The sequence below is a fragment of the Eschscholzia californica genome, unplaced genomic scaffold (genome assembly GCF_041429995.1).
Source record: "Eschscholzia californica isolate CP2 unplaced genomic scaffold, dmEscCali1.0.p SCAF_2, whole genome shotgun sequence".
NCBI classification, from domain to species: domain Eukaryota; kingdom Viridiplantae; phylum Streptophyta; class Magnoliopsida; order Ranunculales; family Papaveraceae; genus Eschscholzia; species Eschscholzia californica.
This window is the reverse complement of record NW_028238309.1, coordinates 50,162,564-50,234,652: the sequence shown is the minus strand read 5'-3', so window position 1 is coordinate 50,234,652 and position 72,089 is coordinate 50,162,564. Positions and strand designations below refer to the sequence as shown.

The 72,089-nt window shown below is 36.9% G+C and overlaps 5 protein-coding genes across 5 annotated transcripts in view; all 5 read left to right on the top strand.

The window, feature by feature from the left end:
- Positions 1-1,404, top strand: part of LOC147558721 (receptor-like protein 6) — a 1,562-nt gene extending 158 nt beyond the window's left edge. Inside the window, exons 1-3 of the mRNA XM_086659086.1 lie at positions 1-371; positions 489-1,236; positions 1,338-1,404. The exon at positions 1-371 is cut by the window's left edge and continues 158 nt beyond it. Coding sequence (XP_086515212.1) covers positions 1-371; positions 489-1,236; positions 1,338-1,404 — 1,186 coding nt within the window. The remainder of the gene's footprint in view (positions 372-488; positions 1,237-1,337) is intronic.
- A 181-nt stretch (positions 1,405-1,585) lies between these two features.
- LOC147558720 (uncharacterized) lies at positions 1,586-2,890 on the top strand. The gene has a single exon (XM_086659085.1). The coding sequence runs from the start codon at positions 1,586-1,588 to the stop codon at positions 2,888-2,890; it is 1,305 nt and encodes a 434-aa protein (XP_086515211.1).
- A 33,708-nt stretch (positions 2,891-36,598) lies between these two features.
- On the top strand, positions 36,599-39,487 carry LOC147558719 (receptor-like protein EIX2). Its single transcript, XM_086659084.1, has one exon. The coding sequence runs from the start codon at positions 36,599-36,601 to the stop codon at positions 39,485-39,487; it is 2,889 nt and encodes a 962-aa protein (XP_086515210.1).
- A 19,085-nt stretch (positions 39,488-58,572) lies between these two features.
- Positions 58,573-60,582, top strand: LOC147558718 (receptor-like protein EIX1). The gene has a single exon (XM_086659083.1). The coding sequence runs from the start codon at positions 58,573-58,575 to the stop codon at positions 60,580-60,582; it is 2,010 nt and encodes a 669-aa protein (XP_086515209.1).
- A 7,014-nt stretch (positions 60,583-67,596) lies between these two features.
- On the top strand, positions 67,597-68,286 carry LOC147558717 (receptor-like protein EIX2). Its single transcript, XM_086659082.1, has one exon. It carries the CDS (start codon positions 67,597-67,599, stop codon positions 68,284-68,286), a length of 690 nt encoding a protein of 229 aa, XP_086515208.1.
- Positions 68,287-72,089: the final 3,803 nt, after the last annotated feature.

Below are 72,089 nucleotides of genomic sequence, written 5' to 3'. Positions count from 1 at the left end.
TTATGATGAAAATGGAAATAGTTATTATGAGAAGAACATATTATCTACTTGGGATGGTAAAGAATGTTGCAATTGGACAGGAGTGTTTTGCAATCCGAAAACGGGAAATGTTGTTGAACTTCATCTTCAATACTCATCACTAGGTGGTAAATTAAATTCTTCTCTGCTTGAACTAAAATATTTAAGTCATTTGAACTTAAGTTTGAATGATTTTGATGGTATTCAGTTACCTTCTTTCTTGGGGTCCCTCCATAATTTGAGGTATCTCAATCTACAACGAACAAATTTTGGTGGAATTATTCCTCCGGAACTTGGAAACTTATCCAATCTTCATTCTCTTGATATTAGTGGCAACCACCAGCTAGATGTTAGTGATCTTCAATGGCTCTCTCATCTTTCTTCTCTCCAACATCTTGACATGAGTTATTTGGACCTCAGCAGGGTAAGTCATAAGTGGATACATGTGATTAACATGCTCCCATCTTTAGTCGAGTTACGTCTTACTGATTGCCATCTAGATTCATCCATAGTACCAACTCTTCCACACATAAACTTTACATCTATTTCAATTCTCGATGTTTCTGAAAACTGGATGAATTCTTCATTATTACCTGCATGGTTATATAATCTTACTAGACTTGAAGAACTTGATCTAAGTGATAATAATTTCTACGGAACGATTTCGAAAGATATTGGTTATTTGACTTCAATCAAGAGCCTTGATTTAAGCTATAATTATGATCTTGAAGGGGAGATACCAAATACCTTAGGAAATCTATGCCACTTGCAGAAATTAAACTTGGGAAGGAACAACCTTTGTGGAGATATATCTGGATTTTTAATAAATTCATCTGGATGTATCACCAGTAGTTTGAAGTCGTTGTATTTATCAGGTAACAAACTTTCTGGCCCTTTGCCTGAGCAATTGGGGAAATTACAGAATCTCAAATACCTCTCTCTCTATAATAACTCTTTTTCTGGTTCAATTCCCTCGTCGTTAGGAAGATTATCATTATTAAGGGGTTTACTCCTTGGTGGAAATGAATTGAATGGATCATTGCCGGAAACAATATGGCATCTCTCAAATTTAGAAACATTACTAGTCGATGGTAGTGAATTACAGGGCGTTGTAACTGAAGCTAACTTCGCCAATCTTCGAAGACTACAAGTGTTACATATTAGTTCAGTTGATTTGAAGTTGAGATCTGGTTGGAAACCTCCTTTTCAACTCGAATGGTTATCATTTAAAAATTGTCACATAGGATCTCGATTTCCCCAATGGTTAAAAACACAAAAAAAGTTAACGCAGATTGATTTATCCAACACAAAAATTTCAGGTACAGTTCCTATTTGGTTTTGAAACATGTCTTCTCAAATGAATTACTTGAATCTAGGCCACAATAGTCTCACTGGAGAATTGCCAAAGTTATTGAAATTTAGTTCTACTTTAACACAAGTTAACTTGACTTCCAACTATTTTAATGGCCCACTACCTAGTGTATCTAATGTTTTAGTACTAGATCTTTCTCACAACTTCCTATCCGGTCCTATTTCCTCGTTCCGATGTCATCCAGAGTTTGGCGAAATGGATAGTTTAAAAATTCTTGATCTCTCAAACAATGCCCTGTTAGGAGAGATTCCAGACTCTATTGGTTCTTTAGTTCAATTACGATCCTTGCATTTGGGTAATAATTCTTTATCCGGTGAACTACCTCAGTCATTGCGAAACTGTACCATGTTAATAGTGATTGATCTTGGCGAGAATAAATTCAGTGGGAGCATATCAACATGGCTGGGAGTAAACTTTCCAAGCCTTGTAAATCTTAGGTTGCGTCAAAATAAGTTCAGTGGTGGTATTCCAGAAGCACTTTGTAACCTCACTTCATTACAAATACTAGATATCGCTGATAACAACTTATCAGGATCAATTCCAGAAGCACTTTGTAACCTCACCTCACTACAAATACTGGATATCTCTCATAACAACTTATCAGGAAAAATTCCAAGCTCTATTGGTTCTTTATTTAGATTACTGTCCTTGCATTTGGGTAATAACTATCTATCCGGTGAACTACCTCAGTCATTGCGAAACTGTACCAAGCTAATAACGATTGATCTTGGTGAAAATAAATTCAGTGGAAGCATATCAACATGGCTGGGAGCTGACTTTGCAGGGCTTATACTTCTTAGGTTGCGTCTAAATAAGTTCAGTGGTGGTATTCCGGAAGCACTTTGTGACCTGACTTCACTACGAATTCTGGATATCGCTCATAACAACTTATCCGGATCAATTCCAAGATGTTTCAGCAATTTAAGTGCCATGACTTTGAAGCAAAAACCTAGGGACTATTTTAGCATCAACATTGGGGGAAATGAAGAAACTGTTTCACTTGTGACAAATGGAAAGGAATATGCGTATAGAAACACTCTTGGGCTTGTTACAACCATGGATCTATCTGGAAACAACTTATTCGGAGAGATTCCTCAAGATCTAACAACACTTCACGAGTTACGATTTTTGAACTTATCTCAGAATCATTTTACAGGAAAGATTCCAACCAAAATAGGCAAGATGAGCACATTGGAATCTCTTGATTTCTCAAGCAACAAACTTTCGGCTGTAATTCCTCAAAGCATTACAGATTTGAATTCTCTGAATCACTTGAACTTGTCATATAATAACTTGTCAGGGAAGATTCCTTCTAGTACCCAATTACAAAGCTTTACTGAACTGAGTTATGTTGGCAACCCTGAACTCTGTGGTATTCCACTCGAGAACTGCAAAGGCGATGAACAAGCTCAGCTGCCCGGATATGGTGGACGAAAACAAGATGAGGAGGATGATTGGCTTGAGACGAAGTGGTTTTATATAAGTGACTGGGATTTGTAACAGGTTTTTGGGGTTTCTGTGGGGTGTTACTATGGAAGCAATCTTGGAGACATGCTTATTTTGGGTTCATTACTTCTATGATACAAAACCTCTTTAAATTTTACACATGGTAGTTTGCAAATATGTATCGATATGGTAACCGGTAAGAACGATTCAAATAACAGACCAATCTTAACTAGAATGAGCCTTTCCTTCTTCATGTTGTGATAGGTTTCTTCATTTTTTTCTGTAATTTCATTAGTTGGGGTTTAATGACTTGTTTGTAACCGGCACATACCCAACATAGCAACTCAAATGTTATAAGTTAGCATGTGTCAATATTTAATTATAAGATGCCTCAAAAAGATACTCAATATTTGAGTTTCTGACCTCTTGACGACCACAATTTCCACTCGATATTACAAAGAAAATTACCCACCTAGAAAATTAAGTATAAGTTTTAAGTTTTCCGAGTGTTGCATTTCAGCTTTCTTTTAAATTGAAAATTTCAGTTGTGTCATACAGTAAAGAGACTCCCAATTGAGACTCAATACATGGGACAATTAGAGTTTTTTATACTTTCGCATTGGAGATGCTCTAAAACTTCAAATCCATCATCTATCCGCACAAGATATTCATAATTGACAAGTTCTTTTATCAACTATATCTCTCTGACCAACTTAAATTTTAAGAAAAAATTTGCATTTTTATATAATCAATATATTAAAACCAATAAACGGGTCAACCACCCAATTGCGCCACATCTAACCAGAGTAAACCTACTCGATCGAAGTCTTGACTACATGATCAGCTCTCACTGAAAGAAAAATAGTCTGACCACCAAAAAAACTCACCCTTGATTTTGGATTAGTAAATGATTACTTGGGTTTAAAAAAATATCAATATAATTAAAAAAACCTACATAACTTTATATTAATCATTAGTTACCAAATTATTAGGGCTAATAACCAGTTAAGTTGAAAATAATTTAGTTAATTATTATTCAGGTCAAAAATTTAAATTAAATTCCAAAACTGCCCTTTTTATTTTTTTTCTCTCTCTTGTTCGATGGAAACTCTCCTCTCTCTCTCTACCTAGTTCGATGAAAACTCTAGATGGAGTTTTCTTCCAACTGAAGATCGGCAAGTGATTTCCAACTTCTCCGTCGTGATATCTTTCTCCATTAAAGTTCACTAAAGCGAGCTTGTGATATGTTCTTCCGTTTAAGTGTTCTTTTATATAAGAGTCTAAATTCAGAAAATCTTATGAATCTTAATGCTTTTTGCTGCGAACATGGAGTCTATGAATTCATTGTTCGCCGTCTTGCTTCGACCAAACATTTTGAATCAATTGAAGAAATATTTGGACTTCATAAGAAATTTCATGGCATTTTAAATAAAGGATTACGGTCGACTATGGAAAGTCGGGTATGTTTGAATAAGCCCCTAGACGTTTGATGAAATGTCTGACTTAAAATGTGATCCAACAGTAACATCTTTCAATGCCCTTTTAAATAGTTGTTTGAAGAGTTTGAATAAGCTAACTTATTTATATAGTAATGGATAATGTAAGTTGTGAGAGTTTCTTATTGTGCATGTAGGGATGTTATGTTGGTGATCAAGGACTAACAGTTGTGGGGCAGTTCTGTAAGCAACTTGAAGATATTAATTTACGGTTTTGTGAAGGCTTTATCGATAAAGGCGTGGTGGAATTAGCTGTTGGCTGTGGGAAGTCCCTCAAATCTCATGGAATAGCAATTTGCGAGTTGCGACAAAGTTACTGATATTTCGTTGGAAGTTGTTAGGTCTAACTGTACCTCTCTCGAGACCTTGATTTTGGATTCAGAATTCATGAAAAACCAAGAGGTGCTCTCTATAGCTCGAGCTTGTCCATCCTTGAAAGTTTTAAAGTTACAGTGTATAAATACTATAGATGAGGCTATGGACGCCGCGGGTACCTATTGTTTGGCATTGGAGGTTCTAGCATTATGTAGTTTCCAGAGATTTACTGACAGGTTAGATACTTGTGTCTTGTTCACTGTGTATATCATATTTTATATAATGATTTATCATCCTAAAAATAAACTAAATACAGAAAGCAAGCTCAATATTGACAAAGGAATTGGTTTGTCTGAACAAATATTGAAGAAGGAATTAGGCATTGCCTTGAGTGAGTTAATCCCTATAAGCCTATGCCTGGTGTCTACAATGGGATGATGCATCCATAATTAGGAAACTAATGAGAGAAAAAGGGATAGTGAAAATGCCAGGTTGTAGTTGGGTTCAAGTGAAGAATAAGGTCTGTACTTTTGTAGCAGGAGATAAGAAGAACGATCTGAGCTATGAAATCTGTGACTTTCTAGATGAGTTGGGAGAGAAGATGAGGCTAGCTGGTTATTTACCCAACACGGATTACGTTCTCCAAGATGTGGATGAAGAAGAGAAAGAACAAGTTTTGTGCAGTCATAGTGAGAAGCTTGTCGTTGCTTTTGCTATACTAAATTTGAATGGCGAATCATCTATACGTGTGTTCAAGAACTTAAGAGTTTGTGGAGATTTCCATAATGCAATCAAGTTCATGTCCATGATTGTTGGGGTTCAGATCACTTTAAGAGATTCCTTTAGGTTTCACCATTTCAAAAATGGAAATTGTACATGTCCAGACTTTTGGTAATCACTTAAATTGATTCACATATTTTTTAATACAGGAAGAGAAATGTGAATGAAGTTATTAAGAGAAGAAGTTACATCGCCCTTGTGGAAGAAGACATAACAAGTTATTAAGAGAAGAAGTTTGTACAATCTTGCAAACTGAGTTTGCAAAATCGCAAATTCAAACTCAGTTTGTAAAATCTGAAATTCAAACCCACTTTGCAAAATCTGAAATTCAAACCCACTTTGCAAAATCTCAAATTCAAACTTAGTTTGCGAAACCTCAAGATTTGATAGACACATATTCTTAGTTTATATTCTCGATTTGCAAATCGAGTTTGCAAGATATGCAACCCAATATTATATTCTGCAAAGCTTGCAAATCATGTTTGCAATCAATATTTTGCAAACACAGTTTGCATTATGCAAACACATGTGTGCAGTTTACATTATGCAAACACATATTTGCAATTTACATTATGCAAACACGCAGATTGTTGCAAACACGTTTGCATAACAGATTGTTGCAAACACGTTTGCAGAAAAACGTAAAGGAAAAAACGCCGTTTTTTTCTGGGTTTTTTTTTTTTGAAAAAAAGTATTGAAAGTGGATCTTGTTAGAAAGCTAATGAAAAATCATTTCTAAATATATAATTTTTATAGAAATCCGACGTCTCAAACAAAAGATATATCGATTTAAAGTTTCAAGAAAAATAAAAGAATTTAGTTACAAAAAATGACAAAAAGAGGTATTTTAGTATTTGCGCACTTTTTGACCTGAATAATAATTTTCAAATGTTTTGTGATTTTCTACTCATTTTCAATATTATTTTGACATTTTTAGAAATTACCTCATTTTGGATTCATTGCGTGTGAATTTGATACCCATGTTTGTATTTAATTTCTCAATCTTCCTGGTTCTCTTGACTGTAGTATTTGCCAAGCACCAAGGCTTACATGTTCTATACTTCTTTGTGTATAAAGTATAAACTTAATACTTCCGTACTCAAAGAACTTCCTAAACTTAACCCTCAATATCCTCAGCTGAAGCGTTAGTTGTCCAACGACAATCGTTCTTCGCTCTTTTGAATGCTCAGACTCATCTTCACTTCCTTCTGCAAAGACCTATGATGATGCGTTTGGTAAATTTGTGGGCATCCACCTCAAAACAATAAGTGAAAAGGACCTAGACAGTATATTCTTGGTTACTAGATTACTTTTCCCCTGTTTGGGAGGGACTATTCTTGCAGAACCTAGCTATTCTACGGCCTTAGATTGCTCGACATTCACCTTCTTCACTTGTTTGACGCAAAAAACTCTTCAGCACTCCTAGCTCCCTCCCTCCCTTCGCATTAATATTAGAGACGACAAGTTAGGATGGCATTCTCTCTCCCTCCTCTCCTTGTTTCCATATCTCATTTCTATTCCGTCTGTCCATTAGGTACCCCCTCAGTCCTCCTAAATAAAACTAAAGAGAGATGTTCATAGGAGGGGGAGGGGGGTGGCATTGCTCTCCCAACGCGTGCGATATATTTGGAGATGCAAAAAAAATTCTTACAAAAATATAAAACTACATTGTATTTTGGGGCACCATGGATAAAATATCATACATTATATGCTATACAAAAAAAATTAGTATTGTGCTTTTAAGCTCTTTCTTGGATTACATGATAGTTAGTGAAATTAAGGCATAGTATTAAAAGTTTGATGAACAAATTAATACATGACCTGTACTGTAAGAGGCAGTTTCTAAAAATTGAAGAGGAGGTTTAAGAGGCAGCAATAGGCAGTTTCCAAATTGGGATGGTTTCCAATTTTTTGGCTCAATAGGCAGTTTCCAATTTTTTGGCTTATAATATATATAAATAGGGGTTGAGTGCTTTGTAATCATCAACCAACACAAGCAACAACTCTTCTTTAGAGAGCTAGAGAGAGAGCAAGAGTGAGAGAAATTTTTCATAGTTTTTTTTAGCGGTGTTTAATTTCTCGGTCGTCGAAGATTTAGTATAGAAGGTTAATTCTATACGGTACCATCTTGGGACGAACTTGCGGGTTGTGTTAGTCGTCTTCATCTATCCTTCAATAAAGATTTCTTGTTCGCCCGAGGACGTAGGCTTTAAAGCCGAACCTCGTTAAATTCTGTTCGCATATTTGATTTTGACTTAGCTTTTCGATTAATCTTCATAATCGGATCAATTTCTAGGATAGGTTCGATAGCTTCCGCGACCTTTTAGTTATAACAATTGGTACCAGAGCCTTGTTGAGATTGAACGAAGAGAAGATGGGATCGTGAAGTGGTACGGTCAAAGCAGGGAAATATGAGATAGAGAAGTTCAATGGGAAAAACGATTTTTCTTATTGGCGGATGCAGATGAAGAATCTGCTAATCTCGCAGAAATTACACAAGACGTTGACGGGAAAGAAACCAGGAGATATGTCAGATGAGGATTGGGAGGAGTTAGATCTCGAAGCACGGGCTACCATTATGTTGTGTCTTGAGAGGGACGTGGCGTTCCTAGTAGACGGAGAAACAACGGCGGCGGGTGTGTGGTTAAAGCTAGAAAGCAGTTTCATGACGAAAACTTTAACGAATCGGGTCTACTTAAAATCCAAATTATTCACATGTAGAATGGAAGAGGGTTCTTCTATTCAGGAATATGTGAATAGGTTTGACAGGATTATCTCAGATTTGAAGGATATTGATGTTAAGGTTGAGGATGAGGACCAAGCCCTCATATTGTTACTTTCATTGCCTAAATCCTATGAGAACCTTGTTCAAACTTTGATGCTTGTTGGTGATAGTCTAAGCATGGAAGAGACGAGAAATTCGCTATTAGCGGATGACCTTCGTAAGGTTGCTACTAGCAGTATGGCGTCGGATGGAGTAGACAAGGATCAAGCACAAGGGTTGTTTGTAACGAGGGGGAGGAGTAATGAAAGGGGAAAGGGAAAGGGCGGGAAATCTAGATCCAAATCTAGAGGCTCTTTCAAGAAAACGTGCTTTAGTTGTGGTGAGCTTGGCCACTTTAAAGCGGCTTGTCCAAAGAGAAAGTTGAAGCAAAAGAACGAAGGCTACAAGGAGAAACAAGAGATGCAAGAGGCGGGATATGTGTCAGAAGAGGCGGACGAATGTTTCTCGGTGACAGAGGTGTCTGAGAAGATCTTCGATAAGTGGATGCTTGATTCAGGGGCGTCACACCATATGTGTCCAAATAGGGAGTTGTTTACTACCTATAGGAGTATAGATGGTGGTACAGTCATACTGGGTGATGATAGTATATGTAAAACTGTAGGACTCGGAACAATACGGATCAAGATGCACGATGGAGTGGTGAGAACATTGACGGACGTAAGACACATACCCGATTTGCGGAAAAATCTAATTTCCCTTGGTGTGTTGGAGCGGAACGGCTGTAAGATAATTATAGAGAATGGCTCCATAAAAGTCGTTAAGGGTTCTTTGGTGGTAATGAGAGGTACTCGTTACGGTAATTTATACAAACTTTTGGGGACAACAATTACTGGAGATGTAGCAGTAGGAATCAGTGGAAGGGATCCAACGGCTAGTACGAGGCTTTGGCATATGCGCCTTGGGCATATGTCAGAAAAGGGTCTATCTCTGATGTGCGGGAAAGGCTTGTTGAAGGACATGAAGAAGCCTTGCATGGAGTTTTGTGAGCATTGTGTGTTCGGGAAGGCACACAGGGTGACGTTCTCTACAAGCAAGCACAGGAGCAAAGAGGTATTAGACTACGTACATACCGATGTCTGGGGACCGGCAAAGTTACCTTCCAAGGGTGGTTCCAGGTATTTTGTTACGTTCGTTGATGATCATTCGAGATTTGTCTGGCTTTATTTTCTGAAGCATAAGAATGAGGTATTCAATACGTTCCTGGTGTGGAAAGCAATGGTTGAGAACAAAACTGGTCGAAAGCTGAAGACGTTAAGGTCAGATAATGGGACCGAGTACACGGATGGGGCATTCAAGGAGTTTTGTAATCAGGAAGGCATTGTGAGGCACTGGACAGTAGTAAACACACTTCAGCAGAATGGAGTCGCAGAGAGATTGAACCGTACACTACTTGAGAAGGCTAGATGTATGCGCTCCAATTCGGGATTAGGCGTAGAATGGTGGGCAGAATCTGTTGCTACAGCGTGTTATATTGTGAACAGGTCTCCACATTCTTCTTTAGATGACGGCATACCTTACGAGGTGTGGTCAGGTGAACATGCAGATTACGAGAGACTTAAGGTTTTCGATTGTACGGCCTATTACCATGTTAAAGGTAACAAACTTGACAATAGAGCAAAGAAGGCAACTTTCTTAGGATATGCTACAGGAGTCAAGGGTTATCGGCTATGGTGTACGGAAGACAAGAAGTTTGTAATCAGCAGAGATGTGGTGTTTGATGAGTCATCTATTGTAGCTATGGCGAAAGCTACAGTGCCTAGTTGTGGTGATGTTGGGTCTACTAAAGCTCAAGTAGTGGAAGTAGAAGCCGAAGACCAACGGGTTTCTAGGAATCATGATCAGGTGGAGCATCAGGATAAAACTCAGGATGAGGAAATTGATGAACCCGATCATGAGGAGGTTCAAGGGGAAGGTACACAAGTTTTACAACAACAACAGCAGGATGTTTCGGTACACACTAGGCCGAAACGGTTATATAAGCCGGTACAGAGGTTAGGGTCAGACAAACCTCTTAGGCATTACGGGCAGGCAAATGTGGTTGAATATGCACTCTCGGTGGAAGACGACGAGCCGGTTACCTTCAAACAAGCTATTACCGCGGAAGAAAGAGAGAGTTGGTTGGTTGCTATGCAAGAAGAGATGGAGTCTCTTCACAAGAACCAAACATGGGAGGTTGTCCCATTGCCCGAAGGTAAGTCTGTTATTGGTTGTAAGTGGGTGTACAAGAAGAAAGAGGATTCTTCCCAGATCAAGGGTACAAGGTATAAGGCAAGACTAGTGGCCAAGGGTTATGCACAGAAAGAAGGGGTCGACTACAATGAGATTTTCTCACCGGTCGTTAAACATACTTCTATTCGGGTGCTATTGAGTATTGTTGCTCACAGGGATCTTGAGCTGGAACAACTCGATGTTAAAACCGCCTTCTTGCACGGAGATTTGGAAGAAGAAATTTATATGGCTCAACCTGAGGGATACAAGGTTGAGGGTAAAGAAAATCAAGTATGTCGTTTGAGGAAGTCTCTTTACGGATTGAAACAATCCCCTCGCCAATGGTACAAACGATTTGATTTTTTCATGCTAAAGCATGGTTTTCGCAGAAGTGACTATGATTGTTGTGTATACATCAAAAAGCTTCGCGAAGGTGACTTTATTTATCTCCTTTTGTATGTGGATGACATGCTTATTGCTTCTCGAAGCATGGTGGAGATAAATAAGTTGAAATCTCAACTCAGTCAAGAGTTTGAGATGAAAGACATGGGCGCTGCAAAGAAAATACTGGGAATGGAGATTAAGAGAGAGCGGTCAAGTAAGAAACTGTACTTGAATCAGAAAGGTTACATCGAACGAGTAGTTTTTCGGTTCGGGATGCAGAATGCGAAGGCGGTGTCAACACCCTTGGCACCACACTTCAGGCTCTCGGGAAAACAATCTCCCACTACTACGGTGGAGAAGGATCATATGGATCGTGTACCGTATGCTAGTGCAGTTGGCAGTTTGATGTACGCTATGGTGTGTACTCGTCCAGATATTTCACAGGCGGTCAGTGTGGTTAGCAGGTTTATGGCAAATCCGGGGAAGACACATTGGGAAGCTGTGAAGTGGGTCTTGAGGTACTTGAAGGGTACTGTTGATACGGGTTTGTGCTTTGGTGGAGACACATGTCAGGTAAGCGGTTATGTTGACTCAGATTATGCTGGCGATCTAGATAGAAGACGATCTACTACTGGTTATGTATTTAGGGTACATGGTGCTCCAGTTAGTTGGCGATCGATGTTACAATCTACAGTTGCGTTATCTACTACGGAGGCCGAGTATATGGCTATGGCCGAGGGTGTGAAGGAAGCATTGTGGTTGTGGGGTCTTCTGGATGATCTAGGGATTAAGCAGGAGTGCGTGGATGTATGGTGTGATAGTCAAAGTGCGATCCACTTGGCGAAGAATCAGGTCCATCATGCTCGTACTAAGCATATCGATGTCAGGTATCACTTTGTACGAGATGTCATAGAGGAAGGTGATGTTTCTCTCATGAAGGTACACACGGATGAGAATCCCGCGGACATGTTGACTAAAGTGGTGACATGTAGCAAGGTTCAGCATTGTCTGGAATTGCTACAAATCGGCTCGTGTTAAGTTGCCCGAAAGGGCGTAATGGCGACAAGATAATCTTTATGTGAAGGGTTGGTAGAACTACGGTAGGCTTGATCCTGTAAAAGGGTACGTAGGCAACCATGGTCATAAGGTGCAGTCGGATGAAGTTACAAAAGAAAGATATATCTTACAAGGAGTATCCTGGTGTTCGTCCAAAATTTGAAGTATATCAAATTGTGTACGAGGTGGAGAATTGTAAGAGGCAGTTTCTAAAAATTGAAGAGGAGGTTTAAGAGGCAGCAATAGGCAGTTTCCAAATTGGGATGGTTTCCAATTTTTTGGCTCAATAGGCAGTTTCCAATTTTTTGGCTTATAATATATATAAATAGAGGTTGAGTGCTTTGTAATCATCAACCAACACAAGCAACAACTCTTCTTTAGAGAGCTAGAGAGAGAGCAAGAGTGAGAGAAATTTTTCATAGTTTTTTTGAGCGGTGTTTAATTTCTCGGTCGTCGAAGATTTAGTATAGAAGGTTAATTTTATACGGTACCATCTTGGGACGAACTTGCGGGTTGTGTTAGTCGTCTTCATCTATCCTTCAATAAAGATTTCTTGTTCGCCCGAGGACGTAGGCTTTAAAGCAGAACCTCGTTAAATTCTGTTCGCATATTTGATTTTGACTTAGCTTTTCGATTAATCTTCATAATCGGATCAATTTCTAGGATAGGTTCGATAGCTTCCGCGACCTTTTAGTTATAACATGTACAAATAGTTTCAACATGTGATCAACTCAAAAGGATCAAGATCATGGAAGTTCATTGGAAAAAATGTAAAATTGATCCAGAAAAGAAAACTATAAGAACTTCGATTTACGAACTTCGATTTGTTTGTAAATCAAAGTTCCATGCAATGAATTGTTTATCAACTAGAACATGAAACACGGTTTACTCTTCAGAATTCACTAGTTTTAGTCCCATCAAAATACTTTTGAATTGCATCTTGAGATTTTAATTTCAATATTGTGTAGAATCTACACTGTAGATTTATCAAATGCCACTAACTTGTCGTCATTTGCGAAATTAAATACATGTAATAAAGAGTATTCATCTTCACCAACATCATTTGTCTAATGAAGTTTACCTTAAATAGAAAAAGTACAATAATCAAGATGAAAATAGAAAATCCAAGGCATAAGCCCACTTTTATCTACAAAAGAAATTGAACAGAGAAAAAAAATCATGAATGGGTCAAATGATGGATATACTTAGGTCTAAGTAAATCAGATAGTATTGATAACAATAACGAACACTAACCTAATCGAAGATGAAAATTTGAAAATTTCCTCTCGTACAATTGTATGTTAGTAATATGTCATATAACATGTCATAAAAATCAGCTGCTTAAAGAAATGAAGGCAGAAATTAATACTTCTAAATATTAGTACCTTATCAACAATATGTTTAAGCTCTAACTATATGTTGGTTGCCTGAACACTTTAAATCCAAAGACTTCAGCCATTGTGATTGAAAAGGTCTAACTTGTCAGCTTGTGATTCTTCCTCCATTATCTGTCGAAATTTTTCTACAAACTATATATATGTTGCAGAAGTGAGTGAGAGATTAGTAAACCCCAAACCCTAATTAATCAAACCCACCGTGACAAGTATAATTAAAGAGTAAAATTAAGAGGGAAGAAAGGAGTAGTAATTACCCTCTCCACAGCTAAGTTTGGTTCCTTTATAACGAGTTTGAGTCCGTAAGAATTCAAGAACAGTAGTTGAAGGATCGATTGTTGAAAGCTGAAATCTCTCACCATTAATGGCGAAAACAAGGTTATTCTTATCATCTTCTCTGCTTCCTCCCATTTCTGATAAACCAGCTGGGTGGTGATAAAACTATAGGAGTGGCTTAGAAATACTAATAAAATCCAGAGGAACATGATTCAGTTGGACTTGAATACAGATTTGGAAAGTCCGATTTTTTTTGAATAAATTATTCTTTTGTTCTGAATTTGTTGTTTATGTGGATAGTAGCGGTGGAAGTTGGGAGCAATTTGAATACGACACCGAGGAGAGAGAGAAGCTGATTCTAGACAGAGAAAGAAAGAGGTTGTTGATATCAGTGATAGTACTTGCCAGCTGCTACTAAGGGCATCTCCTTTTCATAAAAAAGACACCCATAAATCTAAGTTATTCGGTTTCCTGTCCCTTAATAATTTTTTTTTTGCTTCAAAGAACACATATGTTACTAACACAAGATTATTATTACAATATATATATAGATAAAAGAGGGAATGGACGACAGGTGCAAAAATGGACCGAAAATAAGGACCCCGCCCAATCATAACCGAATATGTAAACGGGGTCCAAATGCGCCAGAACCCTAGAGGAAATTACTGCAACACTCGTGAGTTCTTATCAAATCCACGAAAGATGCCATTGAAATTTGTCCGGGAACGCGCGAAAATTTCAGAAAATTTTGGGACTTGTGTGCGTCATGAAGTGATGGATCAGAACGTTGCAGCTGGTTTGTCACATCCCCCATAAATTTCTCTCCCATGCCTATTCAAATCACTCTCTTTACTCCAAAACATCTCTCCAAAACCGTTCTCTCTCTCAAAACCGAACGTTTAACTCCAAAAAAACACCATCCGTTAAAGAAGAGAAGCCGAAAACCACAAGCCATTAAAGAAGAGAAGCCGAAAACCACCACCCATTAAAGAAGAGAAGCCGAAAAATAAATAAATTATTTCACCTGATCTCAGTACCAAATGACAGCCACTATCCTTATTTGTTGAAGAAGGAAGTTGCAGAAAGAAACCTTATTCATTCCCTCAGATTTTTGATCAATCAAAGGTATGCTTTTTTTCCTTTCGCTATATCATAAACAAAAATTTGGATTTTATCAGATATGGGGTCTGTTATTTTTTTGTTCAAATAAACCCTAATGTTCAAATTTTTGCAACTAAAAAATCATACAAGTTCTAAAATAACGTTAATGTCTGATATTTCTTTGTTTTGGGCAGATGATGAAGTCTAATACGCAAAAGAAAGCAGCTAAGAGAGTAACATTTGATGAACCTCGATCTAGCAGATCGCAAACAGCTCTGGATGAACAGGTCTCAAGAAGAATGAGCCCTAGGAAAAGGTATGTAACTGAAAATTGTAATTTTTTTCTGGTTCATAAACTTATTCCTAGTACAAAAAGTTATTTCCTGTACATTGTTCTGTTTCTTAAAGTTGTATACTGTACACAGAAAAAATACCCACGAAATTTCACTGTGTACAAGAAAAACAAATAGTAGTGGTAAACCAGTTGATTTCTTGTACACAGGATGGGTCCCTTCATTAAGTTTTCTGTATCTAACCCACATGGACTGATAGTTTACTTGTTAATAAAACACATTGAACTCTTTCGTATTTCCACATGACCATGCATGCACACGAAATGTTTGGTTACTGAAAATTTGTGTTCAGTAAAATGATTATTCAATTTTCTGTACATTTGGTTACTATTGTAAGTTTGTATAATGTTTGGTTACTGCTGTAAATTTGTATAATGTACACAGAAGAATACCCAGTAAAATGACCATTTAACTCTGTACATGTACAAATAAAATAGTAGTAAACCAGATGATTTCCAGTAAACTGAATGGTTCCCATCATTAAGTTTTCTGTATCTAACACACAGATGATTTCCAAAAAATTCAAGTCTCTCTTATGTGACTGGTTTGTAATTTTTTTCAGGTCTCAGCAGATGAAACCATTTTAGTTGACAAACAAACCAAAGGAAAGAGAAAAATTGCTGAGGTGAAAGCAGAAGGAAGCGGAAAGAAAAAGGCAAATCTGACTGTACCTGAAGTTGGCTCTGCTACTGAGGCCGAATACAGACTAGATGACTTGGTTGCCTTTCCCAGTGAACGGAAAAATAGACCACATGCTTTGGCAGCAAGGTTGTCAAAGGCATACAGGTATCCGCTGAAGAATACATGGACGCAGTTAAGAATTACTTATCCGAAGTTGACAAACATCCAGAAGGAGTTGCTGCAAGCAACTCCATTCCAAGATTTGGTGATGGCGTTTATCCATGACAAGATTGACATGGACAACACCAGTAGACCTAACAAAGCAATTTTTGAACTCATGTGCTTGTATTCCAGTTATATCTTAACATTGAAGTGCCTTATTCAACATACAAATTTGTTTGTCTTATTTAAAGCTATGTTATGAAAGAGAGGAGAAGTACAAAGATGAAATCCCCAGAATTGCAAGGTGGTCTCTAAGGAAAATAGATGAAAGCTTAGATGAGAAGCTAGCCGGTCTGATAGAGGAACAAGTAACATAATAGTTTAATTAAATGTAAACCAATTAGTTTACTGTAAACTTATTGGTTTACTGTAAACTTATTGGTATATCAATAGTAAACTTATTGATATACTGAAATGTTTTTAATTTACATTAACATATTCACTACACAAGTGTTAATAAAAGGTAATAATTATATGTATTTATTCCTCATTCAGGTAAGTGAAGCATTTGTTTTCCCCCCGGCGAAAAAGAAAGCAAGTGGTTGCAAAAAACAGAGACCGTGTCCAACGTAAGTGACACGCTTCTCGTGATTAAACAACTTAAGCAAAGAAATAACTAGTTGGAGGAAGAAAATGAAGAACTTAAGAAAGAAAATGCTGAACTTAAGGACGAACTGGCAGAAGCTATTCAGGAGAGGGACGAGGCATTTAAAGGTTACTCTGATTCACTGGCAAAGGGAAATGTTATACTGGAGCATTATGTTCGATCAGAGAATGGGATTTTAGTGTCTGCAAATGATATGAATGCAAAGAAAGGAACAGTACAACAACAGGAGGGTCAGGAGGAAAAAAAAGAAGGAAGTTTCAAGAAAGGGAGAAAACGAAAAAGAAGGAAAGATGAGGAAAAGGGTGATGAGGAACAAGGTGAGAAAGAAAAAGACGAAAAATCAGAGAGTGGGGAAGAAGATCAGGACGATGAGGAAGAAGGTGAGAAAGAAAAAGATCAAAATTCTGAGAGTGAGAAAGAAGATAAGGATGATGAGGAAGAAGAGGATGAAGTAGATGATGAGGAAGAAGATGATGATGAAGAAAGTGAGGAAGATGAGTCTGAAGAAAGTAAGGAACAAAAGGAAGAGAGGATGACGAGAGTGACGAAGAAGAGGATTACAATGATGCAAGAAAGAATGCAAGCAAGGATGTAAGAAAGGGTGAAACCAAGGGTGTAATCAAAGGTGAAAGCAAAGGTGTGAGCTGCTAGTCCTCGAGCAAATAAAACAAAATAAAAGCCTAACTCACTTTCAGAGGCATCCCGGTTGCATTTAGCGTATGCAACAAGCCTTAAACCTCTAGGTTACCCCTAGAGGACGAGTATTGTCTCGTGAGGGTTTCCATAGATGACACCCACAAACATCATGGTTTCAAATACACAAGGGTCCAAAATCCAAATCATAGATAAACATGGTTCATACAGTAAAGGGTTTAAGCATGTTAATGCATAATGAATCAAGTAAATAAGCTCTTGTAAAAGCTAAAGGCCCCTTCACTAATGATCTTACCCTAAAGTGCTAGTGTCATACCATAATGAGCAACATCTATGTTCCGAAGTCACAAAACTTTGACTCCTAAGTTAGTACATTTCGCCTCGACTTCGGCCTCACGGACATACACTCCAAATATGAAATCACTCAAGAATGGTTCGCTCGTATGTGGGAGTGTGATCACTAACATGGACTCAACACATAAAAAGGGGTGAGGACAACATTTTGGAACGAATAATCTTCGAAAAGGAATTAGCCACTAAATGGAGTGGGGAAGCTCACTCACCCTTCTCACCCATTCTACCCTCTAAAAATGCCTTCTAAAGTTTGACGATGGAAGATTTCCGAGAATGTCGACTTCTTCATGATAGAACCTCTCAAGCACTTCCACATTTGTTTCTTGCTCAAATACTTATTCATGAACATACACACAAACACACATATATACAATCACATCACTCATACAAAAGAGCTAACATGCTCAAACATAACGTAAACAACTTTATTCATCATTCATTTTTTTTGTCTTTCCTTTTTTTTGGGTTAATTCCGTTTTGGCCCCCGATTTGTGACCAACTGGCCATTTTGGCCCCGAATTGTGTCTGGCAGTTCGTTTTGGCCCCAAAAAATTCCTAAATGGCCCCAAATTTTTTCAACCTCCCAATTCTACCCCAATGGCATTTCTGTAATTATTTTTTTTCTTTTTCTCTGTCCACCTCATCTAACAATCACCACATCACTCTGTCCACCTCACCCTTCTTCTCCGGCGAAAAGTTGTCGGACGGAATAAAAAATTCCGGCCGGCCACCTTTACCAAAAAAAAAAATTCTTCATCTTTTTCATTTCTGTCTCTTCTTCTTCTTTATCTCTTCTTCCTCTTTCTTTACCTCTCTCTCTCTAACCCCTCTCTCTCTCAATATAACTCCGGCGAAGGGGCTCTGAAGAAAGAGAGAGAGAGAGAGGGATTAGAGAGAGAGAGAGGTAAAGAAAGAGGAAGAAGAGATAAAGAAGAAGAAGAGAGAGAAAGAAGGAGATGAAGAAGAGAGAGAAAAAAGGAGATGAAGAAGAGAGAGAAATGAAGAAGATGAAGAAGAGAGAGAAAGAAGGAGATAAAGAAATTTTTTTTTTTTTTTTTTGGTAAAGGTGGCCGGCCGGAATTTTTTATTCCGGCCGGCAACCTTTCGCCGGAGAAGAAGGGTGAGGTGGACAGAGTGATGTGGTGATTGTTAGATGAGGTGGACAAAGAAAAAGAAAAAAAGATAATTACAGAAATGCCATGGGGGTAAAATTGGGAGGTTGAAAAAATTTGGGGCCATTTAGGAATTTTTTGGGGCCAAAACGAACTGCCGGACACAATTCGGGGCCAAAACGGCCAGTTGGTCACAAATCGGGGGCCAAAACGGAATTAACCCTTTTTTTTTCACTTTTTCACTTTTTTTTTTCATTCCTTTTTTTTTTCTTTTTTTTTCATAACACGAATACAATCAACCAAAATAAAATACAACACACACAACTCTATTCTTGCAATCAACTTTTTCCATTTCATGCTAGCTTTGACATTCTTCTTTCTTTCTTCTCATGTCTTCATTCTCGGGATATAAGATGATGATGGTAATGGAGTATCCGCCTCCCTCTAGTTGACACTCTTATTGGGTTTCATGGACTACAAGGGCAAGGTTAATTCGATATCCTAATGTCACTCCTAGTGGCTAAGAAAGTTGAGCACACGAGATCAAATGAGCTCTTCTGATAGTTACGAGGTTGAGTAGCTCTTTATTCTACTCGGAGTTAGCGCGGAAGAGTACACTCGAAGGACAATTTAGGCTTTGAGCTCTCACATGGGTTAAGTCTCCACTAATGACTAGGTCTCTTAAAGATGTTTCTTCTTCACTAAGATGTTACTCACATAGTATAACACAAACACTCAAAGACTCGACTTTCATGCAAAGACCATTAGCAATCACAAAACTCATCAACTCGACACATATGCATCAACATTCTTAAAACTATCACTATAATCACATGCAAGTCTACTTAAAATGTTCAAAAATTTTCAAATTTTGGCTAATTTGAACCCCTTTGTCTTTGAAACCCATGGTCATGCATTGGTTATGGTCATATCCCGCATCCCCAAACTTAAAACTAACATTGTCCTCAATGTTCTAAGCATACACTCACCAAAAGATAAAGAGGCACATCAATTTAAAGATAAGAGTGGAGAGATATTACCATACCCGAAGGAGATAAAAGATGATACTACCAATGCTCATGTATAAAGAGGTTCCAAGTTGATGTTAAGCTCGCGCCATCCCCAAACTTGGAACAAACCACGCCTTAGAAGTAAAACATATAAGAGATGCTCCTAAAATATCCAAAAATATAATGAGAATGAAGCACATAAAAAGCATGACCATATAGAACTCTACCACTAACGCGGGTATACACGATTGCATTGAGCTATGCAATTAGCCTTCGATTCTCTTGTTTTCACACAAGAGCACGAGTTATGTCTCGTGGAAGGTTTCCAGATATGCTACCCACAAACATCAAAGGCCACCTTACTCGACCTAACGATCATAAAGCAAAAGACGGAAGATTTGGGGGTCAACCCAAAGAAAGCTATATACAAAAGCTAAAAGTCTCACAAGAATATTAAACAAAAGAAGTGCAAGTGAGACTAAAAGCGAAAAGAAGCCATCCCCAAACTTAGTGGATGCACGCTTCACTAAATGCGCATAAATGCTAGGCTTGACGACTAAACAGTCGTCAAAAGGATCAACATACAAATGAAGGATCAGGAAGTCAGTCGAAGGTAAAAAGTCATCCTCAAGCTTAGTGGATAGAACATCCACTAAGTCCCTAGACATGCTAGGGAAGACGTTCGAGGTGTCCCAGAAGGGGTCAACAACCGAGTCTGAGATCATGTGGAAGGTTGAACTAAACTCTAAGGGTAAGGCAATATGCTCGGGGACCAAGTCAAGGTCCATAAGTTCCTTAGGTAAATAATCCAATAAGCTATCCGCTATCTCTTCAACTACTATGTTATTGACATCCTTAAAGGCATCGGGAGCCTCAAAGTTGGTTGCAACACCTTCACTTCTACATAACTCATACAAGTGATCACAAGTGCTAAAAATTGAAAAGTTCAATAACGTGTGATCCCCAAACTTGCTCATAGAGCTATCATCCTGAACATTACTATCTAATCTAGTCTGATCATGGTGAGATGACAATGGTCGAGGGAGTGAGCAACAAGGGTCATCGGTTAATTCCATCTCAAAAGGTTTATCAAGAGCTTCTTCAATATTTAACTTAAGACTAGAGTCAAGTGTATTACCCTCACCATCATTCATAGTCTCCTCTTAAGTTTGGAGTGCGCAAACCCCTTCCTCGTCGATGATAGGCTCCGACTCAATTCTATCAACAATATTGAGAATCCATTCCGTGATCTCTTTTATATCTCGATTGAATCTAGTTTGGTACTCTAAAATTGCTTGGAGAGTGTCTTCAGACATCTCCTCGTAATAAGGCACATGAGTATAACTAGACGAAGACTCTCGCGGAACACGGATCATGGGACAATACTCGGTCAAATGGTCTAAGCTCGCACAAATAGCACAAACCGGGCTAATAGTCTCCATGGTCCTTTCTTCACTACCTTCATGTAGATACCTAGACTCTTCTCTTTGAGTGGAATCATCGAGTCGGGAATTGTCATCACTAAATGAACCGTTCATATATGCTTGTCGATAGTCCCGAAGACTTCGACCTGGTCGATCAATACTAATAGAACTACGGTCCTCATCAAATGACAAATTCATACATGAAGGTGTGGTCATCCCAAATTCTTGTCGATAGTCTCGAAGAATCTTATGGGGTTGATTACCCTCATGCTCATAATCCCTAAAACCATGTTCATGACGAGTCTGACCGACTCCATACATCCGTCGATATTCACCCATGGTCATCCTTGGTCGGTCAGACTCAACTCGCCTATTCCTATCACTAGTCGTAACATTCCTATATAAATTTGAGTAGTCCTGATGACTTGTAGATGGTCGACTAGTGTTGGAAAGGGTTCGCATAAGGTCATTCTCATCAAATGACCAACTTGCCATGATCTCACAATGTTCAAGGATACTAACACACAATCACAAAATGGGAGCTAACACTTAAAGAACTAAACAATCACACACAAGTAAAAAGAATGAGATAGAATGCGATACTATCGAGTGCTCCTCTCGTTTCGTTTGCCTTTCTTCTTAACTTCTCGAATCCTTCCTTTTCCCTCGCTTTTATGTCTCTTTTGGCTCTTTTCATAAAATTGGTACCTAAAAAGAAAATGAAATTAAGAAAGTACAAAATAAAATAAAGACGTCTAAGAAGAAAATAACACTAAACTAATGAACAAAACAACAAACGATATCCTAACTACTAAACCTATCCCCGGCAGCGGCGCCAAAAACTTGATGCACTCGAAAAGGTTGCACACCCAAGCGGAGGTATCAAGTAGTAATCCGGCAAAGCCGGGATCGATCCAAGGATAGGAAGGTAGCTTGGATATCGAAGGGTCTTATCCCTCGGTCTAGATATTAAAAGCTAACTTAGGCTAAATAGGAAATGAAACAAAGATAAATGAGGGTTTTAGAATGAATGAGTAACAAAACAAGATAACAAATAAAACTATTGAACGGGCGAGAGAGATTCGAGAGAAGTGTCGGAGGAACAAGAGTCGGGAGACGGTAAGACTCGATTCGGGCAACAAATAAGCGAGAGAGGTGTCGATGTCCGGGAATCCATAATGATAAACCTACGACTACGTATGATCCAATCTAATGTGTCGAAGTACAATCGATATTCGACTCCTAAAGTAGATGTCTCTAAGTACTACGTATATCCGGAGATCATACTTAGTCAAACAAACGTCTAAATCAGTTAATCCCGAGTCATCGAAAGTGTCGTCTAGTCGCCTAACTATGTGAAGTGCATGACAAGACACATGAAATTATGACTTAGACTACGATCGATATCGAATACTTCGTTTCGTCTATTAACTATGCGAAGTGCTTGACAAGACACATGAAAATAAGATCAAAATGATAATCGAAATAAATGAACATCAATTTATAATCAAAACATTAAATCACATTAAACATAATCACGAATTCATCACATTTCATCTCATATAATCGACACACTAAAGTTAGCTAAACATGGTGATTAAATAAAAAATGAAAAGAAGATGATGAGAGAATCCCCCTTTTTCGATGTGGTTCGAGGCGAAGATTGTCGGAAAATATGAGTCTTTAAAGTGCAGCCGATCTCCCCTTAGCAAATTCTGGGTTCCCCATAGCGACCACCATCATCTTCTCCATTTAGAACACAACCTCCATTAAAGCTAACCCTAGCTTTCTCTCTCTAGAAATTTGTAGTCCAAAATCAAATCAAATCACATGAGTAGCTAGATCAAGACATGGGGAGTAAAAGCCCTAAGGTTTCCGACCAAGAAAGTGCCCGGAACCCCTAGAAAAATCCGGCCAAAGATTGAAGAAATTCCGGCCAACCATGAAATCCGGCCACATAAGTGCTGTCCCTGCCGGATGCACACTGTCCCGAGCATGTCGCGTCCTTCCCTATGCTGTCCCGTGCTGCCATCCCACGTCCCGAGCTGGAGAGAAGCTTGCAGCCCGAGCTGTTGTTCCGGTCTGCTGCTGCTGTTCCGGTCTGTTGTGCGTATCTTGTGCAGCTCCCGAGCAGCTGCTTGTGCTGCAGCCCGAGCTGCTGCTCGGTCGGCCAAAGCTAGGCCGGCCTAGTGTGCTGGCCGACCCTAGCTTTGGCCGGATCCTCCTTCTTCCTCTCTCTTGTCTTTCTCTTCAAACCCTCTCTCTCTAGCAACCAAAAACACCAACCCTAGCCACCCTTTCTCTCTCTTGTTTCTTTCCCAAGCTAGAAGATGATGAATAGTCTTTTTTCCTTTACTACTTGTATCCCTTTCTTTTTGACTCAAAACCCTAGTCAATGTTTGACTTTGACTCAGACTTTACTTTGAACCATAAAGAGGGTGCCTCCAAGATTTTTCCTTGTCATCTTCTTTGGGCTTGTGTGGGCTTTGGGCTTGGTTTAGAAACCAAGCGAGTGCCTTCATCTTGTCTCTACATTTAGAACCAAAGGGGGGGTGCCTTCAAGAAAAGACCTTAGCTTCTATCTTTCACATCTTCCCCGTCCGAACTTCGAATTGAATTCTGTTTTCACCGTCGGACTCGTCATTGCCTCCACTTGTAATTTGATTTGCTTGAAGTCATTTTCTCTCATTTTGGGCACATGAAATGATAGTGATAATTCGCTCCTTTTATTCCGAATCACACGCTTAACTCTAAAATAAGTACCTAACATGAAAAACACATAAAATATTATTGATAACACTCGAAAAGGACTAATTAGTCTAAGTTAGGCTCTCCAAATGTGACATTTTCGTGTCACATCATGAGCAAGGGTGAAAGCAAGGGTGTCAGCAAGGGTGAAAGCAAGGGTGCGAAAAAAGGAAAACTCTAATTTCAGATTAAGAATTTATTTCTATTTTATCTAATATTGTTCTCTACATCTTAGTAATGTTTTAGATTCAAATGTTTTTAGGAAATTTCGAAGGTTTAATGAACAATCGGGAAATTTTAAGTATTAGTTCTGTTAGCCGTACTTTAGATCCTGTTTAGTAAATTCTTTCATTGTCAGTAAATTATTATATGTCTAGGGAATGGCTTAGTGTTGTCTACACTGTAGGTATAACAGAAAATAGCGAGGAAAGTGAGAAAGCTAGGGCAGCGATGAGAGCGAGGATGAGGACAACAAAGGCAAACTCTTATTTTAACTCCCAATTCAAATTGAAATCTCTCTAAATGGTCTTGAATTGTAGTCTAAACTTCATCTTCTTTTTTATCCATTTATAAAAGAAGTAAGTAAAGTGGGTTCAGACACGGATGAGGATGAAGAGGTTGAAATAAATTTATCAAGTCAAGAGGTAGGGTGGGTTCCAGATACACTGGAAAAAGATACGCCAAAAGAAATGGGTAATGTTGTGATATTAAGTAGTCCCCAAGCATGAAGTTTTTCTGGAATCTCTAAATTTAATCCTACACGTGTAAAATATTTACAGGTTATAATGTAAGGAGGATGGTTGATGATAAACAAGAGTATCCTAGTTTTGATTAACATCGAGCTAGGGACTCAAATCATTGAATGGACTCCACCAAAAAAGTCTGTCTTGCCGATTGAAGAAGATGAAGAGTGTACACCACCAACCAAGCGTCAATTCGCCTATATTGCAGACATGGGAAGACAATCAGTGGAAGAAGTGACTAAAAACATGGAACACTTCGCATCAAAAACAATATCACCACATGTCCGCCCTGCCAAAAGAGTGACATCTAAGAAAGGGAAAGGGTCTTTATAACATCCCAAGATTTTAAGTTAGACGAGGGACCATTCTAAACTCAGGCCAAGTTAAACACTGGGAATAAATGTGCAATCAGGTCAAAATCAGGGGGTATTTTGCAATTAGTACAAACCCAGGGACTAAAGTCAAAGTTCGTTTGTTTTAGGGGAAAATCAGAATTGAGTTCTTCCTTCTTCTAACTGAGTTCAAGAGTGGCGTGGGGGTATCGTGGGAGAAGAAATTCGATCAAGAGAGGAAATTGGTAGAAATTCAAGAGGGGAATAGTTGCTTCATCGAATTTAAGCTTCATGATGTGATCTAAGCATGGTTTTTGTGCAATTTTAGTAAGAGATTTTGTGTTATGTTAAGATTCTTCTCGAAGAATCTTAGGTTTATCTTTGTCTAGGGTGTCGGAAGGAAAGCCGAAATGAATTGGGGGCGAGATGCTCGAAGCAAAGCGGATGAGGACGAAGTCCTGAATTGCTAGGTAGGGGCGATCTCTTGTTTTATTGTATATTATTGTCTAGATTCATGCTAATAGTAGGAGATATGCATGCATCACTATGTGTAGATGATAGCTGATCATAACTGCATGATTGAAACCATTGATTTCAATGAAACTGGTATCGTTGGTTTGAGTATTGATGATGTTGATGTTTTAGATGCTGATTTCAGTATGATTTGTCTTGTGAACTTTGCTTACTGATGAGGTGGTTTTATATACGAAAAATGTCTTACGAATGATTTCCAGAGAAATGATTTTAGAAACGGATGGTAATAATCAATGTTTTGACATAACGATTTCGTATGCTGTATGTGATGGGTGAAGTGGACTGAGACGAGTCATAAGGGTCTTGGCAGTTGTAGTGCTCCATTCTCTGACCAGGATTCTCGTTTAGGTTAGACTCTCGGGGCTCAGGGATTTGCTACCCTTGACCGCTCGATTGGACTGTAAGCCTGTTTGTTCTTACCCTAGGGGTTTAGAGGATGTACACCTCTGACCGCCCGACTGGTTTGGTGATTGGGATCCCTTTGCACGTTATGATATGACTCTTGGTTGTGCCACTTCTGTGTGATAAGATAAGTAATGTTTTAAAAAGCCTATCTCAGTCGAGGGCGTAACGAGCGAGTTCCGAATCTGCTGAAATTGTGGGTGAAGGAGGTTTTCACAAGAAAAGAGTATTATTTCGGTTGTTGACACAATAAATTCTTTTCCAAAACCAGAAGGGATAGTTGCATGCTAGGGTACTGATGAGAATATGCTTTTCGTCCTAACACGAATACTGGAGGGACGACCTGACTATTCGACTTCGGTGAAGCTAAAACGTATCTAGTTAAGCTAGGTGTATATATTTGTCACGAGGTTAGCTTTTTATGACTGTGGAGTCGCCTAGTGGGAGAGGGGCTTACCTACCTAGGGTAAGCCACTTTCTCGAGAGAACTTGAGTACTTGGGTTAGTGCCGGTATGGGATGATACTAGCCCAAGTACTATAGAGTTCTCTGGGTAACTCTGTTGACTGAGGAGCATACCATGGGTGTTGTTGTATGTTAGAGTAGGATTGATATATATTTATACGTGTGCATGTTTTATGGCGAAAATGGTTTTTAACGTAGTTTTATTTTGGGACTCCTCTACCAGTTAACTCGGGTCGGTGAGTTATTGACCCCCTACCAGTGTGTTAGTATGCAGGTTCCTAGTTAGAAGCATGTGCAACGACAGAGTTAGCAGATGAATTGCAGGGGTTGTGGCGTGGTGCCACTTTGGTGTTATTTCCTTTCACTTCGGTTTTGATTTATCTTCGAAGTTATACTTTTATACACTGAACACCTTATAATGTAAATATATATGTATCACATAGGTTGTGCAGGGATGTAAGGTTGTGTGCAGGTTGAGTTAACCTAGTGTTGGTGGTTCAACTTGGAACCAGAGTTTTTAGTTGAGTTATGTCTTATTTTTAGCTTCCGTTATGTATGGACAGGTTATGTATGGACAGGTTACAAGTACGACCGGTTCGATTTACAGAGGAGGTGCTGCCGGATTTTCGGCTCGTCTGTGAATTGCCGGGCGTGGTCGTGCCTAGTTATGGGGCACGGGGTGTCATAGTCTTCCCCACTGCCAACTTCACTTGTAGAAAGGATTATGCATAATCCGAGAATAAGGAGACAAACAGAAAAAGGAGGTGGCAGTAAAGTCCCTGTGATAGATTTGGAGATGATAAAACTAAAGAACGAAACCCATGTGAAATTGAATGATTGGAGAAAAGGTGGGTTATGGCCATATGTGCAAGAGACAGAAAAACCACTCATGCAAGAATTCATGAAAAATAGTTGGACAAGGTATTATCTATTCTTTCAAACTATTTTTGGGTTAACAATTTTTTTTTCAGATAGTAAAGTAGTGAGTGTCTGGTACACAACTCGGTTCCTGGTAAACAAATATGTGGTCAGTAAACAAGAGAGTTCCTGGTAAACAAATATGTGGTCAGTAAACAAGAGAGTTCCTGGAAATTGTTCTGTGGTTGATGAATTATACGTTGTCTTGTACAGTCTGGATGTGCGGACTAAAGACAAGCATCACTGCCTCAGAGCAAAATATTTAGACGAGCTCATGATGAATTGAGGCTGTGACTCTCAAGTAATTGACTGGTTTGAAGACAACCTAATGTTCGCATCCAAGAACTTGGACCATGAAGTGCTTTTCCTATCATCCCTGTTTTTTGTAAGTTTCCGTGCCATTACTATAATTCATTTTAAATATGTTTTGGGTATTGAATAGTAAACTTTCATGACAAAATGCAGACAATGATAAAGCAGAAGCTCAGTTAAGCGACAATTAGAGTTAATTTGAATGTTAGGATCGGAAAAGGATTCATAAAAGGTCATACGAGAACGTTGTACGCGCCGTTGAATACTCCCTAGACAGATGACTCGTTCGAGGGCCAACACTAGACTCTGTAGGTTTATGATTTTGAGGAGAATGAATGGATGCACTATAACTCAGTAATTCGTGATTATGACCTGGGTGACAGATGCAACTATAATGCCAAACAATTTGCAGAAACACTTGCAGAAACTTTGATACAGATGAAGTGCGGTCGAAAAAGGATTAAGAAAAAAATTCCATACATCAAAGATGTCGAATGCCCCTAACAAGGGCAAAGGTGAGTACAAAATTTGTAATTTTCCTTTAGTATGTTAATAGTTACTGGAAACTAACTGATTTTTTTGTCCAAATCTAAATTCCTACAGTCCCGATTGTGGAATATACGTAATGCTCAAGTTGGAGGAAATTTTCCTTGAAAGCATCCAGGAAAATTACCCGAGAAAGTGCTCCCAAAAGGAAAACGATGAAGACGAAGCACGGAGGAAGAGGGCAGAAGTAACCTACAAAATTTTGGAGGAATCTAAGGATGCGTGGAGAAAGAAAATTACAGAAGAGTCCTGGAATTTTTATTATCGGATAATTTAGGTTGGTGTTTTGTAAGTTTCTTAGAAACGGATTATGGTGACATGTTTATGGTTTATAACTTACAATATTAACACATTTACTGGAAACAGTTATGTTTAATATCACGACGAAATATTTTGAATCCAACGGGTGGGCCAATGGCCAGTACATAAAATAGTTTCCGGTACAGAAGAAATTTCCCAGTACAAAAGCACACAAGAAATTTCCCAGTACAAGTAACTTATGTTCCACATGATTTGCACAATAAGAGACCAACGCAAACTTAACAAAAACACATACTCTCTTCAGAATGTGAAAAACTACAACACCGTAGAAGCTATCCAAATTGTACAATGCCCCGTCCACACTTTTCTCCTGCTTATAAACCTTAACAAAATATATACTGGAACAAACAACACGTCTACAAAATATATACTGGAACAAAATATATACTGTACATAAAATCATTTCATGTAAACAGGAAAGTTCCTAGTACACAAACCAGTTCCTGGTACACAAAATAGTTCCAGGTACACAAGAAAATTCCCTTTCCAAATTTATCTGGTCCATAAGTTTGTATTCAAAACAAAGATGGGAGACTTATTCTAAAACTTTAATGGAAAGAATTACGTAAACATCTACGAAAAATACGGTTCGGCAAAGGTTGGAAAACAAAACACAAAGACAGTACATTAAGAAATTTACTGGAAACAGTCAGATGTCAAGTTCATTACCAGATTTACTGGAAGCAAAATAGAATCATGAACAAAAAAGAAGCTTACACTAAAAAACTAACTTATCTTCCACATGATTTACACAAAAATAGAACAACAAAAAGTTAACAAAAAGAAAGACTCTCTTTAGAATGTGAAAAACTCCAACACTGTAGAAGCTATTCGAAATTGTCGAGCGCCCGGTCCACAGTTATCTCCTGCTGATATGAAGAACAGTTACAATCATTAAATAGGTTGGTTGCACGAAGCACTGTTGTGATAAGATAGTTGATTACATCTACTGCATACCCTCTGCCTTTTACGAAAGTTCCCTAAACTTTCAATCCTAACAGTTCGCGGTCTTCCAGGATGCTTCTTAGTTAAAGGAGGAAGTATCATCCTGGCTTTATCGAATGATTTTGGTTCATCAAAAGTATGGACAAGGTTGATGGAACGACTGTAGGTCTTACAATATGCATCTGTTGTAACCGCAAGATAAAAAAAAAAAAGTGGAGGAATCACCTCCATCCCCTTTAATACACAAGATAGCATGCTCACATGGAATACCTTGCACTTGCCACTTACGACATGAGCTAGCCAGATTACCAAGATCGACGAAGTGACTAGGGATCGACGAAGTGACTAGGCAACATTAAATCTGGACTTAATTGTTTCATTTACCTTAGAGCATAAGAATGAGTTCCAAGAAGAAGATTCAATTCTTCGATGGTTCATCATGTTCATTATTTTTATCCGCAATATATCGAGCATCACAGAAATGGGAAGAACTCTCTCGTCCTTTATCCAAGAATTGAACGACTCAGATAGAGAAGAACAAATTAAACCATACCTATTATCCGGGAAATACATATCTGTCAGTGTTCAGGATTGACGGAGCGCAAAAATGAATCCACACCATTTCCGCCCATGACAAGAAGTTCTGAAGTGTACTTTTGAAGGTCCGATACAGTAAGCGCCCGAGTCGCTTTAAACATTAGCGACTGGAAATATTCAGACTTCTTTGTGCCATTCTTAACACGTACATTCAGATTGTTGCGTAGATGCCAAACGCAATCTGAATGGTGGGCCTTTGGGAAAATGTTGGAAACTCCATTTATAATACCATGGTGCCGGTCAGACATAAGCGTTCTGTACATCGACAAACCAGGTCCAGTTCTTATCGTTCTCTACATCGACAATGGCGTAGGCAACAACAAACAATCCTGCAATCAATCTGTAATTGGAATTCAAATAAATTAGAGACATGATAGAAAACCAGACAGTGTTCAGAAAACCGGGTAGTGTTTAGAAAACCATCTGGTGTTCAGAAAACCAAGTAGTGTTGCGAAAACCAAGTAATGCACGTAACAAACATATGTAGAAGTACTTACAATCGTTCCCATTGTTTGCTACAGCTGCAAGTATGCATCCATTTTATTTGGTTTTGGCAAAGGTACCATCAACAAATATTAACGGTCGGTAGTGCTTGTAGCCTTCAATACATGCTCCAAGAACAATAAATATTCTAACAAAACGACGGGAGATTGGATCGTCTTGAAGATCAATCTCAGTATTCGGGTTCGATCGAGGTAGTGCATCAACTTACCACTAGAGCTTCGCATATGAATCTTCTTCTTCACCATATGCCAAAGAAATAGTAGCATTCCGAGCTTTATATGATTAGTACTAGCTCATTTTTATACCACAATATTTTTTGAATGATGTTACAATATCTTTGATACTTTTTGTAGGATTCTCTCAAATGTCATCAGCTATTAACTGATTAACATCTTCTGTTGACGACCTAGGTTTACGTGAAGACATTACAAAATCATCAGACGTATGCAGAGGGTTGAGAGCTTTAAGAACAAACATGGACCGGGACTTCAAAGGAGCAACAACATGAATGGTCCAAGCACGGGTAAGAGTTTTGCATACACAAGTAATCCGCGAAAGATCATTCTTTACGAATTTGTAATTATACCCATGCTTTATGGAGTAGCGACTGAGAGCCTGTCGAAAAGCAAGGGCGTCACCGGAAATTTCCTGACCAAGAGATTTGAGTTTTAGAGGGATTTAGAGTTGATCCGAAAGAGGTCTATAACCAAGCTTGGTTAATGACAATAGACTAAGTCAATGTTTATGTGAAGAGCCCTTTAACAAAAATGAGAGGGCCCTATGGAACTTCCCTTTATTCCTTCTTATTTTTCTCTTCTTCCTCTTAACTATTCTCTTTTGCTTCTTCTTCACTAAAAAGTGGTGGTGAAATTCATAGTCAAATAGCTGGGACGGGACTCCAAAGTTGGCCCGCACCTTACTGTAATTCAGTTAAATCATAATTAAGAAGTTTTATAGGGAATGCCCAAAGTTAACTCAAAAATAAGGAGAAGAAGAAAGATGGACATCGCCCTCAAGACCACACTGCCTCTAAGCATTTGTGAGATTGCCTTTAACAATTTTGAACGTTACCTATACAATCTCTCATCTTAAATCTAATGACTATCTAATTTACGTTTTGTGCCTTTATTGTGGGTTCTAAGTAAATTGATAGTAAATTTGGGGATTAAAAGGTTGAACAAGTGAGTTGGAAGAGTAACAAACGAAGAAATTGGTTTTGGGGAATAATGCGTGGGTCTTACTCTTACAGTCGCCTCGAATGAATGTTGGGTTTAAATTAATAGCTTAAGATTTAATATGTATTGACGTTAAAAGCACTCTTATATTGAAGTTCATAGTTTGGAGGACCATTTCTATTCATCTCACCATCTGTTGCAGACTGGAGGACCCCCACCATGGCTGTTCAAGGTGCCTATTGCACGCGTATCGCCCCTTCAAAGACGTTCTTTTTTCACTTGTGTTATGTACTATTTTGTTTTTACTCTCTATTATGATAATGCAAGGAAGAGAATCAAACCACGAAAAAACACAAATTACAATTAAGATAAGTTAGGAGATACTCTAGGCAAATTAACTGGTTGTGCAGAAACTTCATCGGTTCTCGTCCAAAAGACTTACTCAAACTAAGTCAATTTGCATCCGTAATAAATTGTTGCCATTCATAACTTCACAACAATTATCAGTAGAAGTCTTGGTGACTAGCTAGCACTGAAATTTCCTGGTTGTGCAGAAAGTTCATTGGTGGTCGTCAAGACTCATTCAAACTAAGTCAATTTGCATCCATAACAATTTGATGTGTTTGGCCCCATTTATAACTTCACATAATTATCAGTAGAAGTCTTGGTGACTAGCTGGCATTGAAATTTCTACATAAACAAGAAGACACAAGATAAATCTCAAAAGGTTTATTCTGAGTAGTCTATAAGACTTCGATAAACAACCAAAAGAATTAGAATGAGAAAATAATGAGTTCAAAAGAACCCATTGCAAGATTGAATAACAAAATGTAACAGACCAGAAAATTGTACAGATTTAAAGAGTCTCCAATCAATTATACTCTCACAATATTTGCAAGTCTCAATCAGATAGTTGGACTACGGAAATATTTCGAAAATTTTGTATCTGGAATGACTCGTTCACTCAAAAGAAATAAAATTGAGCTCAAGTTTACACCGAGAAATAATGTTTCCAAAAAATAACCACATATGGAGACGACTAGGAGTATTGATTCCGAAATTCATAAGGGTAATAATGATACGAACATAACAAAAGAAATTGGAGGCAGAGGGATGAACTTGCAAGCATGTGTTATTTGATGCTTAACATACTACATCACATTTTTCTCATGAATAGTTAAAACTTCCATATTCTTTTCTTATCAAGTTAACTCTTTTAAGTTCTTCGAGGGCTTTCAACAAAAAAAGAAGTTGACATTTCTACATGAAGAAAAAAAAGTTGTTGGAGGGGGAAACTACACAGGTTAAGCCCCTTCAAACACGCTTGGCCTAATAATATACTAATATGCTTCTAATAAGATAACGCGAATGAAAGAAAACACACAGTGTGTCTTCATGACTAACATTGACATTTCTACATAAAGAAGACACAAGAAATCCTATCAAACAGAAAGAAAAAGCTTCCCTCATTGTCATAGCTCCGGTCACTGTCATACCCCCTAAGGGCCATCCAAGTTACCCTATAGTTCATTATTTATATCCTTTATACCCTAAGTCCAATAAACCATATATTCCACCTCCATTGTGAATCGAGCTTGGAATCTCTGGGATTTTGGACTAAATGCGATACCAACTGAGCGAGCATTTGTTGGCAAATCAAACCCGTTGAGAGGGCTGATGAATAATCAAACTTAACAAGGTATAAAAGTCTGAAGACATGAGAAAAGTCTGAGTAATTTTATTGTCCTAATCTTTGCAAGTTTTAGTAGACCCATACTTATTTGTTACTCTCTTTTTGGCCATAACATCTTAAGATATTACACCCCACGAAGAATTGAGTGGTGTACAGAAAGCCGAATCTTGAGACTGATTACCGATTGATGGTCTTGTTGACTCGAAAATTAACAGTTCAGCTGAAAAACAGAATACAAGACGATAGGTCTTACCATGCCGAAAAGCTTTAGATTTTGTGTGTCTGTGTGTAAATATTGACAATTCAGTTTGAAAACATAGTTAAGTTCTGGTTTTGATTTCAGTTCTTAATAATGGAGTCGAGATCTATTTTCTTAACTTTCTTTCTTGCTGCATTTTTTTTAGTCGGACCAGATTACAATAACTTCAGTTTTGGTTTTGTTTGTAAGGAAAGGGAGAAACAAGCTCTGATGTCCTTTAGAGAAGATTTAAAATCTCAAGATGATTCATTCTTCCATGACATTTTACATATTCTATTTAAGAAGAACATTTAAATGTTGCGATTGGACAGGAGTGGTTTGCAATCCGAAAACGGGAAATGTTGTTGAACTTCATCTTCAAAACTTATCACTAGGTGGTTTTAAATCCTTCTTTGCTTCAATTAATTAAAACATTTAAATTATTTGAACTTAAGTTTGAATAATTTTGATGGTATTCATATACCTTCTTTCTTGGGGTCGCTCCATAATTTTGAGATATCTCGATCTACACGAAGCAACTTTTGGTGGAATTATTCCTCAGGAAATTGGAAATCTATCCAATATTCATTTTCTTGATATTAGTAACAACTACCAGCTAGATGTTAGTGATATTCAATGGCTCTCCCGTCTTTATTCGAGTTACGTCTAGATTCATCCACATTACCAACTCTTCCACACATAAACTTTACATCTCTTTCGATTCTTGGATAACAATATTAATTCTTCATTACCTCCGTGGTTATATAGTCTTACTAGACTTGAAGAACTTTATCTAAGTGAGAATAATTTCTACGGAACGATTTCAAAAGATATTGGTTATCTCACTTCAATCAAGAGTGCCTTTAAACCCAACACTATATCAAACTCATAAGGATAACACCCAAGCTATATAATTGGTTGATCATAGTTAATGTTTACTATTTTATTAGTAGTTCTGGGTAATAATGATTCGAACGAAACAAAAGGAGTTGGAGGGAGAGGGATGGACTTCCCAGCATACTACATCACATTTTTTTCATAAACCTTCCATATTGTTTTGTTATCAACTCAACTCTTTTAAGTTGTTTGAGCGGCAACTACGCAGGTACAGCCCTTTCAATACGCCTGGCCTAATTGTGTACTAATGTGCCTCTATTAAGATGACGCAAATGAAAGAAAACACAAGTAATATCAGTGAGTCTTCGTGACTAGCATTGGCATTTCTACATAAAAAAGCCACAAGAAATCCTGTCAAACAGAGAGAAAAAGCTTTGGTCACTGACATCCTAATTTACGTATTGTGCTTTTCTTAAGGGTTCTAGGTAAATTGATATTGAATTTGGGGATTAAAGGGCGAAGAAAGTGGTTTAAAGGAGTAACAAACAAAGAAATTGGTTTTGGAGGGATAATGGCTGGTTCTTCCTCTTACAGTCGCCTCAAATGAGTTTGGAGGACCACTTTTATTTATCTCACCACTGTTGGAGGACCTGTGGTTGTTCAAGGTGCATCTTGCACGTGTAGCGCCCCTTCAAACACGCTCTTCTTCACTTGTATTATGTACTCTATGAAGATAATGCAAGAAAGAAAATCAAACCACAAAAAACACAAATTACAATTAAAATAAGTTAGGAGATAACTCATCAACTAAAATAATAACTTTGCTCCACACATCTAGTACTGATACTCTAGGCAAATTAACTGGGTGGGCAGAAAATTCATCGTTCGTCTTTGAAAAGACTCATTCAAACTAGGTCAGTTTGCATCCAAAATAATTATCAGTAGAAGTCTTGGTGACAAGCTAGCATTGAAATTTCTACATAAAGAAGAAGACACAAGATGAAATCTTAAAACATTTATTGTGAATAGTCAGAAAATTAGAATGAGAAAATAATGAGTTCAATAGAACCCATTCAAAGGATTGAATAAAAAATTTAACAAGTCAGAAAATTCTACAGATTCTAAAGAGTGACCAATCCATTATACTCTCATAATATTTGTAAGTCCCAATCAGATAGTTGGACTACTGAATAGAAATAGAATCTAGCTCAAGTTTACACCGAGAAATAATGTTTCCTAAAAATAACTACCAATGGAGACGACTAGGAGAAATGATGCGAACATGACAAAGAAATTGCGCAGAGGGATGAACTTGCAAGCATGTGCTACTTGACGCTTAACATACTACATCACATTTTTTTCATGAAAAGTTAAAACTTCCATATTTTTTTCTTATCAAGTTAACTCTTTTAAGTTGTTCCGGGGCTCTTTCAACACAAAAAGAAAAAAAATTGTTCCAGGGCTTTCAACTGAATTTTTTTTGTCGTTTCTACATAAAGAAGACACAAAAATAAAAGGCTGTTCGAGGGGGAAGCTACACAGGTTAAGCCCCTTCAAACACGCTTGGCCTAATTGTGTACTTATATGCCTCTATTAAGATATTGCCAACGAAAGAAAACACAACTAATATTGGCGAGTCTTCATGACTAGCATTTACGTAAAGAAGACACAAAAAATCTTATCAAACAGAAAGAAAAAGCTTCCATCACTGTCGTAATTGACAATGTCATAGCTTCGGTCACTGTCATATTCCTAAGAGGCATCCAAGCTACCCTAGAGTTTATTAATTATATCCTTAATACCCCAAGTCCAATAAATCATATATTCTACCTCCAATGTTAATCGTGCTTGGAGTCTCTAGGATTTTGGAGTAAATTTGATACCCAATGAGCTAGCAGTTGTTGGAAAATCAAACCCATTGAGAGGGCCGACGAATAATCAAACCTAACAAGGTAGAAAAGTCTGAAAACTTGAGAAAAGCCTCCAAATAATTTCATTGTCCCAATCTTTGCAAGTTTTAATGGAGCCATACTAATTTATTAGTCTCTTTGTGGCCATAACATCTTAAGATATTACACTCCACGAAGAATTGATTGATTGTACAGAAACCCGAGTCTTGAGACTGATTACCGATTGAAGGTCGTGTTGACTCGAAAATTCACAATTCAGCTAAAAAATAGAATACAGTATGAGAGGTCCTAAGACGCGGAAACTTTAGATTTTCTGTGTGTTTCTATATATATATTAACAATTTAGTTTGAAAACATAGTTAATTTCTGGTTTTGATTTCAGTTCTTAATAATGGAGTCGAGATCTATTTTTCTAGCTTCCTTTCTTGCTGCATTTTTCTTATTCGGAACAGATTACAACAACTTCAGTTTTGGTTTTGTTTGTAAGGAAAGGGAGAGACAAGCTCTTTTGTCCTTCATAGCAGATTTAACATATCCAGATGATTCAATGTTCGTTGAAATTCTAAATACTCTGCTTAAGAAGAATAAGAAGAATATATTATCTACCTTGGGTGGTAAAGAATGTTGCAATTGGCCAAGAGTGGTTTGCAATCCGAAAACGGGAAATATTGTAGAACTTCATCTTCAAGAGTTATCACTTGGTGGTAAGTTAAATCCTTCCCTGCTTGAACTAAAACATTTATATCATTTGAACTTAAGTGGGAACCATTTTCATGGTATTGAGATACCTTCTTTCTTGGGCTCCCTCCATAATTTGAGATATCTCGATATTCATAGAGCAGGTTTTGGTGGAATAGTTCCTCAGGAACTTGGAAACTTATCCAATCTTCATTTTCTTGATATTGGTGATAGTTCCTATTACCCCAACCCGCTGGATTTGGGTGATCTTCAATGGATCTCTCATCTTTCTTCTCTCCAACATCTTCACATGAGTTCTTTGAACCTCAGCAGGGTAAGTGACAAATGGATACATGTGATTAACATGCTCCCATCTTTAGTCGAGTTACGTCTTGCTGGTTGTCATCTAGATTCATCCATAGTACCAACTCTTCCACACATAAACTTTACATCTCTTTCCATTCTCGATCTTTCTTATAACGATATGAATTCTTCATTACCTGCATGGTTGTATAATCTTACTAGACTTGAAGAACTTTATCTAAGTCACAATAATTTCTACGGAACGATTTCAAAAGATATTGGTTGTCTGACTTCCATCAAGAGCCTGATATTATCCTATAACGACTTTGAAGGAGAGATACCAAATACCTTAGGAAATCTATGCCACTTGCAGGAATTAAACTTGGGAATGAACAAACTTCGTGGAGATATATCTGGATTTTTAATAAATTCATTTGGATGTAACAACAACAGTTTGAAGTCGTTGGATTTATCAAATAACATTAATCTTTCTGGCCCTTTGCCTGAGCAATTGGGGAAATTACAGAATCTCGAATACCTCTTTCTCTATGGTAACTCCTTTTCTGGTTCAATTCCCTCGTCGTTAGGAAGATTATCATTGTTAAGGGATTTACAATTTCAAAATAATGAATTCAATGGATCATTGCCGGAAACAATAGGGAATCTCTCAAGTTTGGAAACATTCATAATCTCTGATAATGACTTACAGGGTGTTGTAACTGATGTTCACTTCGCCAATCTCCTAAGATTAAAAGAGTTACAAATTGATTCAGTTAATTTGAAGGTGAGATCTGCTTGGGTACCTCTTTTTCAACTCGAACGATTATCATGTAGAAATTGTCACATAGGATCTCCATTTCCCCAATGGTTAAAAACACAAACAAAATTAACCCATATTGATTTATCCAACGCAAGAATTTCAGGTACAGTCCCTACTTGGTTTTGGAACATGTCTTCTCAAATGAATCGCTTGAATCTAGGCCAAAATCGACTCACTGGAGAATTGCCAAAGTTATTGAAACTCAGTTCTGGTTTTTCCTCACAGATTAATTTGAGTTCCAACCATTTTAATGGCCCACTCTGTTGTGTATCTGGTGTTTCAGAACTTGATCTTTCTCACAACTTCTTAACCGGTCCTATTTCCTCGTTCCGATGTCATTCAGAGTTTGGCGAAATGGATAGTTTAAAATATCTTGATCTCTCAAACAATGCCCTGTTAGGAGAGATTCCAGAATGTTGGTTTCACTCATTAGATTTGTTATTGCTAAAGTTAGAAAGTAATAAGTTAACCGGAAAAATTCCAAACTCTATTGGTTCTTTAGTTCAATTACAATCCTTGCATTTGGGTAATAATTCTTTATCCGGTGAAGTACCTCAGTCATTGCGAAACTGTACCATGTTAATAGTGATTGATCTTGGCGAGAATAAATTCAGTGGAAGCATATCAACATGGCTGGGAGCACACTTTCGAAATCTTATACTTCTTAGGTTGCGTCTAAATAAGTTCAGTGGTAGTATTCCAGAAGAACTTTGTAACCTTACTTTACTACGAATACTGGATATTGCCTATAATAGATTATCAGGATCAATTCCAAGATGTTTCAGTAATTTAAGTGCCATGGCTTTGAAGCAAGAACCAAGCACCCACAGTTTAGCCAGTGACGAAAGCACTTCGCTGGTGACAAATGGAAGACAATATGAGTATAGAAACTTTCTTATACTATCACTTGTTACAACCATGGATCTTTCTAGAAACAACTTATCCGGGGAAATTCCTCAAGATCTAACGACACTTCATGAGTTACGATTTTTGAACTTATCTGAAAATCAGCTTACAGGAAAGATCCCAAATGAAATAGGCAAGATGAGCATACTGGAATCTCTTGATTTGTCAAGCAACAAACTTTCAGGTGTAATTCCTCAAAGCATTATAGGGTTGTATTCTATGAATCACTTGAACTTGTCATACAATAACTTGTCAGGTGAAATTCCTTCAGGTAACCAATTGCAAAGCTTTACGGAACTGAGTTATCTTGGCAACCCTGAACTCTGTGGTTTTCCAGTCAAGAACTGCAATGGTAATGAACACACTCAACCGTCCGGAAATCGTGAAGGGAAACAAGATGATGAGGATGATTGGCTTGAGATGAAGTGGTTTTATATTAGTGCTATATTGGGATTTGTAACAGGTTTTTGGGGTTTATGTGGGGTGTTATTGTGGAAGCAATCTTGGAGACATGCTTATTTTGGGTTCATTACTTCTATGACACAAAAGCTCTTCAAGTTTTGTGCATGGTAGTTTTGAAATATGTATTGATGTGGTAATAATACCTATTTTAAATAACAACCAATCTGATTTTAGTGACTTTTTTTTTACCTTGTTTGTTTTTTCATAACTGTTGATGCAAATTCTGGTTTAGTATTCGGTTATGGTCTTTTGTTTCTGGCTTTTAGTAGTGATTTTCTTTTGTTTTTTAGGGTGTAATTAGTTATTCAGGACAGAAGGTTTAAGATGAGCTAGTAGCTGAAGGAGGACAGAGACTTGAAGAGAAAAAAAACAGAGAAACCTGCTTAGGAGGCCAAAGTTAATGTAATTGAAAGTGAACCAATATAGAAGTGCAAACGCTCAAACCAAGAAACAGGTAAGGCGGCGAAATCAAAATTCAAAGGTGACTATTTAACTGCGGTAAAAAATGACACCTTGCCAAGGACTGTTGCTTAAAAAATGGCAAGGTAAATAAAAAGAAAAAGACGAAGCAGCAAGCCTCGTAAGTAAAAGACGAAGAACTCCAAAATTTGTGTGCTATGATGACAGGAGTCCAAGAAGTGACTGAAGAGATGCAAAATATGAGCATTTGTTCTATCATCTCTGAAGTTATCCTAGTTGCCAGCCGAAATGAATGGTGGGTTGACACTGGGGCTACCCTCCACGTTTATGCAGACGGGAACATGTTCTCTACCTATCAGAAGGTTGAAGATGGCAAATCTCTATTTATGGGAAACTCTTCAACTTCGATGGTTGAGGGCAAAGGGGGGATTATTTTCAAGTTTACCTCTGGAAAGGAGGTAACTCTGAATGAAGTCCTTCATACTCCAGACATAAAGAAGAACTTAGCCTTTGGATCCATGCTTAGCAAGAATGGGTTTAAGATGGTTTTCGAATCTGATAATTTTGTATTGTCTAAACATGGAATGTATGTGGGAAAGGTATATATGAGCGGTGGGTTCTTTAAATTAAATGTAGTAACAATAATGCAACAGAATATCAATAAAATTACTTCTTCTGCTTATATTGTTGATTCATCTTGTATTTGGCATGAACAATTGAGACACGTCAATTTTGACTCTTTAAGATAATTGATGAACATGGGTTTGATTCCTAAATCCGAGATAGACTCTAACTTAAAATGTCAAACATGTGTCGAGTCTAAGTTATCTAAAATTCCATTCAAATCAATAGAAAGGACAACAAAACCATTAGATTTAATTCACACTTATATTTGTGACTTAAAAATGGTTCAAACAAGAGGAGGAAAGAAATACTTCTCTACTTTCATTGACGATAGCACTAGATACTGTTACGTCCACTTACTAAAAAGCAAGGACGAAACAGTGGAAAAATTTGAAGTATACAAAGATGAAGTGGAAACTCAACTAATTAATAAGAAAATAAAAATTTTGAGAAGTGATAGAGGTGGAGAATACGAATCTCCATTTGCTGAAATTTGTGCCAAAAATTACATAATTCATTGAACAACAACACCTTACACACCACAACAAAATGGTATAGCAGAGCGGAAAAACCTTACCTTAAAGGAAATGATGAATGCTCTATTAATAAGTTCTGGTTTACCCCAGAAGTTTTGGGGGGAAGCTATTCTTTTTGCAAATTATTTACTAAACAAAACTTCCCCACAAGAAAACAGGAAATATACCATATAAATCTTAGAAGGGCAGAAAACCTTCTTTTAAATTCATAAAACTGGGGTGTCTGGCCAAGGTTATAGTACCAGTTCGCAAACGGGTTAAGGTTGGACCAAAAACAGCAGAGTGTGTTTTTATTGGCCATGTAATAAACAACAACGCATATAGGTTTTTGCCGTATAAATTTGAAATAATAGATATTCAGGTAAATACTATTTTAGAGTCAAGGGATGCCGAATTCTTTGAATTAATTTTTCCATATAAACCAACAGTGGATGAACAATCCCTAAAGAGACAAACGTGATGAAAATGAAAAAGGCAAGTCTTTGGAAAAGTCTAATAAAGACAAACACCAAGAAGTTGAAGAACCTCGAAGAGGAAAAAGAACACGAGTGTTCTAAAGACTTTGAACCTGATTTTCTTACTTATATGTTAGAAAATGATCCATAGACTTACTCAGAAGCCATGGCTACTTCGGAAGCTACCTTCTGAAAAGAATCCGTGATCAGTGAAATCAAGTCTATTTTAGCTAATCACGTTTGGGAATTAGTGGAATTCTCACCAGGATGCAAACCTCTAGGTTGCAAATGGATTTTCAAATAGAAAATGAAAACGGGTGGCTCGATATATAAGTACAAGGCTAGACTGGTTACAAAGGGAGTTAGACGGCGAGAAGGGTTTGATTATTTCGACAGTTACTCTCCTGCGACTCGAAGTACATCGATTCTGTTAATACTAGCCATAGCCTCTATACATAATCTGGAAATACACCAGATGGATGTAAACACAACCTTCTTGCATGGACATTTAGAGGAAGAAATCTATATGATCCAACCTGAAGGGTTTGTTGTACCCGGTTAAGAAAGAAAAATATACAAGCTTGTAAAGTGACTCTATGGGCCAAAACAAACTCCTAAGACGTGGCACTTGAAATGCGACAGTACACTAATATCAAGCGGTTTCAAAATAAATGAATGTGAGAAATATGTTTACACTAAGACCACTAACAAAGGATGTGTAATCCTATGTTTATATGTCGATGATATGTTAAAGTATGGCAAATAATTTGGATATCATTAAAGCTGCAAAAAGGATGCTCTCTAAAAATTTTGATAAGAAATGATTTAGGTAAAGCAGAAGTCATTCTTGGGATTAAAATTTCTAGAACTCTGAGTGGGATGACTTTATCTCAATCTCATTACGTTGAGAAAATCCTAGAAAAACTTAGTAAAAATGATTTGAAAATTTTAAGTACACAGACCCAAGTATACATTTAGTAAAAAAAATACTGGTCAAGGAGTAAAACAACTTGAATACTCTAGGATTATCGGAAGTCTAATGTACTTAATGAATTGTACTAGACCGGACGTATCATACTCAGTCAACAATCTAAGTAGGTGTACAAGCAATCCGAGTAATCCACACTTGGCTGTTATAGTACGAGTACTAAGGTATCTAAGAAAGACAAAAGGGTATGAGCTCAACTACACGTTATATCCTGAGGTATTAGAAGGATATTGCGATGCGAATTGGATCTCAGATACAAATGATTACAAATCAACTACTGGATATGTATTCAATAAAAATATAGAGAGAAAAGAAGAAGAATATAAATAGAATCAATGGCTGGTTTTAGAGAGATAGCATTCTTGGGATATATAGGAGACTTGGGAATCATCTGGTCTTAGTTTTTATTTTTCTACTTGTTAAAATCACAGTGAGAAAGAAAGGGTTTGTGAGAGACCATATTTGGCGGCGCTACAGGGGAATGTAGAAAGAGAGGTTTATCAAGTTTTTTGCGCCGATGCCGGAGAGTGCAGAAATATACCGAATACTTTTCAAGGAATGAGACCCCCATATAGTATTCACATACCTTAAGTTTGAATAATTTGAACTTAAGTTTGAATAATTTTGAGGGTATTCAGATACGTTCTTTCTCAGGCTCCCTCTATAATTTGAGATATCTCGATCTTCACGTAGCTGGTCTTGGTGGAATGATTTCTCCGGAACTTGGAAACTTATCCGATCTTCACTTTTCTGGATATTAGTGATAACCAGCTAGATGTTAGTGATCTTCAATGGCTCTCTCATCTTTCTTCTCTCCAACATCTTGACATGAGTTATTTGAACCTCAGCAAGGTGTCTAATAAGTTGCTACATGTGATTAACATACTCCCATCTTTATTCTTTAGTCAAGTTAAGTCTTGCTTTCTGTTATCTAGATTCATCCATCGTAACAACACTTCCACCCATAGACTTTACATTTTTCAATTCTTGATCTTTCTGATAACATGATGAATTCTTCATTACCTGCATGGTTATGTAATTTTACTAGACTTGAATGTTGTGAAAAACGAGCGAGTAGGCGGAGCGGAATATAAGTTTTCCCCTTTGTCTTAGTTATGAGAAAAATATGAAGATTAATGGTAGCAATAAACGAAAAAATGAAAGTAAATAAGACAATAATTTTATCGTGGAAAACCTCCTCAATATGAGAAGTAAAAACCATGTGACAAGTAGTCCACTCCAAATCGAAGACCTGGAAAAAGATATCAGCAATTCGAACTTGACGCTCAATCTTTTAAGGCCGAGGCTGAAGTTTTGGCCTCTGATTTGAGGATCGTTGTTACTGATAGAGACTTTTGGAACCTTTAGGTTGAACAACTGAAATCTAGTTTGGAGCTGCAGATTGAGCAACTGAATTCTCGCATGTCTATTATGTGGAAGCAACTCGAGGCTTATAAAGAGAAAGAGAAAGAGGATGGTCTTCTTGGCCAGACGGAGAAAGATAAGCTATCACTCTAGACCTCTAGACGTAACATCTTTGAGCTGACCAATCTGAATAAAGAGAAGACGCTTGCGAATTTGAGGCGTCAAGATGAATTATATATATATATATATATATATTTATATATATATATATATATATTTCTCTCTCTCTCTCTCTCCCTCCCTCTATATCATATTTACCTTCCTTCCTATGTTTTTTTGTTTTAAAGTTTACATTAGGTCGAAGGAGGCCGAAAGTTGAACGATACTTCAACGTGGTTATGCAAAATTTATGTTTTATGTCTCTTTCAAGATTTAGGGGTGAATTTTCTAGGCTCGTGTCGATGCCCTTACTCAAATTCGACTTGATAACACCGAATTCAACTCCAACAAGTAGTTTAGTGTAGTTCAATTTCCTACGTCCATGTTGAACTTGTAAGTCAAATTCGACACGAGCCAAATGAATTGTGTTGTAGAATAACAATTCATCTTAACGGTTTTCGACTCCAGTAGCACAAGAAATCTGGGAAATTTTGAGTCGGTACAGATGAGTTGAATTTTCTTTGGCAAATGCAGTCTTGTTTGATTGAAATTTACACACCAATTCGCTTGAACCAGACCAGATCACCATTGGTGCTCCACAATTTTTTTCTTCGTACAACCAAAAATAATTCATCAAATGTGTTAGCGGATGTTTCCAGAAATTAGATTATTTTATAGTCCTTTGGCATTTCCTCAACATTTTGAAATTTCCTTCTTCTATGGTGGTTCGGGACAAGGAGATTTCAGTGAGGAGAAGATAAGTACTTAGGGATTTGAGTTTTAGGGGGATTTAGGGTTAAGAAAGAGAAAACTAACTAATGTGGGTGATAAAAACTCTCAATTTTAGTTGTTTGATGAGACATGAAAATGTCCCATCTGGATCACTTAACTTGGGCTAGTTAGTCCATTTTGAACCGTTACTCTGATGAATTACTTGTTTCTCTTGTCCACGTGTCTTCTACGGAATTTGGCGCAAAAAATAGATAAAAACGGAAGAAAGACACACAAAATGACATTTTGGTCATTTGGAGACTCTGGTCAGAATCCAATGTTGATATTCGGATGAGAAGAAGAGCCCAAGACAAACCCAACGGCGAAAGCAGAAGTCAAATCGGAGGTCTGGTGAGAAAATTATAGCAGGTCAAAGTTTTGGTAAAAATCAGGTCAACTTAGGGCTTTCACTGACACGTGGCGTCCGATGCGATAGAAAAGTTTTCGGTACTCTGGCGGTCCCAAGCGGGTGCTATCGGAAACTATTCAAGATTCTGATTCCATGTGATGCGATGCAGGATAAAAAGTAAAATGGGAAGATCAGAGATCTACACGCTGGTCAGCTTCCATCCGACAGTCATGTTTATGGAGACGCACTTTCAATGAGCTAATGAAGAACATGATTTACAGCAAGATTGAGAGAGATGATTCCGTTCATAGCTGGAGATTGAGAAACAAAGATATTTGAAACATTAGAAACATTGAAGATTTGATTCAGAAGATTATCAAGAAAGTGGGATTGAGGAAGAACCAGTGGTTCTAATTATACTGTTGCTCTCTTTATATAAATGGGAGAGAAAACTGAGAAGAAATCATAACATCTTTTCTTTTGACTGAAACAGGGGGGAACTCAGTTGGGAGTGAAACAGAAAGCTTTGTTCTTCTTCTCATGGGCTTAAGGGATATATTTTAGAAAGAGAGAAGAAGAACAGGGATAAAAACAGAGCCACCATTATCTTCTTCTTCATTCTTTTGTATGGCATTATAATTTCAGAGAGAGAAAGAGGAGGCCATGTACTTTCATATTTACTTGTATCATCAATTTATCATCTTTACTGAAAGTTTTCTTAATTTATTTCTTATCTTTGTGAGAGAGAAAGGGAGTGAATAGAGAGTGGTTCTAGAGAGTGAGATAAAGAAGAAGAAAGAATTGTGCATTGTCTTTAACAAAGAGCTTTCTCATGTTTTTTTCTTCATCATTTTAGGATCGTTATCAACATATTTTCTTTGTGAGAGTGAAAAGAGAGTTAATAGAGAGGGATAACAAAAACAGAGTATAAAGGAGAGAGAACAAAGACCTCAAATACTAGGATCATTCTTCTTTTGGTGATTTCTTTTGTTACTTTTCTTTTGAACATAATTCTTTGTGATGAATTTGATGTGTAGCTAAGTCTCTTTCTAGGGTTTTATGATGAAACTCATTTTTGAGCTTTTAGAGACACATTCTTATTTGATTAATTCTCTTGATTAAGCTTGAAAGTTTATGATTGTTTTAATTAATTAAATCGATTTTCTTTTCATTGTCTATACTTTTGGATTTGAATATTTGATGCATCATACTTAGGTAAAAAAAATCATTTGATGGTGTATACTTATAATTTGATAGATAATAATTTAGAGATCTATTTTTCAAAACGAAACAATTACATTGTTATGGTTTATCGGTTTTAAACGAAAATAACCCCCGGAATTAAGATAGTTCATTATCTGAAATTCTGAGTTATATAAAAAAAAAATTGATTAGCTAATTATTTGTTTTAAAGATGATTTTATGTGGTGGATTCCTAAACCTTAGAGCATCTCCAATGGGACACTCTAACAAACACTCTAAAAGTCCTAGTTGTCAAGGGTCAATAGAGATTCTCTTTCCTAAATGTCAATATAGAGACACTCTAATTTTTGTTGGTCTCCAATGGAGATCTCTAAAGTGAGTCTATTTAATACACATGTCCTTCTTTAATTCAATAGATAAAAAGTAGTTGAAAAGCAAGATTTTCTATTGGTTGAAATTTAAAAGTAACACTTAGAGAGTCTCTAAGTAGACACTCTCATTTTAGAGTTTCTCTCTCTAGACGCTCTATAATAAATGTGTCCACCTCATATTAGAGTGTCTAATAAAGTGTTCCATTGGAGATGCTCTTAGACTCCTCCGTTCTAATTTGGTTCGATTTAATTTCCATGTATTTATAATTATCATTCTCATCAACTAAAAACTAAATATCTTATTTGCTAGTTTAGGTTAGAATATATTTTAATTAGTCCATGTGGATTGGTCCTGTCTTACCGGAATTATTACTTGACGCCCGTATACTTGCGGGTGGAGACTTTTTAAAGTAAGCTTATAGGCCCATCATTATTATACCTATTGATCTATGACAATAGCCTAATGGTACACTAATTTGTCTCTTGACTAGCAGTGATATTTGTCCATAAAGAGGACAAAACCTCAATCCACAGACTCATCAATTCTCGAACTTCTCCACTATTTGCTATGGTAGATGTGCAATACTCTGAAATCCAAGAAATTATGGATTCAATTCATAAGGGTGGTCTTCATTACTCATACGTAAAAAAAACTGTGATTCTGCGGTATAAATAAAGTTTAGATTTTCTCTAGGTCTTTGTTATGGCCTTCAGGGGACTTGGTAGCTTTTTAAAGGTCCAAGTATCTGTAATTATGGCAGTAATAGTGTTCTCTCAAATCATCATGATGTTATGTACTTGTATCCGCATGATGTAATCAAAGCCATGTAAGATGTTAAGATTTTACTCCATCATTAATAAAATGAATATTTCTATCTCAAAAAAAAAAAACTTTGTCACCGTCATAACTTGCAATGTCATAACTTTGGTAACTGTCATACTCATGAAGGCCATTCAAACTACCCATTTTTTAATACTTGATATTTAACTATACATGTCCAAAAATGATGTATCAATATTTAATTTTAATATACATGTCCAAAAAAGAAACTTAATATTTTATATTTCTCTCGAAGAATTCAATATTCCACTCAATATTACAAAGAAAACTACGGATCTAGGAAACGACTCTTATGTAATTTATAATTTTTTTTGAGTTTTGCATTGGAGATGCTCTTGTAGTCTTGTGTGTATAAGTTTATTCTAGATAAGATTAGAATCAGTACAACTGATGAGTGGAAACAATTGGGTGGATATATTTAAGTACTAATTGTTGATCGAAATAGATTAGATGTTATTTATCGGAGACAATTATCATCTGCTCTAATTAAACAAACTGAACTGAAGATTTTTCATTAAAATCATAAAAAAAAATGGCTACCAAAATCTTCGAAGTTTTCAGCAGGAGTTTGATACAGAGTATGAAACGACTTCTTCAATCAGACAAATAAAAAACCATTAATCTTATCAACTATCTTGCTCTTCAAGTTCGACATATAATCATCACCATTTCATGAGACAGGTTGAAAACCTTAATCCAACCAAAATAATATCACGAGATGCATCTTTCTCTAATATGACAAAGCATTTTTGTTTCATTAATCAAGCCAAAGAATTAGACTCTAGATCAAGTGCACATCCAGAAATAATGTTTCCAAAAAAGATGGAGACGGCCAGTGTCAATTCTGAAATTCATCAGGATAACAACTAAGCTACATAATTGGTTGATCATAGTTAATGTATTTTATTAGTAGTTCTGGTTATAATGATTCGAACAAAACAAAAGGAGTTGGAGGGAGAGGGATGGACTTGCCAGCATACTACATCACATTTTTTTTCGTAAACCTTCTATATTGTTTTGTTATCAACTCAACTCTTTTACGTTGTTTGAGGGGCAAAAAAGGCGAACGTCCTTAAAGAACTCAATGTCAGGCACAAAAAGGTTTGATCTTTTCTAATTAAACTCCCCTCCAATTATTCTCAGATTAGTATTATTCGAGAATTTAGGGCTTTATTTGAAATGGGTTGTTTTTTTTATGTTTGATCTGTATGTTAAGAGTCATACTGAAGGTTTCTATTGTGGGTTCTTTATTGTTGAAGGAATCAATTGGTAATTGATTTGAATTTGCGAATTGAGATTTGGCTTTGATGATAGTTTGATTAGGTTTTATTGGTATTATGATAGGTAGATCTTTAATAGGATTTTTATCTTGGCAGAGGGATCCAGATCGTTATAAAAATTGTTACTTTATGCTTTTTGGGATGCGAATCATTAGTTAAGGCTGCTAGCTGAAGGCTATCAAACTGAGATTGATTTAGAGGTCATCAAAATTTCTTGAAACCGAGATACTTCATTTCGTATTTGGATTCACCTGGTTCTTGATGTTCTAAGTTTTATGAAGTATTTTATCCAATTAGAATTAAGCTTGTGATATTTCGTGATAGAAATCACATTGATTCTTGATGCTTATCTGCACCATTATGAAGTTCTTTGATTCCCCTTATTTGATTTGGATGTATTCTATATTGCACCCTTTATTTGTCTATTATATTCGGAACAATATTGAACTCAATTTTCCTACTTCCTGATTCGCAAAGATATCCTCTTTTTAGTCTTTAAGAACAGACCGTCTGTTCTCACGAACAAACTGTCTCTCTCTAGATCTGTTCTAGAGAGAGAGAAAAAAAATTTAGAGAGAGAGAGAGAGGAGAGAGAAAATTAATATTTTTTTTTTTATGTTTAAAGGTCGCCGGCCGACGACTTTCGCCGGAGAAGATGATGAGGTGTCGAGAAGATGAAGTGGCAGAGAGAACAGATGAGATGGAGGAGAACTTTCAAAAAAAATGTATTATGTATTCCCCATAAAAATTTATTCCCCGGAGAATTTTCAAAAAAATCTGGATTTCCTCGAGAATTTATTCTCCGGAGAATTTTCTTTATTCCCCAAAGCCGCGGCCTTATATTAATAAAAAATTTATAAACATTAAATACTAAAATAAAATAATAGAATTTTTTAATTTTCATAAACACATAAAGATCAAAATTTGAACCTAATGCAGTGGTGATAGTGCTCAATGGTGGTGGACGTGTTATGGTGGTGCTCAATGGTGACAGAGTTATGGTAGTGATGGTGGTTGTAGAATGGAGGGGGTGTTGGTGGTTAGGGGGTAAAGTTGCAAAGACGGTAGTGAAATGGGATTGGTGAAGGTGGTATAGTGTGGTGGTGGAGTGGTCGATTCATGGCGATGGTGGTGAAGTGGTTGTGGTAGTGGTGGAGTTGCACCGAAGTTGAAGCTACGTCGGAGGTTGTGGAGTTGCGGGGGAGATGGGGAAGCGTTCGGTGATGGTGGTAGAGTGGTGACGAAGGTGGTGGAGTGGTTGTAAAAAAAATTTGATGGTTGTATAATAGTTGTGATGGTGGTGGAGTTGCTGCGAAAGTGGTGGAATGGTGGCATAGGTGGTGGGGTGATGGTCAGAGGTGGTGGAGTGATTGTGGTGGTAGAGGTGGTGGGGTGGTTGTGATGGTGGTGGATGTTTATTGATGGTGACAAAAAAAATTATTTTATTTTCATAGCTAGCTTTTAATAAGCAGTTATAAAAAAGCCTTCTGCTTTTTAGAGAAAATGGGCTTTTCTAGCTTAAAATAAGCTACAACTTTTTTGAACCAAACGCGTAAAGTTTTCAATAAGCGCTTAAAATATGCTAAAAGCTGGCTTTTAGCTTTTTTTAAGCGGAACCAAACGAGGCCTAAGAAAAAGTCCCAAATACGACAACAATTATAACAATAAAGTTTTATTTGGAGAAGAAGCGAATAGATACAATTACCAAACAAACTTATTGTCATTAAAAACGATAGTTTAAAGTAAATAAAATGAAAAGAAGTTAAAAAAGATTAGTCTAATAAATAAATTTTGATCATGTTTCCATTAATGTACGTTTGAAAGGTTGGTTTTTTGTTAAACAAAAGATAATTTAAAAGTAAAAAGTAAAATAAAAATAAGAGTTAATTCCTATTTGGCCTCCTACTTTGTGACCAGCTTCCTATTTGGCCCCCTTTTTTTTGTAAATTCAAATATGGCCCCCTTTTGTTAACACCGTCAGTTAATTTTAGTGGTTAACTCTTTCGTTTCCATTATTGCCCTTGTAATACAAAAGATTTTGGAAATTCAGATTTGGCCCCCTTTTGATATGGGTCAATTAAAAAAAAATCAATCATTTTGGACAAAATTAAGGGGCCAAAATAGAATTCAATCTAAAAGCACTTAAGATACCTCATCCTTCCCTCTCTCTCATCCACATCATCGAAATCGGACACCTCATCATCTTCTCCGATGAAGGTCGTCGGCCGACAAATATTTCCGGCGACCTTCAACCTGAAAAAAAAGGACTCTCTTTACTCTCTTCTTCTTCTTCTCTCCTTTATTTTCTCTCTCTTCTTTCTTCTCTCTCTATATTCTCTCTCTCTATACTCTCTCTCTATACTCTCTCTCTCTATTTCTATCTATCCCCAGCGAAGGGGAGTTCCTCTTCGCCGGAGGGTCTGGTTTTCCAGACCGGGAAGGTCTGGTCGACCAGACCTTCAAGAGGTCTGGCGACCAGACCTCGTCTGGATCTGGAAATCCAGATCGTCCTGATCTGGATTTCCAGATCAAGACGAGGTCTGGTCGCCAGACCTTGAAGGTCTGGGAAACCAGACCCTCCGGCGAAGGGGAACTCCCCTTCGCCAGAGATAGATAGAAATAGAGAGAGAGAGGGAGTATAGAGAGAGAGAGAAGAAAGAAGAGAGAGAAAAAAAGGAGAGAAGAAGAGAGTAAGGAGATTTTTATTTTTTTTATAGGTTGAAGGTCGCCGGAAATATTTGCTGGCCGACGACCTTCATCGGAGAAGATGATGAGGTGTCTAGTTTCGATGATGTGGATGAGAGAGAGGGAAGGATGACGCATCTTAAGTGTTTTTAGATTGAATTCTATTTTGGCCCCTTAATTTTGTCCAAAATGATTGATTTTTTTTAATTGACCCATATCAAAAGGGGGCCAAATCTGAATTTCTAAAATCTTTTTTATTACAAGGGCAATAATGGAAACAAAAGAGTTAACCACTAAATTAACTGACGGTGTTAACTAAAGGGGGCCAAATTTGAATTTACAAAAAAAGGGGGTCAAATAGGAAGCTGGTCACAAAGTAGGGGGCCAAACGAAGGTTTATGAATATGATGAAGGACGGTCCAAAATAAGAAGAAGGTGATGACTGAACACAAAAGATAATGAATAGGGTTTAAGAAGGATCTCTATTTTGTTTTTGAATAGGGTTTGGGTTTATGTAGAGTAGAGGTGGGAATTCTGCCCGAGGACCCGAAACCCGGCCCGGAACGCCAGAGTCCGACGAGAAAACGTTCAGCCCGAAGCCCGACACGGGTAGTGCCCGCCCGGCCCGCTTATTGATAGTGGGCGGGCTTGGGCTCTATCTAAAAAACTCTTACCCGTGTACTAAGCCCGTCCAGTAAGCCCGTTTCATAAAGTTAGCCCCAAGTCTACCATATAAAATAGATTTTCTTCCAACCAAAACCCTAAACTTATACTAACCTGTTTACCCTCTTTTTAGTTGCCGCCTGGTTAGAGATCAAAAGGAAGCGAGCACTTTGTCTCCTTGGTTAGAGAGAGAGAGAGAGGGAGAGACAAATAGATATAGATTGATCTAGATGTTAAAAAGACAAATTCTTCACTTTTTCACCTTCTTCACTATTTATTTTTTGTTTTAGGGTTAACAGTTGGTATTGCAACTCAACTTTATCTCTCCATATCTCTCTTAGAATCTGTCCCAAAAGAAATCATTTAGGGTTATATATCTGCTCAAGTTTCACAACATCAACCGAAGTAATGTAATCTATATCTCAAGAAATCGATTGTTCATTTGATGTTTATGATGATGGTGACAATGGATCTGAAACTTTTATTTCTTTCATCAAGAGATGACGATGATTATAATCTTAGATATATAACGTTCTTAAATTTGTAACCCATTTTTTAAATCTGCAAAAAAAATCATATATGATGGTGATCCTTTAAGATTCATATCATTCTATCTCTGATTAATGACATGATGATTGTTCTAGATTTCTAATTGTATTTCTCTATATTTTGGTATTAACTTTACTTTTACATTTTTTATGAGAGGCCCGAAGCCCGGCCCGCCCGAAACCCGTTCTGCCCGTTGCGGACTAGTACCCATGGCGGGCTTTGGACACAAGAATTTTAGTTTTGCCCGGCCCGAGCCCGCCCGCTAAGTCAGCTGGTCTTTGACTGAGGCTACCCGAAACGCCCGAGCCCGGACTAGAGGTGCCCAAGGGCACCCGAGCCCGGCCCGTTTCCCACCCCTAATGTAGAGTGATAAAGCTGGAAAAGATTGTAGAGAGAGAAAGAGATATGAGTTTCTGTATTGGTGAGAGAGAGAAAACGGTTTTACAGAGTGAGAAAGTCAAGAGTGGTTGATCCTATATATAAAAGGTTAAAAGAGGGATTATGAAAAAATTGAGGGTCTTAGAGATGCGTTTTTTTGATGGATTGTGCCTAGAGATCCGTATTTGGGTTTGATTTAGGATAATATTTGAGAATTGGGTTTTGGGTGGGTTATTATTCCGGGCTGGGTTTTATTCCCTATTTGGACCCAAAATTTGGGTTTTTAACTAAAAATTTCAAAGGAAAATAGATAACTGGAGATTTTCAATGAATGGAAAGAGAAGGAGATTGCTGAATCAAATTTCTTTGTTTAGCGTCTCTTTTGAAATGAGAAGATAACCAAGATATTCTTATAGAGAGAAATCAATGAGTTGATGAAGAACATGATTTACAACACGATTGAGAGAGATGATTCCGTTCATAGCTGGAGATTGAGAAACAAAGACATTTAAAACTTTAGAGAGATTGAAGATTTGATTGAGAAGATTATCAAGAGAGAGGGATTGAGGAAGAACCAGCGATTCTAATTATACTTTTGCTCTCTTGATATAAATGAGATAGAAAACAGAAAAGAAATCATAACATCTTTTCTTTGACCGAAACAGGGGGAACTCGGTTGGGAGTGAACCAGAGAGCTATGTTCTTCTTCTCATGAGCTTAAAGGATATATTTTAGAAAGAAATAAGAAGAACAGGGATAGAAACAGAGTCACCATTATCTTCTTCTTCATTCTTTTGTATGGCATTATAATTTTAGAAAGAGAGAGAGGAGGCAGTGTACTTTCATCTTTACTTGTATCATCAATTTATCATCTTTGCTGAAAGTTTTGTTCATTTATATCTTTTCTTTGTGAGAGAGAAAGGGAGTGAATAAAGAGTGGTTTTAGAAAGAGAGAGAGAGAGAGAGAAAGAGCAAGAAGAAGAAAGAATTGTGCATTGTCTTCAACAAAGAGCTTTCTCATGTTCTTTTCTTCATCATTTCAGGATCTTTATCAACATTTATTTTTTTGTGAGAGGGAAAAGAGAGTTAATAGAGAGGGATAACAAAAACCGAGTATAAAGAAGGAGAGAGAACAAAGAGCTCAAATACCAGGATCATTCTTCTTTTGGTGATTTCTTTTCCTACTTTTCTTTTGAACATAATTCTTTGTGATGAATCTGATGTGTAGCTAAGTCTCTTTCTAGGGTTTTATGATGGAACTCATTTTTGAGCTTTTAGAGACACATTCTTATTTGATTAATTCTCTTGATTAAGCTTGAAAGTTTAAGATTGTTTTAATTAGTTAAACCGATTTTCTTTTCATTGTCTATGCTTTTGGATTCGAATATTTGATGCATTATACTTAGGTAAAATCCTTTGATGGTGTATACTTATAACTTGATAGATAATAGTTTAGAGATCTATTTTTCAAAACGAAACAATTACATTGTTATGGTTTATCGGTTTTAAACGAAAATATCTCCCGGAATTAAGATAGTTCATTATCTAAAATTCTGAGTTATAAAAAAAAAGAATTGATTAGCTAATTATTTGTTTTAAAGGTGATTTTATGTGGTGGATTCCTAAACCTTAGATTCCTCCGTTCTAATTTGGTTCGATTTAATTTCCGTGTATTTATAATTATTATTCTCATCAACTAAAAACTAAAATTCTTATTTGCTAGTTTAGGTTAGAATATATTTTAATTAGTCCATGTGGATTGGCCCTGTCTTACCGGAATTATTACTTGTCGCCCGTATACTTGCGGGTGGAGACTTTTTAGGGTAACCTTTTATGCCATCATTGTTATACCTATTGGTCTATGACAATAGCCTAATGGTATACTAATTTGCCTCTTGACTAGCACTGACATTTCTCAATAAAGAGGACAAAACCTCAATCCACAGACTCATCAATTCTCCAACTTCCCCACTATTTGCTATGGTAGATGTGCAATACTCTGAAATCCAAGAAATTATGTATTCAATCCATAAGGGTGGTCTTCATTACTCATATGTAAAAAATATGTGATTCTATGGTATAAATAAAGTTTAGATCTTCTCTAGGTCTTTGTAATGGCCTTTAAGGGTCTTGGTAGCCTTTTAAAGGTATATCTGTAATTATGACAGTAATAGTGTTCTCTCAAATCATCATGATGTTATTTACTTATATCCGCGTGATGTAATCAAAGTCATGTAAGATGTTTATATTTTACTCCATCATTAATAAAATGAATATTTCTATCTCAAAAAAAAAACTCTGTCACCGTCATAACTTGCAATGTCACAACTTTGGTAACTGTCATACTTCTGAAGGCCATACAAACTACCCATTTTTTATATACTTAATATTTGATATTTAACTATACATGTCCAAGAATGATGTATCAATATTTAATTTTAATATACATGTCCAAAAAAGAAACTTAATATTTTATATTTCTCTCGAAGAATTCAATATTCCACTCAATATTACAAAGAAAACTACGGATCTAGAAAACGACTCTTATAGTCTTGTGTATAAGTTTATTCTAGATAAGATTAGAATCAGTAAAATTGATGAGTGGAAACAATTGGGTGGATATATTGAAGTACTAATTGTCGATCGAAATAGATTAGATGTTATTTATTGGAGACAATTATCATCTGCTCTAATTAAACAAACTGAACTGAAGATTGTTCATTAAAATCATTAAAAAAAAAATGGCTACCAAAATCTTCGAAGTTTTCAGCAGGAGTTTGATACAGAGTATGAAACGACTTCTTCAATCAGACAAATAAAAAACCATTAATCTTATCAACTATCTTGCTCCTCAAGTTCGACATATAATCATCACCATTTCATGAGACAGGTTGAAAACCTTAATCCAACCAAAATAATATCACGAGATGCATCTTTCTCTAATATGACAAAGCATTTTTGTTTCATTAATCAAGCCAAAGAATTAGACTCTAGATCAAGTGCACATCCAGAAATAATGTTTCCAAAAAAGATGGAGACGGCCAGTGTCAATTCTGAAATTCATCAGGATAACAACTAAGCTACATAATTGGTTGATCATAGTTAATGTATTTTATTAGTAGTTCTGGTTATAATGATTCGAACAAAACAAAAGGAGTTGGAGGGAGAGGGATGGACTTGCCAGCATACTACATCACATTTTTTTTCGTAAACCTTCTATATTGTTTTGTTATCAACTCAACTCTTTTACGTTGTTTGAGGGGCAAACGAAGAAATTGGTCTTGGAGGAATAATGGCTGGGTCTTACTCTTACACTCGCCTCAAACGAGTGTTGGGTTTAATGAATAGCTTAAAATTTAGTATGTACTGACTTTATTTATCTCACCACTGTTGGACAACCCATGGTTCTTCAAGGTGCATCTTGCAAGCGTAGCGCCCCTTCAGATACGCTCTTCTTCACTTGTGTTATCGACTCTCTATTAAGTTAATGCAAGGAAGAAAATCAAACGACAAAAAAACACAAATTACAATTAAAATAAGTTAGGAGATAATTCATCAACTAAAATATTAACTGAGCTCCACACATCAACTGGTTGTGCAGAAAATTCATCAGTCGTCTTTGAAAAGTCAATTTGCATCCAAAATAACCGTTCAGTACTGCTGCCATTTCTGACAAAAGAACCGTTGGCATGTATGTGGTCTTATATTGCCCTAGCACTCGGTCCAAATTTGAAGGTAGATTGTTCAACAAATGTTGTTTTTTAGAAGCGAATAAACTATGTTGCATAAGTTCAACCTCGTTATGTTCATCTTTAAGATCTGGATTAGTTACATCTTTAACTTCATTGTATAGAAAAGTACACAGAGATGTTCTCAATGTCATACTATATTGTATGGAAATTTTTGTTCATAATCATGTAAAACTTTCATGAATAAAAAAACTTTAAAGCTACTTATTATACATATATAATTTCTTTTCTTTTCTAAATTTTAGATCGAAACTGAAACCAATTTTGTCACAATAATAATATTCATATCAGAATCACGGACTATACCCTAGTATTTTTTTATAAAGATCCAATTGTAAAGTTATCTTTTATCTCGCTACATTGGTATAGGGACACTGGTCTAGTTTATCGAGATATGAACTTATAGCGACATACGTGTTTTTAGTAACTAGACACATTTTTCTTATCTCGCCACCTGTTGGAGGACCCATGGTTGTTCACCAAGCATATTGCAAATTTACACGTATAGTGCCCCTTCAAACACGCTCTTCATCACTTGTGTTATGTACTATTTAGTCTGTACTCTCTTTTAAGATAATGCAGGGAAGAAAATCAAACCACAAAAAAAGATATTAGCTGGTACTGCACAAAGTTATCCGTGGTCGAAAGGACTCATTCAAACTAAGTCAATTTGCATCCAAATAATTTAATCTGTTTGGCCTCATTCATAACTTTACAATAAATATCAATAGAAGTCTTGGTGACTATCTAGCTTTGAAATTTCTATATAAAGAAGAAGACACAAGATAAATCTTAAAACGTTTACCGTGAATAGTCTATAAGACTTCAATAACAACTAAAAGAATTAGAATGAGAAAGTAATGAGTTCAATAGAACCCATTGAAAGGATTGAATAACAAAATTTAATGGGCCAGAAAATTCTACAGATTTTAAAGAGTCTCCAATCAATCATACTCTCACAATACTTGTAAGTCTCAATCAGATAGGTGGACTACTGAAATATTTTGAAAAATTTTGTATCTAGAAAGACATTGGCTGAAAAGAATTAGAATCTAGCTAAATGTACACCTAGAAGTAAATTTTCCAAAAAAAATAACTTAAAGGTAGAGACGACGACGAGTATTGATTCCGAAATTAATGTTGTCGCCGAGTATTGATTCCGAAATTTTGATACTTAACATACTACATCACATTTTTTTCATAAAAAGTTAAAACTTCCACATTTTTTTTTATCAAGTTAACTCTTTTAGTTCAACAAAAAAAAAAAAACTCTTTTAAGCTGTTCGAGGGCTTTGAACAAAGAAAAAAGTTTTGGTCACAGTCATACCCCCTAATGGCCGTACAAGTTACCCTATAGTTCATTATTTATATCCGTCATACCCCAAGTCCAATAAATCATATATTCCCCCTCTCTTGTGAATCGAGCTTCGAATCTTTGGGATTTTGGAGTAAATGCGATACACACTAAGTAGCAGTTGTTGGCAAATCAAACCCATTGAGAGGGCCGATGAATAATCAAACTTAACAAGGTAGAAAAGTCCGAAGACTTGAGAAAAGTCTACGACTAATTTTGTGTCCCAATCTTTGGAAGTTTCAATGGACCCATACTTATTTGTTACTCTCTTTGTGGCCATAACATCTTAAGATCTTACGCCCCCATGATGAATTGAGTGGTTGTACAGAAAGCCGAGTCTTGAGACTGATTACCGAGAGAAGGTCTTTAGATTTTGTGTGTGTTTGTATATATATATATATTGACAATTTAATTTGAAAACAGAGTTAGTTTCTGGTTTTGATTTAGTACTTAATAATGGAGTCTAGATCTATTTCTCTAATGATCTTTCTTGCTGCATTTTGCTTATTCATACCAGATTACAACAAGTTCAGTTTTGGTTTTGTTTGTAAGGAAAGGGAGAGACAAGCTTTGTTGGCCTTCGGAGCAGATTTAAAACATCTAAATACTTCATATTATGATGAATTTTATGGAAATTATTATTATTATGCGGAGAACATATTATCTACTTGGGATGGTAAAGAATGTTGCAATTGGACAGGAGTGTTTTGCCATCCGAAAACGGGAAATGTTGTTGAACTTCATCTTCAAGACTCATCACTAGGTGGTAAATTAAATTCTTCTCTACTTGAACTAAAATATTTAAGTCATTTGAACTTGAGCTTTAATAATTTTGAGGGTAGTCAGTTACCTTCTTTCTTGGGCTCCCTCCATAATTTGAGATATCTCAATCTACACCAAGCAAATTTTGGTGGAATTATTCCTCCGCAACTTGGAAACTTATCAAATCTTCATTTTCTTGATATTAGTAGAACCTACGTAAATGTTGGTGATCTTCAATGGCTCTCTCATCTTTCTTCTCTCCAACATCTTGACATGAGTCACCTGAACCTCAGCAGGGTAAGTCATAAGAGGGTACATGTGATTAACATGCTCCCATCTTTAGTCGAGTTACGTCTTCGTTCATGTCATCTAGATTCATCCACATTACCAACTCTTCCACACATAAACTTCACATCTCTTTCAATTCTCGATCTTTCTGATAACTTGATGAATTCTTCATTATTACCTGCATGGTTATATAATCTTACAAGACTTGAAGAACTTGATCTAAGTGACAATCATTTCTACGGAACGATTTCAAAAGATATTGGTTATTTGACTTCAATCAAGACCCTTGATTTAAGCTATAATTATGATCTTGAAGGGGAGATACCAAATACCTTGGGAAATCTATGCCACTTGCAGGAATTATACTTGAGAGCAAACAAACTTCTTGGAGATATATCTGGATTTTTGGTAAATTCATCTGGATGTATCACCATTAGTTTGAAGTCGTTGGATTTATCATTTAACAAACTTTCTGGCCCTTTGCCTGAGAAATTGGGGAAGTTACAAAATCTCGAATACCTCTTTCTCAGTTATAACTCCTTTTCTGGTTCAATTCCCTCGTCGTTAGGAAGATTATCATTATTAAGGGATTTATTCCTTGGTGGAAATGAATTGAATGGATCATTGCCGGAAACAATATGGCATCTCTCAAATTTAGAAACATTACTAGTCTTTGATAATGAATTACAAGGCGTTGTAACTGAAGCTAACTTTGCCAATCTCCGGAGATTAAAATGGTTAGAAATTAGTTCAGTCGATTTGAAGTTGAGCTCTACTTGGAGACCTCCTTTTCAACTCGAACAATTATCATTCAGAAATTGTCAAATAGGATCTCGATTTCCCCAATGGTTAAGAACACAAACAAAATTAACATATATTGATTTATCCAACACAAGAATTTCAGGTACAGTTCCTACTTGGTTTTGGGACATGTCATCTCGAATGGAAAGGTTAAATCTAGGCCACAATAGTCTCACTGGAGAATTACCAAAGTTATTGAAATTTAGTTCTACTTTTACAGATGTTAACTTGACTTCCAACTATTTTAACGGCCCACTACCTAGTGTATCTAATGTTTCAGTACTAGATCTTTCTCACAACTTCTTATCCGGTCCTATTTCCTCTTTCCGATGTCATCCGGAGTTTGGCGAAATGTGTACATTACAATATCTTGATCTCTCAAACAATGCCCTGTTTGGAGAGATTCCAGAACGTTGGTTTAACTCATCCTATCTGTCATTGCTAAACTTGGAAAGTAATAAGTTAACAGGAAAAATTCCAAGCTCTATTGGTTCTTCACTTCGATTACAATCCTTGCATTTGGGTAATAACTCTTTATCCGGTGAACTACCTCAGTCATTGCGAAACTGTACCGAGTGTTGGATAAATGGCTTCCAAAGCCGTTATGTCCGATAGTCTCACTTGAGGAGAATAGTCGGTCTGACCAAGGCGGGTCGGGTTGGGTTTGGGAGTTCTAGAGTTTGGGGGAATTTAGAATAAAATAAATACTTTTTGGTATTTATTATTTCTAAAACTCTATTATTTGTTTCCTTGTGGAACAAGTAACGGATAGCCTCAAATCTCATGACTTCCTTATTCTTCTCCACGTTTTCTGGGAAACCCTAATCGGGTTTACTTGGTCTATAAATAAGACCTAAACCAGAAGAGAATTAATACGTACAACCACTATGAAGGATTCATCTTCTACTAAATATCAAGTCGATTTTCTGCTTCTCCAATATCATCTTCTTCAGTGCAGTGGAAGGTGATAGATGTGGTAAATCCTTGGGAAGTGTTCGGAATTATACAATTTGCACCGAGGTTGTACCGAAATCACTTTCAAGGCAGTGGCCTCCATACCATGACACATCAAACTCCGTTATTGGTTTTTCTGAGTGATAATACTTTTCATTGATCCAACCCTATATTTCCAACAATTTGAAAGTGATTTTTTGATCAATGGAAGGTAGTAAAGGGAGGCTGCCTTTGATTTTATTTGGAGACATGGAAGAATAACGACTGTTTTTTTTTATTCTCTCTTTTAGAAAAATCTCTTTCTGTCTCTATACGCCTTTGAGTTCAAACCCCTGAATTCCATGGCGGTTGGAACCTTTGTCAACCACGGCTCTGTCAAAAGCAATAGTTCCATCGCAATCCTTATTATGGTTATGGAGGGATTATTAATAGAACTGTTGAAGGTGTTATCAAAATCTAGAGAGAGAAAGACAAGAAACTAGAAAGAAGAGACATCAAGTAATAATAATATAGATGGAGAATAATCTGTGGGACTCGTGGAAGAAAGGAAAAAAAAAAAAATACTTCGTTCTAGTTTCATGGATATTAATCTTTTATTCTTCTCTCGGCATTCTCAAGCTCTTCTAACAAAGGACATGCCCACGATTAATGAAGTATTTGCATTGCATGTATCAAGAAGAGCCTGGTAATGGATTATAAAAACCAGTCCAAACATGGCAGACATGCCCACGACTAATGTAGACGATATCCCATCCGAGATCATAATTACTCATAGTTATGGTGATGATCGGTTTGAATTTTCTAGTGGTTTTCAATTCAGTGATAATCATGATGTTGTTATTGAATGGTGATTATCAAGAGGTCAATTATCAGTTGATGATCACAACCTTGATGAATCAATTATTACACCTGGGGAGCATCAGTAGATGGGTTTCAAAGATAAAGCTTATTACCAAAGAGGGAAACTAAACCATTGGAGCTGGGTCTTTGAAGAAGAAGAAGACGAATTAGAGAGAGAAAGTGAAGAGATACGCTCTCTTTGAAACAACAACAGAAGAGAACAGATGGATAAAGAACAGACACTTAGCTTCGAAATTTTTAGAGAGAGAAAGTTGAGAAGGAAGAGTCTCGGTCTCAATCTCTCTTCTTCCTTGGGTTTAATCCAAAGCTACTCTTCTCTTTGATTCTGATATCTTTCTTTTCATTATGATTTCTATTTAATTAATAGTAGATAAGAAGATAAGGGAAGGAGCCTTAGTTGACCGGCTCTTCAAGTACTTGGACAAACCTCCCTTACTTTGGCCGATAAATTTAGGGTTTTTATAGAGAACATTCTTGGATTGCCTCCTTCTGTGTGTTTTTCTTCTATTTGATGCAGATTTCCTAGAGGAAAAAAGCTCGTCTGAAGCTTTCATGGAGGACTTCTGTTGGAAGGAAGATGAAGATTACTCTATTATAGGGAAACCAATTTCGGCTAAGAGGAGCTGCCATCTCCACTGTTGTGGGGAGCTACTATCTCTGCTGTTATGAGGACCCCTGTCTCTGTTAACGGCAAACGACGGACTGTGAAGCCCTAATCGAGAAGGGAGGAAAGCTGGATATCTGAATTAAGGGTGTTAGTAAACTCTCCTAGAGCAAGGCTTGCTATCTAAAGGTACCTCGTTCCATTTAATATTAGCTAAAGTACTCCGAGTCTTTTCTAATATTTGCTAGCAATAATTGACCTTGTGCATGAAAGCTACACTAGTCTTGGTTATATCTTCTTGATGTGTGACATAGTAGACTAGAACATGTTAATTATGTTGGACTCATAAGTGTAGACGATCTTGCTGATCACACAAGATATCCTGTATGTATAGAAGCTAGAACATGTTAATTATGTTTATACTGAGGATCAGATAACTGGTGAACATACTAGTGTAGACGATCTTGATGATCACACTAGATGACATATTTCTGTAATACCTAAACATGTTACTTCACCATGTATACGTGTCACAACTAGAACAATATAGAATTGTTAGATCTAGTGGATTCAGAGACTTAGCTGACATCTAGAACTAGCTAGCAAAAAATGGAGGTAAATAGTACTTCATAGATGATTGCTATAGGTACACGAGAGATTACCTCCTTGGGCTTAAGATGTAGCAAAAGAGACGTTTCTGAAATATAAGGTTGAAGTAGACAACCAACTGGACACGAATTTAGAAAAAGGTCTAGATAAGATAGGGGTGGTGAGTATAACCCTAACACCCTTAAGACTTTCTGTGAGGAACATTGGATAAATTCATGAACTTAGTGCCCCTTATACACCACAACAAAATGGTGTATCTGAAAGGAATAAGATGACACTTAGGAACACGAAGAAATCTATGTTAGGTAGGACTACCAGAGGACCTGTGGGGGAAGGCGAATTTATCCGCCTACCATGTGTTGAACATGGTACCTCATAAAGGTGTTAGACAAAACACTTTTGAATTATGGAAGGGTTTCACACCTAACCTGAAATTTTAAGAGTGTGGGGGTGTCTAACAAAAATGGGTAGACCTGACTTTGGGAAAGTCACTGCTGGACCAAAACTGTTGATTCTGGTCTTGTTGGGTATGCTCATAATAGTGTTGCATATAGATTCATGTTAAACGATAATGTTATGACGGAATCTAGAGATGCTGAATTTTTGAGCATGTGTTTCTTTTGAAACTGTCTGTTGAGATTGTTCCCTTGCATGATAACTCACTTACTAGCATACGTTTGCATGCTGAGATGCCTAATAGTATGCCTCCCTCTTGTTCTGCCGTTGATGACACCTTATTTGGAACAGAACTTAGGAAACGTAAGAGACGTAGGATAGAAAAAAAAACTTTGCTTGACTTTTCTACTGCTATTCTAACTGAAGATGTAGACTGGCTGAATGATCAGTTTGTGTCTAGTTTCTTAATTGAGACTGACCAAAAGACTTATCATGAGACCATAACTTCAGTAGATGAAAGCTTGTGGAAAGATGTCATAAAAAGTTAGCTAGACTCAATCATGAGGCGCTGACTCCATCACTGCTTTTCTGCTTCTGCAAGTTAGACTGGTTGAATGATCAGTTTGAGTCTAGTTTCTTAATTGAGACTGACCCAAAGACTTATCATGACGCCATGACTTCATTAGATTAAAGCTTGTGGAAAGAGGCCATGAAGAGTGAGCTAGACTCTATTATAGTTAATCACACTTGGGAACTGGCTAACTTACCTAATGGTGTAAATCCATTAGTAGTAAATGGATGCTTAAGAGAAGGCTAAGACTAGTCAGGACCATAGAAACATATAAAGCTCGACCTGTGAGTGAAGGACTTAACTACTTTGACACTTACATTCCTATGGCCAAAAATCACAACTGTTAGGTCACTTTTTGTCTTGGTTGTCTTGATTCACTTAGTGATTCATTAAGTGGATGTCAAGACAACCTTCTTAATTAGAGACCTAACTAGGAAACTTACATGTTTTAACTTGAGAGGTTGGTGGTCATTGGTTAAGGACATAAGATGCGTAGACTGAAGAAGTCCTCACATGGTCTAGAATAGACACACGGGGAATGACATGAGAAATTTGATAATACCATGTTGAGTAATAATTTTACTGTGAATAACTTTGAATCGTGTGTTTATTCTAAACAGTATATTTATGGGTATGTGACAATATGGATATCGGTTGATGAGATGTCTATTTCTCGTGCTAATGAGACTTGATGAGACCATAGATAAGTATAAAACCAAACTATGATTACAGGTTTTACACAGGAAGAGACACTTGACTACTTCGACACGTACTCTCTAGTGACCAAAATTACTACGAGAAGATCTCTCATTATGTTGGTTGCCTTACATGACGTAGTAATACATCAAAGGGATGTAAAGACAACCTTCCTGAATGAAGATCTAGATGAGGAGATTCATGTGTTTATAAGTCTCAACCCGAGGGATTTGTGATCGCTGGTCAAGAGAGTAAGGTGTGTAGACTGAAGAAGTCTCTCTATGGTCTATAACAGGCACCTGAGAAATGGTATGAGAAACTCGATGATACCATGCCAAGTAATGACTTCACTGTGAATAAACTCAGACTCTTGTGTATATTCAATACAGTGATAGTCCAGATGTGTCATCATTTGTGTGTGTGTGTGCTGATGACATGCTTATCCTTGGTGCCAGTATAAATGATGTGAATGAGGTCAAGACCTTTCTGACATCTAAATTTGAGTCAGGGGATGACTTTCTTGGGGTTACGTTTAAGAGAAACCCAAATGTCATCTCTCTAAGTCTATCTCATTGTGTTGAACAGATATTGAGAAAGTTCAACTCGTTTAATGTGACATATGCGAGAACTGCATTTGACCTTGACATAGCTCTAGTTAAGAATGAATATGTTTTTCTCAACTAGAGTATGTTAAGATCATGAGAAATGTGATGTTCTTTGTGAATTAAACTTAACCTGATTTTGTCATTGCGGTTAACAGACTCACTAGATATACTCATAACCCTAGTAAGGAACTCTAAAATGTTCTTCATCACTTGCTTAAGTACTTAAGAGGCATTATTAACCTATGTTTGCAGTAAAGTAATTTTCTGCAGCTTTGGAAGATTATTGTGATGCTAACTGAGTAATTAACAATGATGAAGTTTGTTCAAGCTAGTGGTTATAATTTTATCCTTGGTGGAGGTGTTGTGTCATTGAAGTCTTACAAAACTGACATGCACAACGCGTTATACTATGGAGTCTGGATTTATTACTTTTGACTTGGTAGGTCAGGATTATAGTGTTTAAGAAGTCTTTTTAGGAAGACGTGTCACAGTGGGGGAAGGAGATGATGTTGGATTTCCTTTCATAGTAACTCACATGCGGCCATTGTGACATCAAAGGATAATGTGCACAATGGCAAAATGAGACACATCCGGATACGGCAAGTTGCAGTAGAGCGTAAGCTGAAGTATTGTGCGATAGCTCTGGAGGACGTGTGATCTGAGCAGAAATTGACAGACCCACTTCCGAAAGGCTTCACGAGGAGATTGATTCTCGAGACGTCGAGATAGATGAGATAAAGCCTGTGTGGCTGATCTCTTACTCCTATAGGGTGGAGCAGAGCTAGCTGAGTACAGAGCTTCGCTGAGCAGGTCAGAGTTGGACCTAAGGTTGAGCATGAAGCTCTTAATGCATTCATATCCCTTCGTGGTGGTCCTATTGAGACGGACTTGATGAATGCACCGACTGATGAATGTGTTCATAACCTTTATGGCGGTCATACAGAGACGAACTCGATGGACACATAGTTGCCGATAATGTGAGGATGAACTTGTAAAAGTTCTTAATGTATTTATAGCCCTTGTGGTGGTCCTATTGAGAAGGACTTGATGAATGCACCGATAGCTGATATATCCATTACCATAATGGTGGTCCTATTGAGACGGACTATATAGATATATAGCTGCTGATGATGATGAGGATGAACTTTCCAAAGTTCTTAATGATTTCATGACCCGAGTGAGGGGTCATTGTCTACACTGAGGTAGACTTAAAGAAATCACCTGCGTGAGCCCGAGGGTGGAAGGCCGCCTTCTATGGAAGACATACAGCAGTCTTCTTAAAAACTCATTAGACCCAAGGTATGTTCAGGGCCTACTAAATGAACATGAACGAATCGCGGAGAACGTAGAAAGTCACCGGGTATCGTATGTGTTGTGGTGGTCTCAACTAAGAATCTCCAAGTTCAAGAATCATTTCACTTGGTTGTTTTATTCTTGTTGTTGCCCCACTTCACTATGTGTCAATTCAAATCGAAAGATATTGAACACTTAAGTACATGTCCCACTTAGGCTCGGTATTTAGAAGTCTTTGTAATCCTTTAGTGGGGGATTGTTGGATAAATGGCTTCCAAAGCCGTTATGTCCGATAGTCTCACTTGAGGAGAATAGTCGGTCTGACCAAGGCGGGTCGGGTTGGGTTTGGGAGTTCTAGAGTTTGGGGGAATTTAGAATAAAATAAATACTTTTTGGTATTTATTATTTCTAAAACTCTATTATTTGTTTCCTTGTGGAACAAGTAACGGATAGCCTCAAATCTCATGACTTCCTTATTCTTCTCCACGTTTTCTGGGAAACCCTAATCGGGTTTACTTGGTCTATAAATAAGACCTAAACCAGAAGAGAATTAATACGTACAACCACTATGAAGGATTCATCTTCTACTAAATATCAAGTCGATTTTCTGCTTCTCCAATATCATCTTCTTCAGTGCAGTGGAAGGTGATAGATGTGGTAAATCCTTGGGAAGTGTTCGGAATTATACAATTTGCACCGAGGTTGTACCGAAATCACTTTCAAGGCAGTGGCCTCCATACCATGACACATCAAACTCCGTTATTGGTTTTTCTGAGTGATAATACTTTTTATTGATCCAACCCTATATTTCCAACACCGAGTTATTAGCGATTGATCTTGGTGAAAATAAATTCAGTGGGAGCATATCAACATGGTTGGGAGCCAACTTTTCAAACCTTATAGTTCTTAGGTTGCGTCAAAATAAGTTCAATGGTGGTATTCCAGAGGCACTTTGTAACCTCACTTCACTACAAATATTGGATATTTCTCATAACAACTTATCCGGATCAATTCCAAGATGTTTCAGCAATTTAAGTGCCATGGCTTTAAAGCAAAAAGAACATATAAACTATATTCGCATCGACATTGGGGGAAATGAAGAAACTGTTTCACTTGTGACAAATGGAAAGGAATATGCGTATGGAAACACTCTTGGGCTTGTTACAACCATGGATCTATCTGGAAACAACTTATCCGGAGAAATTCCTCAAGATCTAACAACACTTCATGAGTTACGATTTTTGAACTTATCTGAGAATCATTTTACAGGAAAGATTCCAACCAAAATAGGGAAGATGAGCACATTGGAATCTCTTGATTTCTCAAGAAACAAACTTTCGGGTGTAATTCCTCAAAGCATTACAGATTTGAATTCTCTGAATCACTTGAACTTGTCATATAATAACTTGTCAGGGAAGATTCCTTCTAGTACCCAATTACAAAGCTTTACTGAACTGAGTTATGTTGGCAACCCTGAACTCTGTGGTATTCCACTCGAGAACTGCAAAGGCGATGAACAAGCTCAGCTGCCTGGATATGGTGGACGAAAACAAGATGAGGAGGATGATTGGCTTGAGATGAAGTGGTTTTATATTAGTGCAGGATTGGGATTTGTAACAGGTTTTTGGGGTTTTTGCGGGGTGTTATTATGGAAGCAATCTTGGAGACATGCTTATTTTGGGTTCATTACTTCTATGATACAAAACCTCTTTAAATTTTGCACATGGTAGTTTGCAAATATGTATCGATATGGTAACCGGTAAGAACGATTAAAATAACAGACCAATCTTAACTAGAATGAGCCTTTCCTTCTTCATGTTGTGATAGGTTTCTTCATTTTTTTCTGTAATTTCATTAGTTGGGGTTTGATGACTTGTTTGTAACCGGCACATCCCCAACAATTATTTATAAGATGCCTCAAAAAGATACTCAATATTTGAGTTTCTGACCTCTTGACGACCTCAATTTCCACTCGATATTACAAAGAAAATTACCCACCTAGAAAATTAAGTATAAGTTTTAAGTTTTCCGAGTGTTGCATTTCAGCTTTCTTTTAAATTGAAAATTTCAGTTGTGTCATACAGTAAAGAGACTCCCAATTGAGACTCAACACATGGGACAATTAGAGTTTTTTATAGTTTCGCATTGGAGATGCTCTAAAACTTCAAATCCATCATCTATTGGCACAAGATATTCATAATTGACAAGTTCTTTTATCAACTATATCTCTCTGACCAACTTAAATATTTAAAAAAAAAATTACATTTTAATACAACTAATATATTTAAACCAATAGGGTGAACCAAATCCAATTGGGCCATACCTAACCAAAGTAAACCTACTCGGTCGGGGTCTTGGCTAGATGATCAACTCTCACTCAAAGAAAATAGTCCGACCACCAACAAATACTCACCCTTGATTTTGGGTTCATTACTTGTGAATTTGATACCCATGTTTGTGTTTAATTTCTCTATCTTCCTGGTTCTCTTGACTGTAGTATTTGCCAAGGACCATGGTTTACATGTTCTATACTTCTTTGTGTATAAAGTATAAACTTAATACTTCCGTACTCAAAGAACTTCCTAAACTTAACCCTCAATATCCTCAACTGAAGCGTTAGTTGTCCAACGACAATCGTTCTTCGCTCTTTTGAATGCTCGGACTCATCTTCACTTCCTTCTGCAAAGACCTATTATGATGCGTTTGGTAAATTTGTGGGCATCCACTTCAAAACAATAAGTGAAAAGGACCTAGACATTATATTCTTAGTTACTAGATTACTTTTCCCCTGTGTGGGGGGGACTATTCTCGCAGGACCTAGCTATTCTACGGCCTTAGATTGCTCGGCATTCACCTTCTTCACTTGTTTGATTGTTGGACACAAAAAACTCTTCAACACTCCTAGCTCCCTCCCTCCATTGGCATTAATAGTAGAGACGACAAGTTAGGATGGCATTCTCTCTCCCTCTCCTTCTTTCCATATCTCGTTTCTATTGCGTCTGTCCCTCAGATGACCCCTCAGTCCTCCTAACATAGGAGAGATAAAACTAAAGAGAAATATTCATAGAGGTGGAGGCATTGCTCTCCAAACGCTTGGGGGGTATATTGGGAGATGCAAAAAAAAATCTTACAAAAAGATAAAACTTGTACTTGGGGGCACCACGGATAAAATATCATACATATACATTATATGCTACAGAAAAAAAAAATTATTGTGCTTTAAGCTCTTTCTTCGATTACTTGATAGTAAGTGAAATTAAGGCATAGTATTAAAAGTTTGATGAACAAATTAATACATGACCTGTACAAATAGTTTCAACATGTGATCAACTCAAAAGGATCAAGATCATGGAAGTTCATTGGAAATAATGTAAAATTGATCCAGAAAAGAAAACTACAAGAACTTCGATTTACGAACATCGATTTGTTCGTAAATCAAAGTTCCATGCAATGAATTGTTTTTCAACTAGAACATGAAACACGGTTTACTCTTCAGAATTCACTAGTTTTAGTCCCATCAAAATACTTTTGAATTGCATCTTGAGATTTTAATTTCAATATTGTGTAGAATCTACACTGTAGATTTATCAAATGCCACTAACTTGTCGTCATTTGCGAAATTAAATACATGTAATAAAGAGTATTCATCTTCACCAACATCATTTGTCTAATGAAGTTTACCTTAAATAGAAAAAGTACAATAATCAAGATGAAAATAGAAAATCCAAGGCATAAGCCCACTTTTATCTACAAAAGAAATTGAACATAGAAAAAAAATCATGAATGGGTCAAATGATGGATATACTTAGGTCTAAGTAAATCAGATAGTATTGATAACAATAACGAACACTAACCTAATCGAAGATGAAAATTTGAAAATTTCCTCTCGTACAATTGTATGTTAGTAATATGTCATATAACATGTCATAAAAATCAGCTGCTTAAAGAAATGAAGGCAGAAATTAATACTTCTAAATATTAGTACCTTATCAACAATATGTTTAAGCTCTAACTATATGTTGGTTGCCTGAACACTTTAAATCCAAAGACTTCAGCCATTGTGATTGAAAAGGTCTAACTTGTCAGCTTGTGATTCTTCCTCCATTATCTGTCGAAATTTTTCTACAAACTATATATATGTTGCAGAAGTGAGTGAGAGATTAGTAAACCCCAAACCCTAATTAATGAAACCCACCGTGACAAGTGTAACTAAAGAGAAAAATTAAGAGGGAAAAAGGGAGTAGTAATTACCCTCTCCACAGCTAAGCTTGGTTCCTTTATAACGAGTTTGAGTCCGTAAGAATTCAAGAACAGTAGTTGAAGGATCGATTGTAGAAAGTTGAAATCTCTCACCATTAATGGCGAAAACAAGGTTATTATTATTATTATTATTATCATCTTCTCTGCTTCCTCCCATTTCTGATAAACCAGCTGGGTAGTGATAAAACTGTAGGAGTGGCTTAGAAATACTAATAAAATCCAGAGGAACATGATTCAGTTGACTTCAATACAGATTTGGAAAGTCCAAATTTTTTTGAATAAATTATTCTTTTGTTCTGAATTTGTTGTTTGTGTGGATAGTAGCGGTGGAAGTTGGGAGCAATTTGAATACGACACCCAGGAGAGAGAGAGAGAGAGAGAGAGAGAGAGAGAGAGAGGCTGATTCTAGACAGAGAAAGAAAGAGGTTGTTGATATCAGTGATAGTACTTGCCAGCTGCTACTAAGGGCATCTCCTTTTCATAAAAAAGGCACCCATAAATCTAAGTTATTCGGTTTCCTGTCCCTTAATAATTTTTTTTTTTTTGCTTCAAAGAACACATATGTTACTAACACAAGATTATTATTACAATATATAGATAAAAGAGGGAATGAACGAAAGGTGCAAAAATGGACCGAAAATAAGGACCCAGCCCAATCATAACCGAATATGTAAAAGGGGTCCAAATGCGCCAGAACCCTAGAGGAAATTACTGCAACACTCGTGAGTTCTTATCAAATCTACGAAAGATGCCACTGAAATTTGGAACGCGCGAAAATTTCAGAAAATTTCGGGACTTGTGTGCGTCATGAAGTGATGGATCAGAACATTGTAGCTGGTTTGTCACATCCCCCATAAATTTCTCTCCCATGCCTATTCAAATCACATCCCCCATAAATTTCTCTGAGCAAGTTTGTGCGTGAAGAGGATGAAATGGATGCCATTAGGTTGATAATCATGTCAATTGCTGCAAATATTTTATTTGCTCCATCATCAGGGTACTCGGTGCCAACACAGATTCTACTTTACTTGAAATCATTGGAAACCATAAAGAGTTACAATTGGCCAATGGTGATGCACCAGTACATGATTGACCACATCAATCGGCACCCTAACGACCCAATCAGAGTTTTCGGCTGCCTCGTTATCCTGCCTGTGAGTATGTTTAAGTTTATTTCAGTTATATCTTAACATTGAAGTGCCTTATTCAACATACAAATTTATTTGTCTTATTTAAAGCTATGGTTTTACGAACATACGCTCCGTTATAAAAG

Excerpts from the sequence above, each read along its gene's own strand:
- LOC147558720 (XM_086659085.1), top strand. The coding sequence starts at position 1,586 with ATGGATAGTTTAAAAATTCTTGATCTCTCAAACAATGCCCTGTTAGGA.
- LOC147558719 (XM_086659084.1), top strand. The coding sequence starts at position 36,599 with ATGGAGTCGAGATCTATTTTTCTAGCTTCCTTTCTTGCTGCATTTTTC.
- LOC147558718 (XM_086659083.1), top strand. The coding sequence starts at position 58,573 with ATGGAGTCTAGATCTATTTCTCTAATGATCTTTCTTGCTGCATTTTGC.
- LOC147558717 (XM_086659082.1), top strand. The coding sequence starts at position 67,597 with ATGGCTTTAAAGCAAAAAGAACATATAAACTATATTCGCATCGACATT.